Here is a 71,028-nt window from a genome sequence, read left to right on the forward strand (position 1 = left end):
GGAGGCGCAGGTGCAACGAAACGATGCGCATCCCTTTCTGCGAACCGGCCGCTGCCAGCCCGCTTAGGTACCTCACCTGGCAGCGCCCGCCGGGAGCGCCCGACCCCGCCCCACCTCGCCCCGCCCCGCCTCCGCGCCAGTCCCCGCCCCCGCCCCGCCCACCACTACCCGCCCCCGTTCCCTCCGCCCCGCCCACCGCTCGCGCCCTCGTCGCCCCCCGCCACGCCCACCGCTCCGCGGCCCCGTCCCCCACGCCACGCCCCCCGCATCCTCCCGCGCACGCCCCCACCCTCACCAACACTCCCGCGCGCTCTTGCCGTGACCCCCTTCTCCAACAACGTCGCCAGCCCCAGCCAGATCCCCGCGCGGCCGGCCGCATCCCAGACGCTCCTAGTCACCGCCCCACGCACACACGCGCGGCGCGGGCACGAGCACGTAAGCAGCGCGCAGGCGCACACCGGGCCCCGCGCTTTTCGGAGGCTCCAGGTGGGCTAGGAGGCTCGGAAGTCCCGCCGGGGCCGGGGCCGTGGCGGAGTAGGGGTCCGGGTCGGTATAGGGGCAGGGGCCAGGGGCCGGGCGAGGGATGAGGGGCGAGGGGGGGCGGGGCGTGTGGAGGAGCCTGGCCCCGGGCGGGAGCGGGGGTCGCGGAGGGCCGAGGGGTAAGGGGCGGACCGGGGGCGGGCCGGGCCCGGGCTCGGGCGGAGTCTGCGCGGGGGTCCAGAAGGCCCATCAGGGATCTCCGGATGGCGGCTTGGGAGACAGGAGGCGGGGCCGTCCCGCCTGGACCGTGGGCGCGCTGCCCCTGTGGCGGGCGCTGCGGGGGCGCCTGCTTCCTTGGGGGGTGGGGGGGGTCCTTGCAAGGACCGGAGACGCCGAACAGTTGTTCTAGTATTTTCTAAGTGCCGAGAGCTGTGCTGAGGGCCTCGCAGAACCGGCAGCCCCCGGGAGCTGGCTTGTGCTGTGGTCCTGACAGGACTTGAGTAGTGCTCCGGGTCCTGGCTGGTGGGCGGCGGAGCCAGAGGACGGGTCCTGCTTCTGGGAGTTAGCAGCCTCTACAAAGGGCCGGCCCCGGGGTCTGGCAGGATTTGAGTAGTTTTTATTCCAGGGCATACCCTGTTCTGGATACCGGGAGAGTACAGATGTTCTAGAAAACAGGTCCTGCTGGCAGCAGCCCGCTGGCTAGCTGAGAATCCCACATTCTCACTATAAGCAGAAATTTACCAGAATCATGATAAAAAAGATTGGAGCGCAGTTCGTGTGTGTTAACGAACCGCAAGTTTTTGGTGGAAGCAATGCCGTGAGAAAGTGACTGATGGTGATGGAGACAGTGGCTGTGTCCTTGGCCAGGGCTGGCCACACAGGTGTTTGGCTGTCCCTGTCCACATAGGGGGTAAATGATGGAGTCGGCAGGAAGTAGACTTGGGAGGTGAATTTCCAAGAAAAGGGTGAAGGTGGAAAGGAGAGGACGGCGTCCTGGGAACAGGGATAGGGCAGTGTGCTGCTGGAGGAATCCCGGGATTGCAGGTGAGGAAGGGAGAGGAAGCCAGGCAGGGGAAGAGGGTGTTCCTCCTGATGAGAAAAGTGATGAATGTTTTCCAAGTCACCTCTCGGTTCCTCCCTTCCAGCACTGTCTAAAAGAGTCTTAAAAGCTAAAATGGTTCTACTTTTGACTAGTTTAATTTAGCTTTATGCCCTGAAGCAAATTAAGAATTTAATTTGAATTAAGAATAAGCCCAAGAATCTCATTGGGCCTTTCATTTTTGTAGGGCCTTATGGGAGACACAGCTGTATTACTTGTGTGCTGGAAGAACCTGTGGATTTTTAGGCCATATTTATAGGCAATTCGGGAGGTAGATTTTAAAATGCATGAGTTCTTGGATTTTACAGCACTCCTTTATGGCAGCACTCCTAGGAAACTTAAAAGTTTTCTTACACATTTTTCTTGTGGCTGGACAGGTAACTTCCACACATCTAGCAATATGATTATAGTCACCAATAATTATGGTAAAATAATTCAACTGAATGTAAGGAGGCTTACAAAAATAACTTGAGAGAAGAACCCTAAAGTAAAAGCACTTTACTGTTACACCATTGAGACCTAAAGTGTTTGTACTTGAGCAGACTTTTTCTCATATTTCATTTACAAGGTCAGTTTCACTTTTTTTTTTTTTTGAAGATTTTATTTATTTATTTGACAGATCACAAGTAGGCAGAGAGGCAGGCAGAGAGAGAGGGAGAAGCAGGCTCCCCGCCGAGCAGAGAGCCTGATATGGGGCTCCATCCCAGGACCCTGAGATCATGACCTGAGCCGAAGGCAGAGGCCTAACCCACTGAGCCACCCAGGCGCCCCGGGAATTCTTTTTTAATTCTCTGAGGCCACCCCATCCTGTCCCTCAGGGTGGCTGCAGCAGTTTGCGCCCCCAGCAACACCGCATGAGGGTTCCTTTCCCCACATCATGCCAGCACCTTTGTCTCTTGTGATGCTGGCACTCGCCCTTCTGATAGGCAGGACATGGTTCCTTGAGGTTTTGCTCTGTGTTTCCCTCTGATGAGTGATCCTTCTTCTGGACCTGCAGGCCACATGTATATCTTTGGGAAAATGTGTATTCAAGTCCTTTGCCCATTTTTTTTGGCCCATTTTTTAAAAAAGATTTTAAGTCGTCTTTACACCCATCATGGGGCTTGAACTCATAGCCCTGAGATCAAGAGTCACATCCTCTTCCAAATGAGCCAGCTGGGCACCCTGAATTGAATTGTTTATTTGCCATGGGGTTGTATGAGTTCTTTCTATATGTTGGATATTAACCCCTTATCAGATAGATGCTTTTCAAGTATCTTCTATTGAGTATAGTGCTTTTTATTTTATTGATAGTATGGTGGTTCTTTTTTTTTTTTTTTTAAATTTTAAGATGTATTTATATATTTGACAGAAAGAGACACTGAGAGACTGCACAAGCAGGGGGAGTGAGAGAGGGAGAAGCTCCTGCTCAAGCAAGGAGCCCGATGCAGGGCTCGATTTCAGGACCCTGGGATCATGACCTGAGCCAAAGGCAGATGCTTAACCCACTGAGGCACCCAGGCGCCCCCTAAATTCTTTTTTAAAAATTTTTATTTATTTGTTTGAGAGAGAGATAGCAAAAGAGAGCATGAGTGGGGGATGGGGAGAGGGAGAAAGAGACTCCCCACTGAGTGGGGAGCCTGATGTGGGACTCAATTCCAAGACCCTGAGATCATGACCTAATCTGAAGGCAGAGTCTTAATCCACTGAGCCACCCAGGTGCCCCAGTTTCACTTTTTAATACTTAAGGTGAAACTGGAAAATTGTGAGAGATTCTGGGGCATCCTGTTTTTGGTGCTCATTGATGAAGTCCTTAAAAACATTTGGTAGGTGGTGGTGGTTGATGGTTATGAACCAGGCTGCTGTGCCCTTTGGTGGCAGCATCGCGGAGCGGCTCGTGCGCTGTGACTTGCACACTCCCTGGGTGAATGTGCCCGAGTGTGCACCCCAGCCCTGCTGCCTGCCGGCTCTGTGATCTCCAGTGAGCTCCCAGCCTTAATTTGTACATTTGTGTAACAGGCATGAGAATGGTACCTTTCACAATATTTGCATACTCATTATTTGACTCAATTCTTGTGATGATTTCTCTCACTTTACAGATCAAACTGAAGGTACTGTGAAAGAGGCTTGACAGAGATCATTTATCTGGTTTATCTTAGAGACAGAGCTAAACCCCCAGGCTTGGTGTGTCCTGCATTGTCTAGTTCCATTACTCTCAAGTGTTGCCTTTGTTTTGCTGATTAATTTGAAGCCCTTTCCCTCTAAGCCTTAGGAATATTTTCCCCATTTGCAGGGAAAGTGATATAACTAAAACCATTTAACCCATAACAAAGCGTTATTAAGTCTCTATCTTGAATGCCTGAAACACGTGTTTACCTAGCTATTTCTCTTATAAGTGTTCTATCCTTACACGTGAGAGGTCCAGCATACCTTCCTTCAGATGAGCAGGGATTTAAGAAATATGCTTACAATATTATGTCTTTGTTTCCTTCTTCGTACTGACTGTTTTTTATTTCTGTCATTTGTTAAAAGAACCTCCAGCATGCAGGCCTCCAGCTCCAGGTCTGTGCACCTGAGTGAGTGGCAGAAGAATTACTTTGCAATTACATCTGGCACATGTACCCCAGAACAGAAGGCAGATGCATACCGAGCGCAGATATTACGCATTCAGTATGCATGGGCAAACGCCGAGCTCTCCCAGGTCTGCGCCACCAAACTGTTCAGAAAATATGCAGAGAAATATTCTGCAGTTATCGATTGTGACAATGTTGAGACTGGCTTGAATAACTATGCAGAACACATTTTAGCTTTAGCAAGATCCCCCCAGACTGACAGTGACAAATGGCAGTCGGGGCTGTCAGTAAATAGTGTTTTCCAGTTGAGTGACGTACAGGAGATGCTGCGTGCTGGCAGAAAATCCAGAGACTCTCTGTCAGCCACGGCCGGTGCGTCCGGAGTCATCCGTAATGAGGGCATTGTCCTCGGTCCTCCTCAACTGACTGACTGTGGCGCTTCTGGGGAGAGTGGCCCGTTAACTAACGCAGCTCCTGATACAAGTGGGACCCAAGGCATCCCAGATAGCAGTCCTTCAACGTGCCCTCAGAATGCCCAGCCACCTGTGCTAACGAACAGCAGTAAGGCCTGTCCTACATCCTTAACACCGTTTGGTGACTTAGCCACTGCAAAAATCCATGCCACACCATTATTTGGAAATGTCAACAAGGAAAATAAGAACTCTCCAAAAGCCAATGTAGGACTAAATATGTTTTCATCTAATCAGTCTTGTTTGCCTTCTGGCTGTGAAAATCCACGAGAGAGAAAAGCTTTGTATGGTCCTGGCACCATTGATGCCCTTTCCACTCCCATAGTGAATAAGGCTGTTAGTAAAACAGAAGATAATGCCCGAAGAGAAGAGAGTAGCCTGCCTACTTTTAAAACTGCAAAAGAACAATTATGGGTAGATCAGCAAAAGAAGTACCAACCCCAGCGTGCACCTGGGTCTTCATACAGTGGTATAAAGAAGTCTCTGGGAGCTAGTAGGTCCCGAGGAATATTTGGGAAGTTTGTTCCTCCTATACCTAAGCAAGATGGGGGAGATCAGAATGGGGGGATGCAGTATAAGGCTTATGGTGCGGGACCTGCAGAGCCGGCAAGTCCAATTGATGAGCGTCTGAAGAACTTGGAGCCAAAGATGATTGAGCTTATCATGAATGAGATCATGGATCACGGACCACCTGTAAGCTGGGAAGATATTGCCGGAGTAGAATTTGCCAAAGCCACAATAAAGGAGATCGTTGTGTGGCCCATGATGAGGCCGGACATTTTTACGGGTTTACGAGGACCCCCTAAAGGAATTCTGCTCTTCGGGCCACCTGGGACTGGTAAAACTCTAATCGGCAAGTGCATTGCTAGTCAGTCCGGGGCAACGTTCTTCAGTATCTCTGCTTCTTCTTTGACTTCTAAGTGGGTAGGTGAGGGGGAGAAAATGGTCCGTGCGTTGTTTGCCGTGGCAAGGTGTCAGCAGCCAGCTGTGATATTCATTGATGAGATTGATTCCCTGTTATCTCAACGAGGAGATGGTGAGCATGAATCTTCCAGAAGGATAAAAACGGAATTTCTTGTGCAGTTAGATGGGGCAACCACTTCTTCTGAAGACCGCATCCTGGTGGTGGGAGCAACCAATCGGCCACAAGAAATTGATGAGGCTGCCCGGAGAAGGTTGGTGAAAAGGCTTTATATTCCACTCCCAGAAGCTGCGGCTAGGAAACAGATTGTGATTAACCTCATGTCCAAGGAGCAGTGCTGCCTCAGCGAGGAGGAAATCGCCCTGGTTGTAAGGCAGACAGATGGGTTCTCAGGAGCTGACATGACCCAGCTTTGCAGAGAGGCATCCCTCGGGCCTATTCGCAGTTTACAGACTGTTGACATTGCCACAATAACACCCGATCAGGTCCGACCAATAGCTTACGTTGATTTTGAGAACGCCCTCAGAACCGTGCGGCCTAGCGTGTCTCCTAAAGATTTAGAGCTTTATGAGAACTGGAACAGAACTTTTGGTTGTGGGAAGTAAAGGGGACAAATGGGGCACTTGACGTTGGCATCTTTGTAACACAACCTTTCCCACTTGTTAGCATGAGAAACTGGGAATTTATTCATTGTACTTTGGTGTATATTCTGAATTCTGAACCTCAAATAAAATAGAGTAACAGTAGCTGAGATTTTACAAGTGATTGACTTAGGCTATGTTAATAGAAGCTTGAGTTTTCTTCCAGGTATTACCTCATTGTGAACCTGTTTGCACAAAAGGCAAATCAATGTTCTTCTTTGGTCTCAAAGTGGTATTTTTGGAAGGCATAATGTGATAGCTCAAATTGAAACCAGAAAGTCTCATTTTTGTCTGAGGTGGCATCTGATCGGTATGCATCTTCTTCTGAAGACCGTGTAACTCTTTGCATTGGCTCATATTGTGGTTTGCGTTGGAATCAGCTTCGCTTACTGCTGTTGAATGGATTTATGATCTCCCCATATGCCTGAATGCAAGTCCAGTGGTTGGTGCTGGTTTGTAACTGCCTCCAGCTCTCTTCTATTACTTCTGTGTTCAGAAGTAGCCCGGTGTAGTCTGATACCAGACACACATCCACCGAATTGAAAGATGAAGAATGCTGCGTTTTTCCAAGGGGTAGATAATGTTTAAAATTAATACTTCATTTGACAGTACTTTATAGCCTGTAGTATTGGTCTCTCAAAATAATGTTTCCTGACTTTTATAATGGACAGTTTTGTTTTCTAAAGTAACAGGTGTTCACTGTAGAAGTATTGGGGAAGAGAGATGAACAGCAAGAAGAGAGTAAAAACTGCTGTCGCCCCAGCAGTTTGGGGAACCTGTCATTTCTTCCAGGCCTTTCACACAGCAGAGGGATTGTACTGTGTTCTCCCTTGTAGCCTGCTTTTTTCTCTGTGTCACTGTCACTTCCTGTGGAAACATGCAGTGTCACAACATCTTCCCTCAGGGTCCCATCATGTGGATGGACCGTAATTTAGCTAGTCCTCTGTTGGGGGCATTTAGGAAAGCACATTCAGTGGTTTCCCTTTCGTTCGCCATACACAAAAACGTTGATTGCCTTCGTCATCTTAACGTTTCTTAAGCTTCTCGTATTAGAGATGATGCCTAATTTTAACACACCTTTGGCATGTGTTCTGAACTGTCTGCTGGAAAAGCCGTGCGTTTATAGAGTTCCCAGCTGCGCTGAGCCACAGTCCCTGTTTCCTGTGTCCCTGGGGTCGTCACGCAGTTTGGTTAGCATTCCTCTTCCGTTCATTCATTCAGACAGTATTGGATGCTGGGTGGTTCCAGGTGCTGAGCACAGAACAGACAGAAATCCTGGGTCTTACGTAGGTGACATTCGGGTTCTCAGGTTTTCTCTTGACAGCGCTATTGAAGAGAGGGCATGTGACACTTTTAGTAGGTGAGTTGAGACCGTTTTAACTTTTATTCTTGGCCCACCTTCTACTTTTGTGCTCCTTGAACCGCTATGTTTTGAGACTGTTAGTTCTTCCCTTGGAAACATGTCATTGTTTTTTATTAGAATTTGGATGTGAACTTGTTTCTAGTTTTTTTTTTTTTTTTTTAAGATTTTATTTATTTATCTGACAGAGATCACAAGTAGGCAGAGAGAGGAGGGGAAGAAGGCTCCCCGCTGAGCAGGAGCCCTATGCTGGGCTCTATCCCAGGACCCTGGGATCATGACCTGAGCTGAAGGCAGAGGCTTAACCCACTGAGCCACCCAGGCGCCCCTTGTTTCTAGTTTTTAATTAAATCTTTCAAAATCATGAAGCATTTCATACATTATGTTGTCCTGTTTCATTTCTGCATAAACAGCACTACAAGTAACCTTGGATTCTTGAGTAATTCTACGGTTCTCTTCCGTGATAGTTGCTGGTTGTCTTTCGGGTCACCTCTCCCCACCTTGGGTGTTACAGTTACGGACAGGCAGCAGTTCTCCAGGAACTGTTCGTGTCTTACTTCACTCTGTAGCTTGCTCTCGGCATTCGCCATCAGTGTTTCTCTCAGCAGCCGCTCCTGCCACTCCTGCCCCTCAGCTCTGTTGGTCACGGGCCACGGGGCCACATCCCCCTTGTGGGATTTAGCTTCTCGTATGTCCGAGAGGAAACACCTGGTGGCTCTGCTCCCCATGCATCAGGCAGGGCCCGTGTCTCTCAGGCAGGGCCCGTGTCTCTCAGGCTGTGGACTGGCTTCTCTGGAGTTACGGTCTGCATGGCTCATGCGGGAATCTCGTCTTGAAAGGTAGGATGTGGCAGGTATTTTGAACCTGGAAAGAAAGCTTGAGCTGGGGAGTCACTTTGTGGTTGTTCCTGCCTTTTGCCACATGGAAGCATTCTTTCCCTCAGCCTTCTGTGACTCGGAGTATGTTTCCATGGCGTGCGGGTGGGAAACGTCCAGAAACTTAGATATCTCAGATATCTTTCTGTCTCCACATTCTGATTAGATAAGAATCTGGCATTAAAGTCCTTCCTCCTGAGGGTGTTCTTGGGGCTGCACTGTCCCCACCATCGTGTCTCTAGAGAAGTGGGCTCTGGTCTGCTTGGTCGTATCTTCAGGGGATCTCTTTACTTCATGGACACGCAGCTTGTACCAACGCATGGACTCGCTTGTGTATCCATGCCTAGAAGTATTGGTAGGGATACAGTAGAGCCTTTAATTAATCAGTCCTTTTAAAATGTTTGTATCATACAGATAATTTGATCTGATGTTCCAGCCTGTGGTCTCCCGTTTTGAAATTCTTTTTTTTTTTTTTTAAGATTTTATTTATTTATTTGTCAGAGTGAGCACAGGCAGACAGAGTGCAGGCAGAGGCAGATGGAGAAGCAGGCTCCTGCTGAGCAAGGAGCCAGATGTGGGACTCGATCCCAAGACACTGGGATCATGACCTGAGCTGAAGGCAGTGGCTTAACCAACTGAGCCCCGCAGGGGTTCCCACATTTTGAAATTCTAATTCATGTTCTCAATTCTAAACTTTGGAAAGTCCTCCACACTGACCCCTGATGGCTGGCCGTACTGGTGAAGCGCCTAGACTCTAGGACCCGGCTCCGCAGGTCGCAGATGGGTTCAGCCTCACTTCCAACATGAGAATGTGCCTACCTTGCTTGGGAGGGCAGGTGAGATGCAGCTGTAAAAAGCCTGTTTTGTGATGGCTCAGACATGGTGCATCCTTCTGTCTGTCTGTCTGCCGTGACTGCTTTCATTGCTTGGAAGGATCGTTTTTTTCCAGCTGCTTTAGGTGGCTGTCAACTGTATTTTCTGCTTAATAGTCGTGATATTTGTCTTTGATTACAGATCTTGTCATCTAAACTTAGGCAGTAAATCTAATTAAAAGAAAGAAATAACATTGGGGAGGGTATGTGCTTTGGTGAGTGCAGTGAAGTGTATAAACCTGGTGATTCACAGAGCTGTACCCCTGGGGATAAAAATATATGTTTATAAAAAAATAAAAAATTAATAAAAAAAAAAGAAAGAAATATCTTTTAGTTTTGTTTCCCTTCAAGACGTAAGAAGTTTTTGATAGATCCCAGATTACGATTTTCTACTTACTCCTCTTTAAGTCTTATATATTGGCTCCAGAATTTTTAAGGGACATTTATTGGTCCTCAGTGTTTTTTAAGGGACATTTTAAAACCCATCTCCAGAGATCTGATTGGAAGAAGGATTCTGTTCCAGTCCATGGTAAAAGGGCAGGTCAGATAAGGATACTTTTTTTTTTTTGAAGTTTTTATTTAAGTTTTAAACTTCTAGTCAGTTACCATACAGGGTAGTATTAGTCTCAGGTGTACAGTACAGTGATTCAGCACTTTCCTACATCACAGCAGGTGCCCTCCTTCAACCCCACCACCTTTACCCACCCCCCACCCCCCACCCCCCTCCCATCTGGTGACCAGCAGTGTGTTCTCTAGAGTTCAGAGTCTGTTTTGTGGCTTATTTCTCTTGAAGATACATTTTTTAGCTCCACGGATTCCTGGCTCTTGATCTCAAATCCGGATTGGTGGTGAGCAGGCCAGGGGGACAGCTGTTTAAAGTTTGCTGCAGCCACCTGGCCGAAGGAGGGTATCTTACGTGAATAGATGAATCACCATGTACAACTCTTGTCCTTAAATAAAACTTATCAGGGGGCTTTATAAACCAGCACTGATGAGTGGACAGTTTGTAGTACCACCTCAGGTGACCGCTTTCTTAGCTCTAAAAGTCAGGATGTTGTATTAGATAATCCTGAAGACACACCTCGATTTGCTATTCTGTTATCAGTTACCAAGTAGTCATCGATTTGAAAAGGTCTTACAGGGTACCAGGTGCTGGCACTGTGCTAGATACAAAAAAAATAGGTAGTTCTGTATATATTACCTGTCTTGGTGTTACTAATTTGGCACATGATAGAAACGGGGAAGGAGCGCCTGGGTGGCACCATCAGTCAAGTGTCCAACTCTTGGTTCTGGCTCAGGACGTGATTTCAGGACTGTGAGGTTGAGCCTCGTTTTGGGCTCTGCGCTCAGCTCGCAGTCTGCTTGAGATCCTCTTTCCCTCTCCCTCTGTCCCTCCCGCTTGCGCTCTTCCTCTCAAAATAAATCTTTAAAAAGAAAGAAAGGGAAAGGAAAAGAAAGAAAAAAAAGAAAAGAAACAGACACTAGGAAGATATGAAGGGAGAGCTTTGGTGAGAAGTTAAGTCAGCATAAGGTACCACTGAATATATAAATCATGTAAAAAATGGGGGGAAATTTTAAAAATTAGGAATTCCACGTAGGGTGGCATTTGAACTCCCCCGGACCCTGGGAGCTTGGGAATCTCAGCCACAACAGGGAACCTGTGACTGAGGGGGCCTGTACAGCTCAAGAAGGTCCTAGAGCTCTCCTCATTCATTCTTCCCAGAAAGTTAGAGACTCGGGCTAAAAATTGGAGTCTCCTCTTCCTGGGACATGGTCAGAGCAGCCGCCCCATACAGCAGAAGCTCCCCTCCACCCACAGCCCTGGACAGGTGACAAGTGTGCAGTCCCAGAGAGGGACTCATTCTCCTGGGGTCCCATCCTTTGGGATGAGAGTTGCTGCTTATGTATCTTAAGATGTGCTACCCACTTGCTCCTAGGGGAAAAACAAAAAACTATACCAGCTTCTTTTTCTCCCAGAGCTTAAAAAAGAAAGGTCTAACATGGAACTTCCCATTTACAATAGTGGGCTAAGCCATGCATTCACCTTTTCCACATGTGCTGAATCTTCAAATACTGACTCCATTGCAGTGGTACGGGGGAGGGGAAACACGATTTTCAAACAAGACATTGGTGTTTCTAGAAGTTATAGGACAAGTGGCGTTGGGTTGCAGACCCCTGAGCTGAGACCAGCAATCCAACAAGGGCATGGGAGGCTAGCGGAGGCTGGTTTCCTCGTGTGTAGGTGGTTCCGGAGCTCAGATGGCAAAGCCAGCTGTGGGCCGGGCCGGGGGTTGTTGGACAGGGCAAGGATGTGGAGACCAGTGCAGAGCCATACTGTGTTCACATGGAGCCGTGGGCAAGACAAGTTCCCTGAATCAGAGAGTGATCCGTGGCTTGCCTCTGTGGGCTCTGTGGCCTGAGTCGTGGGGCAGAGTGGCAGGTCATTTCCAGTGGCCATGTTAGGCGAAAGCACGGGTGAGAACTCCCAGCCTACTCACCCCATCCCACTGTGAGACTTGTTGCCTCTTGATCAGTCTGTGGGTGTTGGGCTTCTTCCCTACAGACCCAGAAGCAATGCCCCTCCCCCCCGCTGACCCGCGCACACAATAACACACACATACACACACACTGCAGGCTCACGCAGGAGACCACACACACACCAGGCTGCCACATCCCTTCCTGATGGGCCCCCCTGCGCAGTGTACCAGGATTGCTAGAGAAGCGTCCCCCACTCACCATGCTGGGCAAATTTCAAGTATGAGTTAGTTTCTGCTTCACTCCCCTGTAAAAAAAAAATCCTACAACAGATTCCCACTGAAAGCAAAGATCCAAATTCCTGGCTAGAGCTAAACGGCCTCCATCTTTACTCTTACTTTGCTTCATTGCACTAGTTCTTGAAGATGCAGCAAACTTTTTCCCTGTACAGGACGTGTGGTGGGCAGAATTCTGATGACGTCCCCACAAGCTTCCTGTCCTCCAGTTTTCAATCAAACATGAATCTAGGTGCTTCTGGAAGGGACTTGATAGCTTCAGGATAGCTGTGGACCGAGATGGTGAGGTTATCCTGGATTAGGACATGAGCATCAGACTGTAAGAGTGGAGAAGGTTCTCTGCGTGGTTAGAGAAGAAGCAGCAGAAGTTCACTGTAGTGGACATGGAAGTCGGAAATGCCAGGCATGGGAAAGACTTGACAGGGGTCACCGTGCTCAGAGGCAGGGTCCAAGAGCCAGCAGAGAAGCAGAGAGCCTGGCCTTAGAACCACAAAGAGCTGAATTCTGCCAATGGCCTGAGGCTGGACCCTAGTTTCCCCAAAGAGAGCCCCAGGGAGAGCCCAGATAAGCTGACATCTTGATTTCGGCCTCAAGGGGTTCGGGCAGAAAACCTATCAGGACCCACCAGACAGGCACCCACCAAACAGTGAGCCAGTAAGTGTGAGTGTTTCTCTCTGAGTTTGTGGTGCTAGGGCTGTACTATGGCTGCCATTGGACACACGGGCAGGGACGGAGGGCCTTTCTACTCTCTGTTCCCTGAGTCTCGAGATCGGTTCCCCATCTCCTCCGATGAGCTGCCTCATGTCCAATTGCCTCATGTCCAAGGCCCTCCCTGACCACTGAGTAGGGTGCGTCCACCCATCTTTGTCCCACCACCCTGGTTTTAATTGGTGACTATTGCTATTACTGCCTTTCTGTCCCTGACACCTCCCTGCCTTCCTGTCACGCCCACGAGCGAGTTCCTCACAGCCAGGCACTTTCGTTCACATCGGAACCACGCAAGATTCACCAGGCTGAAAACTCAATGGCTGGAGAGCTGCCCAGAGAAGAACAACTCATCTCAGAGAAACCTTTAAGTCCCAGCGACTGAGCACAATCCTGAAAACTGATCCTAGAAGACACAGCGGCCACGAGATAAAAATCAGCAGCGATTGTAGGAGTTATTACACTGTGGCAGCAATCTCGGCATAAACACAGTGGCATAAAACAGTCTACGTGAATGGTCTCCCAGTGTCTGTGGGCCAGGCGTGACCAGGCTTCTGTGTCAGGGGCTCCCACAGCTGCTCTGGGGGTGTTGGCTGGAGATGAGTCTCAGCTGAGGTTTGACCGGGGAAGGGGCCACCTCCAGGCTCACAGGGCTGCTCGCAGCAGGCAGGACCTCAGACCGCAGTGTCTGCTGTCCACCACTGCTTGTCATGGAAGGCCTTCCTGAGCAGCCTCTTGCTCCCCGAAAGCCAACAAGGGAGAATCTGCCAGCAAGACAGGTATCAGAAGTGTCCACTGCATGGTGACACAGGAGCCCCCCTGTATCCTGTTGGGTAACAAGCACCACGGCTATGAAATTCAGACTCAGGGAGCAGGAAAGGGTCCTAACTGTCAAAATAAAAATCTCAGTGGAGGGACTAAAATATAATTGGAAATGGTCGAAACCAACTGTTGATATGGAAGAATGACTTGCAGGTTGATTTTAGACCACGAAGCAGAAGGACGAAAAGAAGGAAGGGGCACGTTCAGTGGTAGGAAGGATAGATTCCAGGAATTTTATTGGTGTGACGGGAGTCTACAGAAAAGGAACAGGAGAGAGGAGACAATAGCCACATTAATAAGAGCGGATGATTTCCTGAGTAAATAGCTGAGAATTCACAAAAAAACAAAAAGTCCATTGAGCGCCCAGCAGGAATTGAGGATAGGGAGGAAATACTGAGAAACCTCCCGATGTGTTAAGGCTCTCCAGAGAAACAGGCCAAGAGCATACACAGTCCGAGTGCACTAGGGAAGATTATTATGGGAACTGGCTCCTGGTCGGGGAGGCTGAGACATCCTGTGACAGATGGCCAGTCTAAACATTCGTCCATGGAGAATTTTCAGTCTGCCTGTGGGGTTGTATGCTGGGGTCTGAACGAGTCGGTTGCCTGTTTGTTTATATACTGATTGGGGGGACAGCTCCAGGCACCGCTGGTCACTGACATGTGAACTGCCCGATAATTCATACATACAGTGTGTAAGTACAGGAATGAGAAAAGGCTAGGAGAGTCGGTAGCAATTAAAGAGGGCTCATCCTCAGGGCGCCTGGGTGGCTCAGTGGGTTAAGCCTCTGCCTTCGGCTCAGGTCATGGTCTCAGAGTCCTGGGATCGAGTCCCGCATCGGGCTCTCTGCTCAGCAGGGAGCCTGCTTCCTCTCTTTCTCTCTGCCTGCCTCTCTGCCTGCTTGTGATCTCTCTCTCTCTGTCAAATAAATAAATGGAATCTTAAAAAAAAAAAAAGGCTCACCCTCTGGGCGTGGGAGTTGGGGGGTGAGGGGTCTCCAGGTCTCACTTGACACACACAACACAGCTGTTCTAATTGTTTTACTCTTTCCATATTTTAAAAAACTCAGTGAAATCATATTTTTAAAGTACCAAACATAGCTTTGTCGAATAACTAAAGCTTTAAAAAATTTTTTCCCAGCAGCCATCAGGTTTGTTCGTAAGTACTAGAGAGACAAGGGAAGAGTCCTGGGACCCCTGATTGTTAATTACTCTTAGAAAATGTTTCACATTGACTCTTAATCTCACAAAACAAACTGAGGGTTGCTGGGGGGAGGGGGTTTGGGAGAAGGGGGTGGTATTATGGACATTGGGGAGGGTATGTGCTTTGGTGAGTGCTGTGAAGTGTGTAAACCTGGTGATTCACAGACCTGTACCCCTGGGGATAAAAATATATGTTTATAAAAAATAAAAAATTATATTAAAAAAAATAAAAATAAAATAAAATAAAATAAAATTAAAAAAAATAAAAAAGAAAATGTTTCACATTGCATGTGGAAAACAGGGCTGAAAAATATTGAATGGATGGAAAATAAGTCTTTAAAAAATAATTTGAGAGCATCGATGTTTTGCACATAGATAAGATGGTATTTAGAAGTAAACCTCTCAGGATCAGAATCCATAGAAAATAGCCATTCATTCAAATCCAAATTGAGCAAAGCTGTCAAAATTGCTTCCAAAGTAGCTATGAGGCCAAAGGAGATTTCATCTGCATTTTAAGAAACTGAATGTTCAGAAACCCATTTTATACAGAAGTCTGGGAGAAAGCAACGTGTATGAATAACATTATACCTGTGCCCACAGAAGTGGATAAATTCTATTTATCAGAGTTTGGGGTGCAGATAATGTTGAGATCTCACATCTGGAAGAAATGGTGTGGCCACATGCATGCTTCTGACCCAGTGCACCACCACAACCCCCAAGGTGTGATAGGCTTCTGGAGACATCATTTCACAAAATGCAGAAAATTGCTGTGGAACTAGGGCATGATTGCAATTTAAGGGAAATGGTGCAGATAAATCTATTTTAATGGATAAGCTTAGTAGATGCAAAATAAATATGTCAGTACTTCATTATTTATTCCTTTCAACTGGTTTAAATTAGAGTGGAAAATGCACATGATATCCAATTGTATATATCTGCAATTGTATATATGAAAATGAAAAAAAAATTTGTTTCTCCTAAGCCACGTAAGTAGTTTGGAGAAACTTCTTTCCACGCATAATTAATTTCAAAGACTCTTTCTGACTCTTTCAATTCCACTGCACAGCCTACCATGCACTCCTTGGGTGTCACCCATTACCTAGGCCATCAAGGTGCTCACCACTGAATGGAGTTCACAAATTCTCTCTCTCTTTTCTTTTTAATGTTATGTTAGTCATTAGTTTTTGATGTAGTGTTCCAAAATTCATTGTTTACATATAACACCCATGCAATCCCTGCCCCCTCCTTAATACCCATCACTGGGCTCACCCATCCCCCCACCCCCTCTACTCTAAAACCCTCAGTCTGTTTCTAGGAGTCCACAGTCTCTCATGGTTCACCTCCCCCTCCAATTCCTTTGCCTTCATTTTTCCCTTCATTCTCCTAATGTCCTCCGTGCTATTCCTTATGTTCCACAAGTAAGTGAAACCATATGATAATTGACTCTCTCTGCTTGACTTATTTCACTCAGCATAATCTCCTCCAGTCCCATCCATGTTGATGCAAAAGTTGTGTATTCATCCTTTCTGGTGGCTGAGTAATATTCCATTGTGTATGTGGACCACATCTTCTTTATCCATTCATCTGTTGAAGGACATCTCGGCTCTTTCCACAGTTTGGTGACTGTGGACATTGCTGCTATGAACATTGGGGAACATATGGCTCTTCTTTTCCCTACATCTGTATCTTTGGGGTAAATCAAGTGGGCATCTTTGGACTCTAAAGGACAGTATTTCCATTCAGCAAAAAATAGGTTAGTAAGATTGGGCAAGAGCCCTCTGCTGGCATCACTGCCAGACAAAAGGGAGGTTGGTGGTGGACCCAACCCAAGAACCCCCAAAGGCTGTGTCCCCTCCAACTTGGTTACTCTTGGTTTATTGAGCAGTGTTATTAAGTAATGAGCAAGGCTCACTTTTCTTGCTATCTACACAGCAGATAGATTAAGAAGGGGAACTAAAAGTTTTGCTACTTGAGACGCTCCTAAAATTCTACTCCAGTGCAGGAATCAAGTCTACAGAGTATAGACACATACTCTAAGAATAGGAAATTCAATATAGAATTTCCTTTATTAGATTCAATTGCTAATTTATATAAAACATAGTACACACTTTATAATATATTAGAGAAAATACAACATTTAAAAATACCAGGGAAACAGGTTCCTGGTAACTTGATACATGATGCTATCATCTTAAGATAAACAAGCTCTAAGATTAGCTATCAACTTGAAACAGGAGAAACTATATAAGAAACAGACAAACTGAATTTTGCATGAGAAAATACACTGACACACTTTCTAACGTAACTATAAAAGTAGGTACAAGTGCAGGGCCAAAAAGTGAAATAAATGAAACTGACTCTCTTGGACATAAAACTCCAGAAATTAAAATTGTAGGTGCCAGAATTTAAGAATCTTTGTGTTCCTCATCTCTTAATGTTCTCTGGGTTTTATCTCGTGAGGATAATGGTTTCCACATTATGGATCATGATAAGGAGTAAATGAAAAATATGTATTTGGAACTATCAAGGACATGTCAAAACATTGTTTCTTTTCTTCCTTCCACACTCCCTTCCTTTTCCCCTGTATTCTCTGTATTTTTCTTCAAGTATTATAGGAAACTTCCTGATTAGTATTTGGAGAAATGGAGAAATAAAGTGTTTTGTTTTAAACAGATTTTATTTTTAAGTAATCTCTATACCTAACATGGGACTCAAACTCCCAGCCTTGAGATCAAGAGTCCTGTGCTCTATGGCCTGAGCTAGCCAGGGGCCCCAGAAATAAAGTTTATAAACTCAGAAATTTTAGCTTTGCAAACATCTTGAGACTAGAGTTGATTTTCCTTAAGGACACCTGTGATAAATTCCCAGCTGGAATTCCTATCACAATTCTCCCACTTCCAACCATTAGGGCAATCTTAAATTAAAAATAAAATATTTTAATGCATATAAGGAATTTATTGGAATATATGCTCACTGAAGAAAATTCAAGAAGTACAGAATGTCGGGGGAAGGTTACACACTCGACTGTACAATCTGGAATGGCTGACAGACTTCTGTTCAGCTTATTCCCTCCATGACACACAGAGTACAGTTTTCTATAACTCAAATTATACTGCAGACTCAACTGTCATTAAAATTTAACAATGTACCATACGTGGATGCCACACACGTCCACATGCTTCAGGGTTGCCTACAATTCCACTAAGAGGACGTGCCAGTCCCCTTATGCTGGCCCGATATGGGCAACAAGGTTGTTGAGTGCTGAGAAAACTCTTAAAAGAACAGCAGAGAGGCATGCCTGGCTCAGTCAGTTAAGTACATGTCTTTGGCTCGGGTCACGATCTCAGGGTCCTGGGATCCAGTTCTGCTTTGGGCTTCCTGCTCAGTGGGGAGGCTGCATCTCCCTCTCCCTCTGCTTGTGCTCTCTCTCTCTCTCTCTGTTACATAAATAAATAAAATCAATCTTTAAAAAAAAGAACAGCAAAGAACTACACAGACTTCGGAGAAATGCCTTAAGAGAACCCTGAAATGTCTCCTTTGTCACCCGAGTTAGAGAATGTGGGTCACCTGGGTCCCACTCTAGACCACCAAATTGAGCCACGGCATTTAAACAAAAGGTGGATTGTGATGGATGGCAACTGGCCTGGAAGTGGACTTTTTATCCATCAAATCTTTAAATTCTGTGTTTTGTGATTTCTACTAGATTTGATTTATTTATTTGACACACAGAGATCACAAGTAGGCAGAGAGGCAGGCAGAGAGAGAGGGGGAAGCAGGCTCCTTGCCAAGCAGAGAGCCTGATGTGGGGCTCGATCCCAGGACCCTGAGAGCATGACCTGAGCCATAGGCAGAGGCTTTAACCCACTGAACCACCCAGGCACCCCTACCATTGGTTTCTATTTAGAAGCTTCTTTCCAGACAGAGATGAGATGCCTTCCATGTCTCCTGTACTTACATTTAAGTTCTGGGTCAGGGGACCCAGTAGACCTGTGTCCACACTCTGGATCCATAGACTCTGTGTTGTTTTGAGCTACTAGGTTTCTGGTAATTTGCTAAGCAGCAGCAAATAGTAATACAGAGTGTAGCATCTGGAAGTGAATGGTTGCTGTCACAGACACCTGAAAAGGGGGGAATGGTTTGGAAGCAGACCATGGTGGACGTGCTGACGGAATTTTACAATAATGCCTAAATCACCTTGAATAGACTATTGTAGGATTTATGCCCCAGACAACGCTACTGGGACTCCCACAGAGGTGAAGGGTATGTTATTATGAACCAGAATAGGGGTGTTATGTAGTGGCACTCAGAAAGCATAGTGAAATTGTCTCCTGAAGTTCTACAGAAGGCAGGGCCTGTGAGCGACTGACTGCCCGTGTAGCTCAAGAGATTTCCCAGTCAAGTGTGGAAGGGGCCTTCTGGGTTCCTACTGCTGCTCCCAGTGGAATAAACACAAGGCAAGTGGATTGAGAGAACCAGGACTTCATGATTTTGGAAATCTGCAGCCTCTCCAGACAGCAAAGGTGTTACAAGGAAGAGATTTATTGTCAGGAGAACGTGTCTTGGGACAAAGAAGAGGGTTGACCACACAACATTTTGGCAAAACCTCAGGAGGATGGAAAGCTAAGAATATTCACTCACGCAGAAGACCCTTTGGTGTCTCACGGAACAGACCCTCTTGGTTGAGCACGAGGGCCTCTGGGAGGTTTCGGGGTGTGGATCTTCAGCCATTCTATGGTGGCCATAGGTGATCTGTGGGGACGCCTTTCATGCAACAGGAGCGAAGTCATGAAACCCACAGAAGGCCCATAGACATTGGAGAAAACCATTTTAGCAGAAACTATCAGCTCAAACTAAAGGGGGCAAAGAGAGTAAAACGGAGAGGTGGGTATCAGACTCCCAAAGTCCTTCTGGGAAGAACAAATGACTCACCCGCTGTCACCATTCATGGAAAAGAAAGGCGTGAGGGCGTGAGGGCGTGAGCTCAAGGGCAGAGCTCCAAACTCAGAAGGCAAAGCCAAGAGTCAGAGGACCTTATTCTCAGGCCTTGAAACTTCAGACGTTCCCAATATTTGTCTGACAGAATCTCAGAGCCACTCTGGACCAGCGACCCTGCCTGCCTCCCCTGTCTCCCTGATTTGAATGAGAATGTGCGCAGCTGCCGTCCTGTGTCTATCCTGCCCTTTCTGTGGGAGGTGATGGGGGCGGATCCCTCGCTGGTCCACACATCAAGAGAAGATGTGCCCCTGGAACTGCACTTAATGAACCATCCCCAAGGGCCTTTTCTGGACCTGGGCTTGATGTAGAAGATAAGATTTGGGACTTGAGTGGTGGCAGAAATGGGGTGAGGCACATGGGAGGTGAATGTTTCTTACAGGTGTCAGGATAAAACCACTGGGGCCAGAGGGCAGATGCTGGTGGACAGACACCAGGATCCTGATTTGTTTTGTCCTGGTTTCCTAGAGTGTGGATTTCTTCTAATGAGCCAAATATAGAAGGGATGGGATGTCATGTCCACAGTTGTTTCAAGGGAAAGATCACAGCTTCCAGCTTCCTCTCCTTTCCTTTTTCTCTCACTTGCTCACTCGAATGATGTCCAGCTGCTGTGTTGTGAGCTGCCCTATGGAGAAGCCAGAGGGGAAGGGCAGAAGGAGGTGTCTGGTCAGTATGGAACTGGCGTCTCCCACCCAACTTCCTGAGAGTAACAAGATCTTGGCGGTCATGTGAATGTGCTTGGAAGCGCCGGCTCCTCCAGCTGAGACGTCACATAAGACCCTGGCTCAACAAATTGAATGTATTCTTGTGGAACACCTTGAGCCAGAAAACCCAGCTGAGTTGCAGCTGGATTCCTAACCCCCAGAAACTGTTGGATAACACGTGTTTCTTGTGTGAGGCCGTTAGGTCTGGGGATCCGTTGTATGCAGCAATAGATAGCCAAGAAGGAGAGTAAAATGACATTTCACAGAGGACCAAGGCCCTTTGGGGAAATGGAAGCTACCACACTAAAAACAGCAGCAGAAGCAGCAAATGGAGAGTAGAGGGAAGAAGGGCGACACTACTTCAGGTCAAGATGTACAAGTGTCATCTCAATGTACCCAAGGACATCCCAGGCGTGTGACTTCCTGGGAGTATGGGTGAAGTTCTTTCCACTAAATTACAGATTCGCTCTCTCAATTCACACCTCTCAGAATGGGCAAGAGCGCTTGTCTGTGATTCCCAAGTTTAAAATTCCGCAGGGATGTTTCATTTAAGATGAAGCTTGCAGTCAAACAAGCACAGACCAGCTTTCGGCAAAAACGTAGACCGTGTTAACGTGGTCAAGCAAGAATGGTAGGTACCATGTAGGAATTCTGCCTACGGGGAGAATACCGGGCTCTTTCTCCAGTAGACAGCCGCCATCCACATGGGATGAATCAGCTTACAAGATGCAATGAAATAAGACATTCACTTCTTTGGTTGTGCTAGTCAGGCGCTGAATAGCACCATGTTTGGTCCACTACTCTGGACAGGGAAGAAGCAGAACATTTTCATCATCACAGAAAGTTCTATGGGACCGTGCTGGTCTAGAGAATGCCAGAATCAGAGAGGGGTAAAGGAGGAGGGGCCGTAACACGTATGTGAAACGAGATATCACATGGTGTGGCAAACGCAGCAGGGTCCTTCCTCTCAATGTCGTTAAAGGTGACAATGGTATTTAAATGGATTTTTTCAAATAACTCACCAATTCTCTCAGCAAAATTTTTTGAACACTCCATGCCACTGATATTTCTAATTCTTTCTTTATTTGTCTTGGGGGACTTTGGGCAATCCCCACCTTCTGGCACCTGAACTCCTGGCTATTCACCCTGGGGGTGTTTTTCTTTCTTGAAGACCAGTTGGACCTGAAATGCTGCCCCAGGGAAGCGTGGCCCTGCAAGGTTGGGTGCTCCTCTGCACAAGAAGCATGTTGTGTAGCAAAGATAAGATAAGCAAAAAAAAAAAAAAAAAAAATTAAGACAAAGCATGAGATGATCTTAGCTTTTCCAACCTGTTCTCCAAGAACAGAAGACTGTGCTTGCTCCCACCTCACGATGTCCCTGAGAAGATGGTCCAATGTTGGAAATTCCCTAGGATTTGGCCTAGTGTAACGCATGCTAGAGGCATTCATTCACGTCAGTCTTTGGAATCATCTGTTAAATACAGTGAAAAATGATGCTGGCCTCTCTCCAGAGGGAAGGCAGCTAACGACCAGGTTAGCATGGAGGTGTGCCGGATCCCTGGAGCCTCTTTCCCTGAAGACAGGGGGTCGGCAATTTGAGAAAGTGGTAGTGCCCTCAGTCCCCATCTACTATGTGGGCTCAGATCTCTCCCACAGGACCTCATGGCACATGAAGACCCAGCTGCGGAGTTTGACTGGACTTTGTGTAAAATGTGGGGCCAAGAGAGGAAGTAATGAAGTAGAACGGTATATGCAATATGACTGCTCCTGTATATGCAATATGACTGCTCCTGGAGCTCACTGACCATGGGCTCCATGGGGCTCTTCGGATGGCCTCTCTCCTCACATCCCGCCTGTCTCCATGGTGCAGACACTGCTGACCTCCAAACACAGGATGCTTTCTCCTGGTCCCTGGTCCAGCTGCTCCTGGCCCCTGAGAGCTCTTCCCTGTGCTGTAGAAGTTCTTCCTGCCCGGCATGAGGTGGCTATGGAGGGCACTGTAGCTCCCTTCAGGGCAATTCTCCCCGCCAGGCCCCTGGCCAGGCTGTGCTGAAGACTGAGGAGTGTGTTCCTGCCTCACCCATGTAGTCATCCCACTACATTAACACCAGCAATCATAACAGCTGATGAATTATTTCCTACTGTCTAAAATGCTGGCTCCCCTAACACCCTCTTCTAGGACTTCACTCGAATATGGTGAAGTTTGGACTTAATTTGTATTTTATTTTGTATAGTTTCTATTGTTATACTTTGAAGTCTGCTAATCCTTTCTCAGGCAATGTGTAATCTCCCTTAATCCTAGTTTGGAGAGTGTGAGACAGAATAGGGTTTGAAAAATTGTTGGAAAGGAGCCCACCCTTTTGGAGCGTCTCCTGTGTCCTGGGCACCGTGCCTTTCCCATGCCATCTTTGTGACAACCTTTTAAGGCAGGGACTGTTCCCATCCTGTCCTCACAGATGAATACAGGGAGGCCTACAGAGAGCAGATAACACGCCTGAGCTACCCTAAGTCCAGAACAAGAGCCTAGAGGGGCTAACCTCAGTGTGCACTCACTCACCTACACTAAACAGAGTCCTCTCTGTCTGGGGTCAGTAGGCACTGGAGCAGTGGCAGGCAGAACCAGGGTACCCAAGACCAGAGTGCAACACCGTCTAATATGCCACTCTTGGGTAAGGATTATTTTGAGCCAAAAGCTACTGAGAAAAAGTAGTGATAGGATGAGTTCTCTGCCCTCCCCCATCCTCCCCCAACCAGTTTAAGCAGAGCATAAATTCTCTCTGTGAAGGCGTCTTTCCCCGGCCCAAGAAGAGAATCCTCATCTGCCACAAACTTCCCATAATGTTTTTCGTCTTATAAATCACAGCCCCTGCAAGTTCAGTCTCTTCTCTTTGTCTTTCACTTCTCTCTAGATATGTCTTCCTTTGTCCGAGGAGCACAAAAGCCTTCAAGCCTAGGCATTTCTTTATTTCTTCCATATCATGCAAAACTTTTAACATCAGATAACAATCACACATCTTCTCTCCTGTTGATATGTCTATTGCCTCTTCATTCCTCAGACTCAGACATTGAACCTCAGAGGGCAGGAAGAAATTTTTCCTCCCCTGCAAGACATCGGAGATCTTGGCTCCAGGAACCTGGGGGCCAAGGAGTGGAGGGCCATCGGCGAGAACAATCATCGTCTGAGTTACATTCTTATTGCCAGTGATCTTCTTAAGCTCCTTGCCTGGCTCAGGGCAAAGTCCAACAGAGGCCAGGGTGGCTTCCCAGGTAGACACAGATTAAGAGCATCCATCAAGGTTAGCAGGGTTCTGGACCACAGCAAGGGTGAGGGAGATCCCTATTCTTGGTTTAACAGAGTTTATGCAAAGCTTGATTTCAGGAGGCATCATGGCTGAATGAGATGCAAAGGGGCCATTTGAAATCAACCCATAAGCAAACGATTCTGATATTTACCTGGCTGCAAGATGGTTTTCACCTTTACCTGGCTGAGAGAGTAGGGTATGTTTTTACTGTCCCAGGGCTCAGCTTCTCCCTCCTGCAATGGGGGAGCTGGGCTGGGTGGGAGTGGCTCACCCCTACCCCCAGCCGGTGCAGCACCTCCTGAAACCAGGAAGTTGGTCGTCAGCAGCCCAGATCCTGTCCAAGCCCACATCTGTTCGCCACTAGATGGAGAGCTTCTCCAACCTTTCCCTCAGGGCTCCAGAAAGGCCCTGGAGGCAGCAGTGTGCATCCCTTCCGATGCTGATACCATTAAAGGAATTCCAAATCAGATGTCAGAAAATGTTCTCCTAGTTAATGTGCTAAAACCTCAAATTTTGGGTTTCTTCACTTGTCTTGTTTAATGTGCTGTACTTAACATTTTAAAAAATGCTTAATTAATTGGGCTTTCAACATGCTTTGGTCTGTATTTTTCACAAGGAGATTTCCGGCAGAACCTTCCCTGTGCTTGTTTCTATATAAATTGGAAGTGGCTGAATCCCTTTTAAGTAAGCTGTTCTTTTCTGGGTCAACCAGACATGATCTCACCGAGTCCATCTGCTTCCAGTGAGCGTTTTTCAGCTCTGATTTGAAGAGGAGGCCGGTCAGATTGAGTTATTAACCAGCAGGTCCAACTCCAGCCCAGTACTCAGAGACTGGGATTAGGAATGGTCTTGACTTCCTTCTTGTGGCCTTGAGTGTGTGACAGTCTGGTGTACACAGCCCTGTATTTTGCAGCCTGATATCGACGAGAACCTTCCAGAGCTGTGTCCTGGCCCTGAGGTCCAGCAGGGACCCGCACACTCTACTGAAGGAAGGAGCTGCTGATCTGAGTGAGCACCTGTCTTCAAGCCCAGATGCAAGGAGCGAGGATGTAACCAGGCAAGGGGAGGGTCCCGAAATGCAAGTGCCTCCCAGAGCCCTGCTGTGTGAATGTGTGGAAACAGCCACTTTCACAAGGAACATTTCTCTAAGTGCAAAGGAAATTAGGCAAGCAGTTTATTTAGGAGAAGCAGAAGCAAGTGGAAAGTGATTTGCCTTCTTTTCCTCTTTTTCTCCTGAGAGGAGAATGATCCTGCAAGAACGTACCAGCGGCCTATAACGAGCCCTTCCCTATTTTGCTGGAAATCCCACCCTCCCGCCATGGCTCCTCAGTTTCTGTTTTGCAGCTTGTGGCTTCGGGAAGGGGACTGGAGGTCACAGAAGCAGCCAGCCAGGGCTCCAACACAGCACCGGGAACAGGGAGGAAGTCAGGCAGGTCCCAGATTTCCAAGGCACTGGTGGGGGAAAAGCAGTCCCCACTTAGCCAACACCTTGAAGGCCCCAGTGAGCCTGCTTTATACAAAGCACATGTCCTCAGGCAAATGTTGTGTCCCTGCCTGGCAGAGTGAAAGCCCTGGTCGTCAAAAGGGAAATGAAAGTTTCTGCATAATTTGAATATTGAAGGGAGCGTTAGGGATCCAGTACCCCAGGGCAGGCTTCATGCGGAGCCAGCTGGGAGTGCGTGGTTTACTTGGGGAGGGAATCAATGCTTGGCAGGTACCACCTTTTCTGGGCACCAGGCTGGATGCTGGGAGTCTTCTCAGAGCTATGCCCCAGAGCTTTCCGCGATGTGGAGAGCTGCCGGTATCTGCGCGGTCCAGTATGGTAGCTGTGGGCATTGCGTGGCCTCCTGAACACATGGAATGGGGCTGACGCCACTGAATTTTCTAGTTCTTTACATTTCAGTGAATTTAAGTGTAAGTAGCCATGTGGGCCACTAAGCTACTACTGTATGGAACAGCAATGTTCTACGTTGAGCCTCTGTTTTGGTCCAACACAGGTAGGCCATGATGTACGCGGCGGCATCTCTGCCGGGAAGCTCTGGTCCTCCACGCAAACAGTCAAGAAATCAGCTCTGCTTTTTGCTTCTGAGGGAGATGTCTTTTCAGCTGCTCTATGTTCACATTCTCAACCCCGCCTATATGGGGGTATGCGTGCTCCCAGAGTGCCTGCCGGGGACCAGGTCATCCTAAGGGTGAGGAACTATGCTCCTTCTGTTTGCTTCAGGTGATTCTGTACACGAGGCCCAGCCCCACTGACCATGGTGTGGTGACAGTTGTGGCTCTCACCCGCTGGGGTACCTCAGGTGAGCGAGGTCCAGGACTCCTTTGCACGTGAGCTCTAAGACAGGAGGTGGTGGCACCTCCATCCCAGGCTTGCTATGCACGTTGCCCCTTCCGTATTCCTTGCTCTGTGCCCGACCCACCGAATATTCATTCAGTGAGTATTCAGTGATTGTGTCTGTGGGCCTGCTGGGGGAGGGCTGCATTTAGCCACCCAGCGGGATGGTGGATGTCCTTCTTCGTAAGGAAGACCTGGCATTGAGCCCCACAGGCGGCACTGGAGGAGCCTGTGGGCTCCGGCATGGTGGTTTCCTCCCCCTCGGATAGCAGGGCAGAGTGGAAGGCAACACCTTTTTTTTTTTTTTTTCCCTTGGTAAATTTTTTCCCACTCAGCTTTCTACTACTTCTGATTCTCTTTCTGAATCATTAGTCTTTCTCAACACATGTCTTCATCCCATCATTTAAATTCAGGCATGCCCCATGGATGAGAATTTTTGAGTTTCTTTATTGTGTTTTTTCCCCAAAACTGTTCTGTCTGCCTGCCTCCCACCCCGAGCTCCAAACATAAAGTGTTGTAAGCAAGATTTACATCACCCAAGTGAAACCGTTTCGAGGGCTCTTCCTCATAATTGCTGGTTGGCAGAGGTGGGGGCCTGGCATAGGAAAAATGGGTGAGGGGGTCCAAAGGTACAAACTTCCAGTTATAAAGTAAATAAGTCATATGGGGGTCATATGCAGCCCAGCGACCACAGTTAACACTGTACTACATAGCCGAGAGTTTCCAAGAGGGTAGGTCTAAACGTTCTCACCACAAAAAAAGAAACTCTGTGTGTGGCGATGTATACAAAATATGACTGAGTCTGAAGTGAAAGGTCTGGGTACTGAAAAACAGAAATGTGAATGATACCTAACGGCAGCCATCATAGGAAAATGCTTGGAAAACAAAGAATAATTTATCGGCGTAACTGGTATCTTCCCTTTTCTCTTACATGCAACATAACAGAGTATATATATTATTAAGAAGTTGTGTTACCTCCACACTGGTGTATTGCTTCTATTTCGCTCTTGCAAACTGTGTTATCCTGGGTATCTGGGGTCTGCAAATGTTGCGTGTCTTGGGGAAATGACGCATCCTGTCTGAGCTGTAAGGTAGGTGTGACAGAGCTTGCAAAGATCGCAACAGCACCGTGTCTGGTATCTGGGACCAGCTCAGCACATTTCTCTCTTACTTTTGTTTCCCTCAAGTGTTTTATGGTTGGTCTAGTGGTGTTTTTCACCAAGGCCTGAACCAGGAAATAAATATTGAAATGGTATGTTGCTCCTTTTCAAATGTCAACACAGGCACACAGGACCTCAACGTGTTTGGAATCATCCAGGCCCAACATCAGGTCCTATGTCTCAATGTCGAGTAGAACCATAGGCTGAGAAGGCGAGTGTCATGCCTCTTTTTTTCCTGCCATAAAGAGAATGAGACACCCCCAATCTCACCTCTGAAATGCTCTAGCTACACCCCTGCTGGCAGCAGGAGACATTTCCCTGAAGCAATTCCACTCTCACAGAAAGACCAACTTCCAGAAGGCAGGAGACAACTCATACAAGCGCCCTCAGTTTCACAGAGGACTTGTGGGGGACACCCTCTGGGGCCTGGGCCTGTGTTTGTTCCTACCCTGGCTTCACTTCTGGATGAGGACATTGACCAAGTGATGGAACCACACCTAGGTCTTCACCCATGACCCCAGATGCTAAAGACCACCAAGCAGGGTGACAGGAAGAGTAGGAGAAGCAGGGCCTGGCACCACAGGAATAGTGTTGTTGAGCAGTGGTCCAGACCTCAGTACTGGGGCATGGCTGGAGGGCTGTTCCTGGAGCAGGGACAGACTACGAGTTGTTCACCACATCCTCCTATAGCAAGTTGTATGTTGACAATAAAAAAGGGGTGGTGGGGATTTGGGGGCATTAAATCCATTTGTGGGAATCTGGATTAAAGAACTGTATTCCATTCTTCTTGGAGCCTTTGTTTTTAAAATTTTATTTATTAATTTGAGAGAGAGAAAGAGAGAAAGCACAAGCACGGAGAGCGGCAGGCAGAGTGAAAAGGAGAAGCAGACTCCATATGAGCAGGGAGCCTGATGCAGGACTTGATCCCAGGATCCTGGGATGATGACCTGAGCTGAAGGCAGATCCTTCACTGACTATGCCACCTAGATGTGCTTCTTGGAACCTTTCAAATGCTACCATACAGCATAACTCTCTGAGAGGGGGCAGAGGTGTATGGCTTTTCCCAAGACACTCTGTTCCATTCTTCATTTTGTATTATGCATAATGGGCTTTAGGAAGTGTGCTCAAGGGTGACTCTCTGTGACCTTGAAAAAGTCACTTTGCTTCCCTGGCCATAGTTTCACTACCTGAAACTGGTGCACACACCCACCTCTGCCCTTCCTCCCCAGCAGCCTGGCAGTTCCGGAATCACAACAGGGCTCATTTTCCACTCCACTCTGGGCCCTGTTCAGCTTTGGTGCTGAGAGGATGCTTCTGGAGCTAAACATGGTTCCCCCTCCTGCTTATCCCCCACTCCACGGCGGGGCTACCTGGAGGCCGCAGGCCCAGAAACCCATCCCAGGACACTCTAGCCAAACTCTGGACCCAGGCTTTCCTCAAACACCACTTCCACACTCGAGCCTTTTGTACCTGTCTGCATGCTGTCCTTTTGCCTTGAATTTTTTTGCTGCCTTTCTTCACTCCAATAACTATACACAGTGTAGAATAAATATGGTAGAAAAGTTTGTTTTGGGTTTTCTCTCTTTCCCAATCCCTAAATTGCTGCCTACTATCTGTTGTTTGAATAGTAAAGTTAATATGAAGAACTAGATGGTGGTGTAAACAAATGTGATAATGTTTAATTTTGGTTCTACTCATACTTTTTTGTACAACATTAAAGAATATGAACTTCTTTCTATTTGCATTTTTTTCTTTTTTTAATTTTCACATTAAACTTGTAAAATTCTTAAAAAAAAAAAAAAAGCTGGGCTTTTTGAGCGGCTGGGCTCCGTGTGTTGCAGGCTCCTTGTGTCCTTGTTGATTTTCTGCTTGCTGAATCTGTCTGGTTCTGAGAGCCTCTGACTGCAAGCATGGCTTCGTCTCTTCTCCCTTGCATATCTATCAGTTCGGCTGATACTGTGGTGCTCTGTTAAGACCACACATATACAGGCTTGCTATATCTTCTTGAAGAATAGACCCCTTTATCATTAGGTAAGGCCCCCCTTTGTCCCTGATAACTGTCCTTGTTCTGAAGTCAGTTCTGTCTGAAAGCTTAATATAGTTACTCCTGCTTTCTTTGGATCAGTGCTAACACGGTGTCTCTTCAGCGTACATGTCTTTATGTCTGAATGGGAATTCTTGCGGACAGTGTATAGTTGGGGCTTGTGTGTGGGTCCGCTCTGATAATCTCTGTGCTTTAATTGGTGCCTGTGTTTATTTTTTTAAAAAAGATTTTATTTATTTATTTTGGGAGAGAGCCAGAGAACTCGCACATGGGGAGAGGGGCAGAGTGGGGAGACTCTCAAGCAGACTCCCTGCTGAACACAGAGCCCACGGCAGGGCTTGATCCCAGGACCCTGAGGTCGTGACAAGAGCCAAAATCAAGAGTCAGATGCTTAGCTGACAGCACCACCCCAGGTGCCCCTTTAATTGTTGCATTTAGACAAATGACACTTAAAGTATTGATACAATTGGATTAGTGTCCATTACATTCTTACTCTTTCCATTTATTTGCTCCTTCCTTCCTTCCATCTGTCCATCCGTCACTTCCTTTTTGTCTTCCACTCTTTCTGTCTTCTCTGGTTTTGACTGGATACTTGGCATGACTCTGCTTCTCTTCTCTGCCTTTGTCTCTCAAGGTTTGACTGAGATGCACTGTTCCAGAGGATCCTGGCAGGCTGCCTTCCCTGCTTCTCAGCCCCTCTTGCTCCTCAGCAGCTTCTGCTCAGGACCGTTCAGTCTGTCCCCCAGACAGGACCCCTTTACAAGGACCCAAATGTTAGGATGTAAGACAGGACCCTCCTGGAAAGACTCAGGGACCCTAGGAGCCTGGGCCCTGGGTCCCATTGCCTTGTGCCTGTCTCCAGGGAGAATGACAATGGCCCTGAAGCAAGAGGAAAGATGAGAAGGGGCTTCAGAAAGAGGAGTCATGGGGTGAGGATTCAGGTCACCATCTAGGGCAAGATAAGACCTCAAGGGGCCCAGGAAGCAGAACTGAAGGCCCATTCCACATATCACATGGCATTCTTAGAACTGTGAGTGCCTGACTTTGTTTGCTGTTGGAGGTTTGGGATGATGGCGGCAGCATGTCTGCCCTCCAGAAGCTCACAATCTGATGGAGGAGGTGGACACTTGACACACAGCATCCCAAGAGCCCCTGGCATGGACTTAGCCAAGGACTCCAGGAGCACAGAGACCTGGTCTTGAGAGAGTTCCACAAACCAGCTCAGTACAATGAGCTCAGGCTTATTGAATGACTAGTTCAGCAGCAGTGAGGCTGGAGGGAACCCCATGGAGTCACGTGGTGGTCGGCCTGGATGCCATTCTGGAGGAAGTGGACTTGAAGCCTAGACCAGGCCCCCTGACCTCTCAGGGTTGCCGTGGTGGTGGCAGAACTCCCAAACTCACACTGGATATAAACATGCAACTGATTTCCCGCTGGGCGGCACACCCGCAGTTTTGAAATGGCATCCTCCTACTTTCAGGGATAGGATCTGGGTGTAGGCAGGGGGGGACCCACAGCCGGTCTTTTGAGTGGCAGCGCCCAGAGGGAGGAGGCCCTGAAAGGGGAATCAGATGAGGGCCCCAAAACCACAGACCCTCCTTGCTGTGGGGCCTGGCCTGCCCTCACCCACAGGAAGCAGGAGGGAGATGTGATGAGGAAGCTGCCACAGGTGCCGGGTAGGCTGAGATGCCCCAGAGGTGAGGCCAGCCCAGCGTAGCGGCCAGCAGGACTCTGGAGAGCCTGGGCCCACCCTGCTATGTGTAGGTGTGGGTGCATGTGCTGGGGGACATGTGGGGAGGGGACCCCTGCATGGGAGGCCCAGGGATGAGCAGCGCGGAAGGGAGTCCTGGAGCTGACCCACGGAGGGACAGGCAGAACATTTTGGGACAATTCACACGCTCAATGTCACATCTAGTTGGTCTGACAAAACATGGGAAAGAAGAAGTGAAATTTGTTAGCTGTACCGAGATCCATGTCGTTCACTTCAAGGGACAGTTTTGGTACCAAATTATCCTTGTTATGCAAATTTCCTCCCCAACTGGCTGGTTCCCAGTTGTGCGCAGGGACCTTGGTGGTTGCATCTGCTTCCCGTCGTGCCGATTCACCGGGTAGCCACAGCCCATCTGCTCCGTGGGCCAGCACCCTGCTGCCGGGGAGGAGGGACATTTGGGAAGGGTCTTGGGCAGGGAGGGACAAGCAAGGGGACTTCACCACAAGGTCTGTACCTGTGTCCCTAGGAAATACTGCCCGGCATTTGGCATTTTTAAAGCAGCAAGTCATAGCCAAGGCCCGAGGTCTGTAGTGTACAGGATTCCTGGCTTCTCCTCTGCCAGACCCCCATGGGGGTGCTTCAGGAATGTCCCTGTGGATGTCCTGGACCCTCAGGCAGCAGCTTGGTCTCTGCCCCTTCTCATTTCCACTGCTTCCTTTGACCCAGTTGTGGCCTCTCTTTCTGCACTGAAAAAATTTGGGGTGCTGCACACAGCTGGCTTTCCTTTTGTGGGCTCTTCAAAGCCGCTGCCCGGCCTCCCCCTCTCCCTCCTCAGACACATGGCACATCCGTCACTTTCCTTATTACCATCAGCCATCCATGTGTTGGTGACGCTCAGGTCTTGGACCTCTCCTTACAGCTCACCTCTTCTCACCATCTGGTCGCTTAGATAAGACCAAAACCACACTCCCCCTTCGAGCCTCTGTGGTCTTAATGGCTCCTCTAGGATCGGAGATGGTTATTCCTGCAATGAGCAGTGGATTAAATCGCCTTAGAGGATAATGTAGACTATGTCCATGGAGCTCCACCTTCACCCATGGGGCTGCCGTAACAACATGGCACAGACTCCAGGAGCTTGGAAACAACAGAAACTACTTCCCAGAGTTCTGGAAGCTGCACCTGTGAGATCAGAGTCGGACTGAGGGCCCTCTTTTGGGTTGTACCTTCACGCCGTGTCCTCACGTGGGCACAGGAATATTTCTGGGCCCCTTTTATGAGGGCCCTAATCCCACTTCTGAAGGCTCGGCTGGGATTTCAGCGCGAGGACACGACTGTTCAGACCAGAGCAGGCCCCCAGCCTATTCCAGGCCTTCCTGTTGACACCAAGGATGTGGCACTTGGTACATTAAAAAAAAAAAAAAAAAAAAAAAAAAATCCCAGGGGCGCCTGGGTGGCTCAGTCAGTTAATGCCCTACTCTTGATTTCAGCTCAGGTCATGATCTTGAGGTGGTGGGGCCGAGCCCCACATTGGGCTCCACATTCAGTGGGAAGTTGACTCGAGATGCTCTTTTCCTTCCCTCTGCCTCTCCCCCAACTAACTCATGTTCTCTCCTTCTCTCTTAAAATAAATAAATAAATAAATCTTAAAAAAAAAAAAAATCCCAGACCACTCTGTTCATGGAAATCACGTCCTAGTGGCAAGAATCCAATCCCTCTCCTCTTTGCTTCCCTCTTATCTGGACCCCCTCCAAGGTTAGTAGCTTGACCTCTGCCAGGACATGCCTAGGTCCTCCTGTCCTCCCTTGTTCCCACTGCATCTCCCCTCCGTGCCGCCAGGGACACTGCATCTCCCCTCCGTGCCGCCAGGGACACTGCATCTCCCCTCCGTGCCGTCCAATGTTTGGTCACCTCTTCACCCTCTTCTGGGGGCAAGAACTGAGCACACTTTAGCTCTGCTGGGCTGTGCTGCCTGCTGAGTCTCCTGTCCCCCGTTCCCACAGGGCCAAAGCTCAGTCTTCCTGGGAGTGCGTGAACTTAAATGCTGCCTGTGTCCAGGGGAATACACTGGTCTAATTCAGGGCAAAGGGTTTAGCAAGACTGCTGTGGTCATACACTGAAGTGTGTCCTCTAATCTAGGTTGTATGGGTAACATAGAGATTTATTTTGGTTTTCCACTCTCTGATCCTCTTGTCTCTGAGTTGCTTCAGACTCCAGGGGAAGAGAGAATCATAATTGTTCTTCCTCTCTTAAAAAAAAAAAAAAAAAGTTTGGACAGGAAGAGGGCTAAGCTGTGAACTGTGCTGGGGGAGAAACAGGATGGGGAATCAGCTTCGTTGGTCTGGGGGAGCTGGTCCCATGCCTGGTGTGTGGACTCCATGCAGACTTCCAGTTCCAGAAAGATCAGGAGCAGAGCTCTGGAAACTGCCTTTTTAATGACCCCCCAGGTGATTCTGAGCTGCATTTGAAAACCAGGGTCAGAGGAGATCTCTGGAAACACTGGTGCCAGGGCAGGGGGTGGAGGACAAAGAAGCCTTGAGGCAGCTGGGGATTGGGAATTTGGGTTCAGGGCAGGAAAGGCCTGTGAGAGGACAGGAGCCTGGCTGTGAGGCAGCACTGTCATCCTCAGAGCCAAGGGATTCCACTTTCTCCTGTTAGATGGCTTGAGGGCCAGGGCATTTGGAGATAGGCAGGTAAGACTGCCATGAAGCAGGCAGAGCAAGGAACAGTGATGCTTTGGCAGGATCTCTGAGCAGGCGGGGTCTGTGCCTCCTGATGCCACTTGAGACTCTGGTGCAGAGAAAACCCAGAGGCATCAAGCAGATCCTGGCCTGCAGAGGAACTCGTCCCCGCCAACCCCCAGTCTTGTACCAATCACTGGGTCCCTTGAATTTCCTCTTGTGCCTTGCTCTGTGTTTGGAGTTGAGAAGCCATACCAAAAAAAAAAAAAAAAAAAAAAAAAAAAAAAGCACAGGACTTTTAGAAACTGCCATGGGAATTCTGTTCCTTGAGAGTCCATGTGTTTTTGATGAAAATGCGTGCTTTCACCAAGGAGTCACAAAACCTCCAAGATGTTTAATTTTGATAAAAAAAAATATGGCTAATTAATTAGCAATGGGATCAGGGATCTTTGGCCTCTGGATCCGCAATCCTGGTCTTTAGCTCCCCCAATATTAGTGTTTCACCCTCACATTTAAATGTGACTTTGGTGTGTCTGGGTGACTCAGTGGGTTAAGTCCCTGCCTTTGGCTCAGGTCATGATCTCAGGGTGCTGGGATCGAGCCCCACATCAGGATCCTCACTCAGCTCAGTGGGAGTCTGCTTGTTCCTATGCCCCTCCCCGCCATTCATGCTCATTTGCTCTCTTTCTTAAATAAATAGAATAATAGAATCATATATGTGTGTGTGTGTGTGTGTGTGTGTGTGTGTGTGTGTATGTGTATGGACTTGTATATTTATGGCCCTCATTGGGAGCAGAAGCAAAGTGTACAAGAGCAGCAGTTTCCAGCAGGAATGATAAAATCATGCAGGGAAACTCAGCAGCAGCCCTGGGGCTCCCCGTGGAATACAGAGAGGGTGGAGGTGCTCACAGCTGCTCTGGGGGTGCTGGGAACAGTGGCAGGGCACCAAGAACACATCACGTCTACTCGGCCTCCGGTCCTCTGCTCCTGCCGCCAGCTTTTCTCACTTTACCGCATCCCACCTAAAATCCAGTGCTGTCCTCCTGGGGCTCGCCAGGCACACCTCCACTGTCAGTCCACAAAAGTGGACCCCTTCCGGGGCAGCCTTACCCAGAGTGGGACTCATCATTCGGGCCCATCAGGTAGATGCACCATGGACTTGCAGGGTGTAGGGACCAGGGACGGCACAGGAACACTAAAGGTTCAGGGTCAGAAGGATGAGCTGAGATAATCATTCTTAGGATTCTTGGTGAAAACTAAGAAATGGAGTTTATTGTCCTACCGATGGCTCTTGGAACTGAGATTGGAAACCTCACTCTCACCCACTGGCCACATTTGGGGCTCCAGGATGAGAGTCCAATGTGCAACTGAGAGACTGGACATCTGGGAGGGATTAGTGCCAGCGATGATTTGCCTCTCAATTCCTCCAGGTTTCATTTATTAAGCTTTGTAAGGATGTGAGCTGCACGGATGCACACAGACACGTTTGTCACTCTCACATCAAACTCATCCTTTTGAGTGACTTTCCTCCCTTTGGCTGAGTTCGGTTTATCTGTAAGTAAGTGCAGATCTGTGATCACGGAGAAATAACAAGGCACAGCTATAACATGGTGGAACCGATTTCTAGTGCATCCCATCACATCAGTCCGAGCAACACACTCCAGAAGTGAGCTTACTGGAGGAGGCTGAGCATTTCCTCAAAAGATGCTGCCTTGTCAGGGGCTGGTTTTGAAAGTCTCCTTTGGGAATTGACGGCCAGGGCTGACAGGGAAGAGCGCCGTCTATTTCACTAGCGTTTCACCTTGCTCCAGGTTGCACCATGCAGACCTGGCCTACCCCATCTTGTTCACTAGGTGGGAACCTGAAGTCTGGTTCTCTCTCCAAAAGGGACACGAGCCTTCTGGCACTGGTTGGCCCTGGTCTAAGAGCACAGCTTTGTAGGGTCATGACACGTGGCCACTGTGATCAGCCCCTGTCTCCCGCGCCCCCACAGCTGCGGACCCGCCTCCCGCGGTATTATGCCTCAGACTGTGAAAAGCGTGGGGCACACCGATTATTGTTCGCCACCGCCACCTGTCTCAAATCCACATTTTGAAGCCAAAGACTGAGACCTCGCCCCCCAAGCCCAGCGCAGCCGCGGAGAGGTCAGTGTGCCGCCGAGCCACACTGCTGTGTTGTGAACACCACCCATGCCCACGGTCATGTGCCCCCCCTCCCCCCGCCGGGCTGAGCTGCCCCAAGGCCCTCCCCCTCCTCTGGTGGGGAGGAGTCTGCGGCAGGTGGCCTCGCCTCTGGGCCCCGGACTTCACGGGAAAGGAACAAAGTATTTGTTGCATTTATTTGTTCTATCACTACAGAAGAAGCATTTTCAAAATGTGTACAAAAGGATCCTCTATTCCTCCAGGGGGTATGCTACCCCTTGTTCACAGCTAAACAGAAATAATTTAACATCACCAGAGAAGGCGGATGGGAAATACAAGAGCATTTTCTCATTTACAATCCTGTACACATATTTTCCAGAATGGCGTTCGGAGACTTAAAGCTGCACCGGGATGCAAGCAAATTGGACCTTGAGGATCCCCCACAGACAACATTGTAAAAAAGTGTATTAGAAAGTATTTGAAACAATATTGCATATTAATACCTGGTTACATCTGTTCACAGTGAAGGCGACCATACCCATGTGTGGATGTACTTCTTTCTTCTGAGACCTGTCCATCTTAAATAGATCTGACTGTGGTTCATTTTAAAGTTAAACACACACACACACACACACACACACACACACACACTGAGCTGAATGAAAGTTGACTGGATTGTAAGTTGAACCAACCTTATTGCTGAAACTCAAAAAGTGCAGGTAAAGAGAAATACATCTGCTTCGTGATTTGTCTCTGCAAGTCCATCTGATTCCGCTTCTGCTTTGGCAAAAATACCACACTATGAGAGCTACATGGTAATCAAAACAAATCAAGAACCCCCCCCCCCCAAAAAAAAAACCCCAAACTCACATCTCCATTAACAGTAGCTTCCTTTGTCAATGAAGATTCTAGGATTTCTTTTTGTGAACGCTTCTCAATTGGAAGTGGAACATGCCGGTCTCTGAAGTGACTGGTGTGGGGATATGACCTTTGGTGGCAAAACAATGGCACCTCAAATCTTTTTAGTGATCCTTCCAATAGGACAGCCTGTGCTCTGAGGTCCTTGTCACAGAAGGGACCTTGTTGAGGAACAGGCGTCCAGGCTTTCTGTTGGGGGAAGCTCAGTGATGGGGACCGGAGGCGAAGGGCAGTGATTTCTTACTGTAATCGACACATTGACCCCAAACTAGTGACCCTCCTGTCTCCAGTGTTTATTTTAAAGATAGGTGTATAACGCCTAGGCACCCTTCAGGACACAGCAGTTCCCAAGACACACACTCACACTATCCAACAACAGAACAGACCACAGCACATAAAGAGGTGAAGTCATGCAAAACCCTACTTTAACCAGCTAGAAGAGAAAACGTCAACAGCTTTCGTTACAGAATAGGACCATCTTTGTAACATAATTTAATTACTTGTTGCCATTCTATGGGACCTTACCTTAAACACAATAATCTCAAAGAAAAATGGTGTTACAATATAAAACCACAAGAAAAAGTGTGTAAATAGACGGTTACATTAGCTGGAAAAGGCAGTGGTGGGGGGAGAGGATGGGGAACATTTTAGGAAAGAACATCTGTGGCCACTATTTACAGTTTGGGGTTCAGCTTTGTCTGAAGCCACGTGGTGGGGAAAACTTAACTCCTTTCCACCAACTGGCTGTGTGGGATGGGTGGAAAAGAACTAGGCAGGTTCACTGCCAGCAAACCGGAAATCTCTGAAGTCTCTCACCTTGACCATGTTCGTTTGGATGAAATATAGCTTTCTCTGTGACAGAGTGTGGAATCACAGCCGTCAGTAGCCCTGTCGCTACCTGCCTCAGCGCATCCAGGCACCCGAGTCTCAATCCCTGTGACTCTGTTTCCCATTTCAAAACACCACACCGTTTCATAAGCAAAGACACCCACACCTCAAGAATGACATGTGTGGGCTCCATCCTTTCAACAGAACTCAAACGCACACAAGAAGATTTGCTTCTGAAGAATGAGAGAGACTATTTCATTTATAGGATTTTCAGTGAGTACAAAGGAACACAGGTCAGGAGCTAGACCCCCAGAGGGGACAATTCTTCCAGTACCCTTGCTCTTGGGAAGGGTTCCCAGACCCTCGACTGGTTTAAGTGGAGCAGGGGTTCTCAACTCGGTTCTCAACTTGCTTCCCCAGGAGACATTCGTCAACATCTGGAGAGATTTTTGGTTGCTACTGGTATCTGTTGGGTAGTGACCTGGATTGATGCTAAATATTGTGCAAGGCACAGGGGGCTCCCCCATCCCAAACAATGATCCAGCCCCAAATGTCAAGGGCACTGTGACTAAGAAACCCAGATTTAGATTACATGCAGGGGTGCTTATAGACAATTTTTCTTTTTCTTCTTCTTCTTTTTTTTTTTTTTTCATGTTCACCTTGGTTCCGTTTTGGCAAAGACATGTAAACATTGGAAACTGTACAGTTTTTACTTGCCTAGGTGGTTGGGATTATAATCTTTAATGATAGGATTAACCTTGAGGGCTACCCCTTCCAGTGGGGACAAGAATGGCCAAACACCTCAGCGGGGCTCCAGGCAACACGGCTCAGGAAGGTTCTAACTCCAGAACCACCTGCCTCTTTCCCGTCAGACCTCGCTGACGGGTTTCATGGTTGCTCTGCACCTTCTAAGCCCCGGGTGAGAAAGGGCATTCCTATTTTTGGGTGGGCACATAGAGGCTGTTCTGTCTTTACAGGAGAGTTTTAGACTGTTGCAAAGTTTAGTTTCTAACAAGTAGGTTCTGCCTGTTAGCCACATCTCCTGGGCTTTGCTCATCACAGTTCCTTGCTCTGAAAATGACTGATCATACTGCATGCTCCTTTTATGGATTTTAGGACAAGAATAATGTAGCGTGAGGACAGGGAAAGAAATGTACCAACAAACAAACCAGTGACATCATTGAAATGGGGTCTAGGTTGGGCCTCGGAGGGGAAACAGACTTCTGGCTGTCAATGGAACCAGCCAGGGAGTGAAGAGTGTGGAATTTGGATAAAGCCTTGGTTTCTGAGGAATGTTACCATTTGAGAGGTTCAAAGGAATTAAGGTCAGCACTTCATGATGGATGTTGAAAGTGCAGTGTCGGACTCTGGGTATGAGAGGCACAGGTGTGAGGAGGCAGAGGGCCGAGGTCTCCAGATGGACCTCCGGGAGTGTGGAGTTGGGGGCGCCTTCCACCTGCTGGAAGCCGGAGAAGGCTGAGCAATGCTACAGCAGTTTGGAAACTGAGACGGAGACCACCAGGTCCTCTGACCCCTCCTTGTGCCCTTTGCCCGGGGAGTCCAGCGTTGCTCCAACAGTGTACTTTTTGTTCAGGCTGTGACTTACAATCACATCTTTTACAAACTGCAGGCTTCCAGACCTAGATGCACGTGATCAGACGCTCCAGCTTGGGTTTCTTGGCCCTGCTGTGTTGTGGGGGGCAGAATCACCTGCCAGGCTGAGGACCAAGGGCTGTGCTCACTGCATCTGGGGCCTCGGCAGCCACATGGGGTGCAGGGACGCTCAGCACAGCTCATTCCTTCCCATGCCCTGACCTATTTTTACCAAACATTCTCTAAAAATGAGCAACTCTTTGGAGGAGGGGAATTCTAGGAAGCGGGGAAGGGGATTTCGGCTAACAGTCTATGAGCACATCTAGTAACATAGCAATTTGGGGGGTGGGGGTGGGGTGTCCACATGTAACCTTGTCTCTAACAGTAAAAATCTCGGCAAATCAAACCCCAGCCAACCAACCGACTTAAAAAAAAAAAAAATACAAAACAAAACGAAAAACCACCTAGAAATCAAAGCACAAGGTTCTGGTCCAGTCCCGGCTGCTGGCAGGAGGGGAGGGCCTGGGCCCCACGTGCCTCTCTCGGCCTGGCTTAGCTCATGTGGAAGCGGTGCTCGCCCCGCGTGATGTGGGACGAGAACTCGTACCGGTCCTGGCTGTGGTAGCCGCACATGTTGCACTCAAAAGGGTCGCGGAAGCCGTGGCAGCCCATGTGGATGGTGTACATGACGTGGTCCAGGAAGAGCACCCGGCAGGGTTCGCACTTGTACACCTTCATGGGCTCCCCGCTCGTGCCGATCACGCGGAAGGCGTCCTGGGAGCTCTCGGAGGCCGCCCGCAGCACGTCGTAGGCTGGGTGCTCCTCCTTGATGGACAGGCCGTTGCGGGCGTGCGGGTTGATGTGGTTGGTCAGGTAGATGAGGCCCCGCTGCTCCTCGTTATTGCTCTCCGTGTCCGTCGAGTCTTGGCAGCTGTTGCTCGGGGACGCCTCCCGCTCGGAGGACACCGACTTGGCCTTGGAGAGCAGCAGCAGGTTCTCCACGGCGCTGTCCTGGGCCGAGTGGTTAGACCTCGGGGGGCCCTCTGCGTGGGGCTTGTGGAGCTGGTAAATGGGGTTGATGACCGGCACCACCTCGGAGCTGCCCGGGGGCGTCTGCACCAGCGGGCGCAGGGACTCTGCCCCCAGGTAGCTGATGGCGTTGTTGATGGCTTGGTCCATCACGTGGGTCTGCATCATCTCGTTCTCTTTCTCGTAGCTGGCGCTGCTGTCATAGGGCATGTCCGACAGGCACTTGTCCCCTGTGGGAGGCAGGTGACGGTCAGTGAGGCCAGATTAGCTCTGTGCATGATAACGACAGCTGAAATCGACACGGGTGGGGGGAGGGGCGGGGGACACCCCAACTCAGGGCATCCCAGTCCTCCCGCAGAGGACAAGCCACACAGTCACCTCCCAGATGGGGAAGGTGGCGACATCCCTGCCTGTGGTCATGCAGCAGAGGGACCTGCCCAGGGTCTGCACTTAAACAGAACTGACCCGACAAATGAATCCCTGAACCAGAGTGAACTGGGGTCAGTATAAACAGCACACCTTCCAACCGAATGCTCACCCACCCCCTGCGTCTCTTCCTCTGGAGGGTATAATCGGATGTTACTATATTTAACTTAAGATTAATATTTAAATGATGTATTTTCAATAGAGCATTCCAAGTGATTTGCTGTAACTAGTGAATCTCTCGTAAATTTAATCAAAGTACATTATTGTATAATTATTCACGACAGAATGCAATGTAGTTATTTAAAACAGCACTAGACGGGGGCACCTGGGTGATCAGTAGATTAAGCGTCTGGCTCTTTATTTCCACTCAGGTCACGAGCCCAGGGTTGTGGGACGGAGTCCCACGTTGGCCTCCACAGTGGATGTGCAGCCTGCTTGGGATTCTCTCTCTCCCTTTTCCTCTGCCCCCTCCACCCCTGCTTACAATCTCCCCCTCCCAAATAAATAAATAAATAAATAGATAGATAGATAGATAGATAAAATAGTATTACATGATAGAAATTTAAATTCAGGGGTGCCTGGGTTAAGCCTCTGCCTTCGGCTCAGGTCATGATCCCAGGGTCCTGGGATCGAGCCCCACATTGGGCTGTCTGCTCAGGGGGGAGCCTGCTTCTCTCTCTCTCTGCCTGCCTCTCTGCCTACTTGTAATCTCTCTCTGTCAAATAAATAAAATCTTTTAAAAAAAGAATTTTAAATTCATAACTTTAATACTCAGAATAAAATTTCGTCAAAAGATATGATTGACATTAAAGTTTACTGAAAGCTGAGTTTGGGCTCTGAGAGTAAAAAGATGCTCAGGGTCCACTGCCCACACCATCCTCACTTCCTGCTCCACTGACCTTTACATCATGGCAGCACCAGAGCCACGTGCCACAGAGGTATGTGTGGGGAGGCTGGTCGCAAACCAAGGAAGCTCAGGGGAGAAGGTGCCGTTCATCTGATCTTTCCAAAAACTACGAGGCACAAACAGTGCTCAAGGGACCACTGCCGAGGACTCTCGGCATGTGAGCTTCACCTCAAGAAATTTCTGGTCTGGCAGCAAGGTTTGCAGCTGTGGGCAAGCTTGCTGCCTGGGAATGGTGAGCCCTGAGACCAGCTCTGGCTGCTGAGTAAATATTTTCACCAAGATGCACCTTTTTGTGGCACCTGGGTGGCTCAGTCATTAAGGATCTGCCTTTGGCTTAGGTCATGATCTCAGGGTCCTGGGACTGATCCCCACATGGGGCATCCTGCTCACTGGGGATTCTGCTTCTCCCTCTCCCACTCCCCCTGCTTATGGCTTATGTTCCTTCTTTGTCTCTCTCTCTCTCTCTCTCTGTCAAGTAAATAAGATCTTTTTTTAATTTTAATTTTTAATTTTTTAAAAATTTATTTGACAGAGATCACAAGTAGGCAGAGAGGCAGGCAGAGAGAGAGAGGGAAGCAGGGCTCCCTGCTGAGCAGAGATCCTGATGCAGGGCTCCATCCCAGAACCCTGGGGTCATGACCTGAGCTGAAGGGAGAGGCTTTAACCCACTGAGCCACCCAGGCGTCCCAATAAATAAAATCTTAGAAGAAAAAAAGATGCACCTTCTCAGAATATTGGTTATAGGTTCAGTATGAAACCAGGGCTTAATTAGCAAATTCCCTAACTGTTTGCACTTTACTGTCAGGACTACTGGTTTGCTTTCCTTTCAGGGCTGGTTTAGGAAAAAACAAAGCCCCCGAGGCACTCACGAATTGTTTACATTTTACCCCTTACTCTGTTTCTTTTCTTCCTCTAACACATCTTCATTGAGCACTGAGTATCTCCTGGACCAGAGAGGAGGGACAGACAGGTGAGCTGGTAAAAAGCTAGCTAACAGTGGACTGATATTAAGACAGGGCTGCACAAACAGTGTGGCCCAGGCTGTGAAGTTTGATGAAGAAAACAGAAGGCTTGTGTCACAAGGGCTTCTGACCTAGGAAGAGTCAGCCAGGTGAGTGGGCCTTGTGTCCCACACTAGGAGGAGCAAGAGAAAAGCAAGGGAAGAAGGAGCCTGGAGCTTCGGAGGGACAGAGTAAAGGTGGTGAGGCCAGAGCCTGGGTGCAGGGCCAGGTGGAAATGGCATCTAGTCAGACGATGGGACTAGACCAAGAGGAAGCTTCTGTCCAGGGGAAAATGGGGAGCTCCTGAAGAATCTGAAGGAAGTGCCCTTCTGGGTAACGGGCAGAAAAACAGGTTGAGAGATGCAGAGGTAAGTGAACTTAGAGACTCTCCCAGGACTCCAGGTAATGGCCTCTGGTGAGGGTGTGGCACTGGAGGGCCCCCACACCGCCCACACGGACACCTGACTTCAATGTCTCTTGCTAGCTCTTAGCAGCAGGAGAACAAACTCCCTGGTAGTTCAAAACTTATGAACTAACCCTTTTAGAAAAATGTTTCTGACTACTGATAATTGTCCAGGCTTTGGTCCCATCATGCTACGAAGTATCTTTTGGTCTCATTTCTTGCTTGCAGAGGAGATATATCATGAAACGGCTCAGCCTGCATTCATTCTAATCTGCTGGTGGTCAGGAGGGGCACATGCCCTGATAGTGGAACAGTGTGATCCTCAGATTACAGAAAGGAAAACTTGCTGCTGGCCAGTCACACCGCTGCAGAAATGGAACAGAATGGATGGAATCTCTCCAGGAGGTGGACGGCAGGGAGCACAGAGGTGGTGTTTCTCTCATTGAGAGTTCAAAGTAGTAATTCGATAGCATTACTAACATCACAGAGTTCTCCTCATGCTGGTATTAAGGTGGTAAATATCTTGTTGCTCTAACCCCAGAACAGATGGTTTGTAGGGACCCGGGTAAGGACAAGATGAGGCACAGACTTTGAGGTTGATTTAGGTACATATCAAAGTGTTTATAGCCCCACCAAAAATGGTGGTTTCCCACCTAGTCATCCTGCTTCTCCTCAAAGTCGTGATTCCCTGGTTTCCCAAGTAACCATTAAAATCCATTGTTTTTAAAACTTGTTTTCAACAACAAATGGAGAAAAAAAATCCATATATTGCAGATTACTGTGGCATATTGAAACCCACAGAATTTCTCCTCCCCAATATTCCACAAAGTGAGAAATATAAAAACCCACACAGTTCACTTTGGCAATCAACTAAATAAGAGAATGGGTTCTAATAAAATAACTAAAAAAAAAAAAAAAAATCAAGGACCAAGGAAAGGCAATTCTGTCCTGAGACATATGGTAAAAGATTGCTGCAGGTCTGACCTCTAAAAACCTTAAGTATGAGTCAACAAAATCCTCAGCATTCTCCCTAATCTCCTCATATTTGTAGAGAACCAATTCAAATAAACATCTTCTTCCACTTCTGACCAAAAAAAAAAAAACCAACCAAACAACCAGTGAAAAACCTCTTGCTAGCAAGAACCAGGTGGGACAGGACAGCTGAGCAGTGAAGTTGGCTCTTTTGATAGGAGTCGTGTCCTATATGAGGGGAAATGGCCCAAAGCTTCTGGTGTCCCCTTGTGGGGCTGGGAACCACTCTCTATCCAAGTGCAATGAAAACCAGTTCAGGACATTTAACCAAATCTCAGAACGAGGGAGAGAGAGCAGAGAGAAAGTTTTTTTTTAAACAAAGACTGCACTTTGCCTCACCTGAACTCCCCCCTCAACCCATCCTTGGCATTCTTTCAGGATTTAGAAAATTCGATAGCTCTCACAGGAAAAGAAAAAAAAAGTCTCACATACAGTGGGAAGAATGTCGAAATGTCAATCAGGTTATATCAGCCCAAGCAGAATAGCAAGATGAAAAGAAATGCCATGGTTACAGTGAAAATATTTTCTAGCAATACAAGGGAGGAAAGGAAGTAAAACAGACCAATAAACCCATCCTAGGAAAAAAGCTTAACTCAAGGAAGAGAGGTATCTCATAATTACTTTGTGACATGGACTCCAGAAAAACAAGTACTGAAAGACAGCATGCTAAAACAATAGAATAAGATGAAAAAAGAAGATGTCAGATCTTGGGAAACATAATGAGGTCCCCAAAAGTTTTATTACAGAATGAATCCATAGATTTAAAAGCAGTGAGTAACAGAACATAAGCTACTAAAAGTGGAATGACTGACATAGAGGAAAAAATAAGTGTGAATGAATGTGAAAAAAGACAAAAAAAAAAAAAAAACTTAAGGAAATGCTAACAGATATGGAAGACAAATTATCCAACACAGGACAACTGGTATGCCTGACAGAGATTACAACAGATGGAACAAAAAATTCTTTATAAGGAAAATAATTTTTCAGAAATAGAGAAAAAGGGATTCCCTAGATTAAAATGGCAGGAAATTTTTATTCAGAATACAAAATACCAAGACACATCCTAGTGAGGCTATTTAACTTTAAGGTTACAGAAAGAACTCTTCAAGCATTCAGAAAGAAAATGGAAATCACCTTTCAGAAAAAAAATATCAGATTGGTCTTAGAGATCTTCACAGCAACATTCAAAAAGCAATGCCATCATGTCACCACACACTCTGTCAAGATAGAATGGCAGCAGGTAGACAACCTTGAACACAAAACAATCATGGAAACAGAACACCTATAGCACCTTCCTTTTTCTTTTTTTTTTAAGATTTTTAAAAAATTTATTTGTCAGAGTGAATGAGAGTGCACAAGCACGGGGAGTGCCAGAGGGAGGAGCAGTCTCCCCACTGAGTGCAGAGTCCAACATGGGGCTCCATCCCAGGACCCTGAGATCATGACCTGGGCCAAAGGCCGATGCTTAACTGACTGAGCCACCCAGGGGCTCCTTATAACACCTTTCATGCTAAATCCATTCAGTTATGAGATTAATCAAAATAAATAGAAATGGCAGTAAAAGGACTGAGTCTGAACCTTGAATCTATTTAAATATAGGATTAACAATAAGTAGCTAGACTTCTGGAAGAATTAGGATTATGGAATAGAATGTGAATATTAGGAAGCAAGACCATGTAAAAATAATGTAACTGAACACCAGGGAATAAAATCATGTCCTTATTCCCCAAAGCTACAGGTCTGTACATACTGCCTAAATGAAACAAATGGATTAAAATACTGATTTGAAGGTCTTCACATTTTAAATAAAGTAGTATATCTTTTTAATCTTGGAAAAATCCTTTAAATAATATCTTTTGTGAGAAAACATTTACTTGAAGATCAGCCATGCCTCCAGTTTTGTTGTTTACCTCTTAAACAGAAGTAATACTTTCAATTTGAAAGAGCATTTGTAATACGATAGAATCTTTACATTTATTTCACACCTGTCTATCAATCCACCTGTTCATCATCTAGCCCCTCACATACCTATATATGGATAGAAAGATATTTAGAATAATGTCTAGCTACTCTTAATATTGGCAATTTCTGGATGTTGGGGTTTGGGGGTGATTCTAAAACATTCATCTTTCTATTAAAATTCCTTATATTCACCATGGGTCATTTTAATAATGCAACAGGGTTGTGTTTTTATCTCAAAAAAAAAAAAGGAACTATACCAAGATAATTATAATGGATAGCCGGAATATTAATCATTGTTATTCTCCCTTATCTCCTCTTCTGTATTTAAAAATCTTTCTCAGGGTGCTTGGGTAGCTCCGTCAGTTAAGCACCCAACTCTTAATTTCAGTGCAGGTCATGATCTTAGTGTCGTGAGGTCAAGCGCCACGTTGGGCTCTGTGTTCATCATAGAATCTGCTTGAGATTCTCTCTCCCCATCTCCCTCTGCCCCACCCCTCCTTTCTAACAACAACGAGAAACAACACTTTCTCCCTGTAATCGCCCAACAGACTAAGAACAATGAGTAGCGTCCTTATGTAACATTATTATCTCCTTTGTGATGGGCTTCATTGATCCAGTGATCTCAGAGGATGAGATCTTTGATGACACAATTGGTGAGGAATGTTGTCAGCAGAATCAATACCTACTTATAGTCATGCCAATGTGCTAGGTAAAAATTTTAATCATAGATCTCGTATCGATTCAACAAAATTATAGACCATTCTGAGCAATCTACCACAGGAAAATAATGTCACCTTACATTTTTTAAGTGCTTTCTCGAGTTGAGAGCAGTGCCACACCCATTGTCCCTTTTGATCTTCAGAATAGCACTGGGAAGGATGCAGAACAGGAGGCATCACACCCATTTCACAGATGGGGACACTGAGTCCAGTGACATGCTCAAGGTCACCAGCCAATCATAGCTGGATCTGGACTTGAACTCAGGGCTCTTGAATGCAGACCTGGAGCCTTTCAAGAGCACCACCCCTGGCCCATGTGTATGATCATGTATGAAAACAGGTGCACTCCTACACATTTTCTAAATTTATAGAAAGGATAAAATCAGCATGTCGAAGTTCAGAAGGACCCCAAGAGATCTTTCTTTCCTTTTTTCGCTCCCTGCTTCCTTCCCTTCCTTCCTGCCTTCCTTTCTCACTCTCTCTCCCCCTCCCACCCTCCCTTCTTTTCTTATTTATTTATTTATTTATTTTTTATTTTAGCGATGGAGACACTGTGACAAGTCAGAAGTGGTTGACTGAAATCCCATCACAATGAAGTGAGGACAAGCTAGGCATTTGGGTATAGAAAGAGGTATTATTTTATAAAGAACTTATCAATCACCAAATTCTTGGGAAAACACCTAACAGAATATGCAGCCATTCCTGAGCCCTTTGTTCCAGTCTCCATGCTTCTCTCCTTGTCCTACTGTTCACATCACATCTTCTCCTGTGTCCCCCTCCCCCCGCAGACTTCTTTCTAACCCTGGTTTGGCTTGGTTAGAACTTTTGTTTTGTTGTTGTTGTTGTTGTTGTTTGTTTTGAACACAGAAGCATCTGAATCTGAAGATAATACCCAACTCGGGACCTCCTCCCAGGTGGCTACAGGAGAGGCTCACAGGTAGTCTCATTTGGTTGGAAGCCTCCAAAAGCTAATATGAGTTGCAAAGATTCATTGATAAATCCTCAGCAGGACTTGTCCAATTTCCCAACGTGAAGGAGAAGGTGTGCCCAGCTTCTCAACGTCAGTGACCACGAACAACCCTCGGGCACATTTGTTACCGGGTCTTTGCTCCATCTCCGCCCCTGGTTACCTGGCCTTCTGCCTCACCTGCCGCCTGCTGACCTCGGCACACCACCCACTGTGCACTGCGCCCTGCCCACTGCTCAGCACCTGTGAGTGCTGAGTTCTCACCTAGACCAGTGCGACTTGAAATCCCAGCACAGCAGCCTGTTCTGTGCTCAGGACCTTGCTTCTGCTCTGTTCAGGAAACGCAGGGCCTCCCTCATTCCCCACAGTCTAAGCCTGCATATTTATGTGGGTGACTCCCCACATGGTGTCTCTAGCCAGTGGCTTGCAAAAGTTTTTGAAACTGGATCCTTCTTTCCCCCAACTCTCCCACCCCCCAACCTGTGACGAGCCTCTAAAATCTGATCCAGACGGGGGCTTCAGTGCAAAAGGGAGGCTGGAGCCCCAAGAACGTGGCCTCTCCTTGTCCTCCCTGCTTCCTGCTGTCCCATCTGCCCTCTGGAACCCCACGCCTCATTAACCATTAACCCCATTATAGACCCATCCTCTCCCAACACACGTTTTCCATGCTCCCATGTGGCCTCGACCTCAGAAAGCCCTTGAAGATGAGCAGATCAAAACCAGAACTCTTTTTCCAGAAAGTGGCTTTATCATTTCTGTAAATGGCGCCCTCCTCTACTAGAACTGCAGTGACTCACGGCTTCCACACCCCAGTCCCTGCCCTGACCCCCAGCGCCTGTCACCAAACTCCTCTGCTCTGCTTCCTCCTCCTTCCCTGCCACCACTGACTCTCTCCTTTCCCAGTCACCTTCTGGCACTCGTGGTCTTGTTTGCTAAGATGTGGCTCCCATTAAAATTATGCCAGTGCCTTTTCCTGCCTCTTGAGTTAAGGAGACATTTCCCACCTCAGCATTCAAAGGCCACTGATTCTGTGGCCAGAGCTTACTGGGACTTAATATTCTTGCTTCCCCGAGGGCACATGAATTAGCTCGGAACACACCCTGCTCCCCAGTCCGGTCCCACGAGACCCACCCCCTCCCCCGCTCCAACCCATACAACTGGTGTCACCATGTCCCTGTACTTTCATGTCTGTGCAGAATCCTGTCCCTGTCTTCCACTATTAATAATGTGCTGAAATTCTAGTTCCCCATCAAGGTCACTATCAGCTTCATGAAATTTTACTAATCATCGTCTTTCCTGACCATGACCTTCCCGCATGGTCCTCTCTCCTGACCATGACCCTCCCCCAAGGTCCTCTTTCCCGATAATGACCCTCCCCCAAGGTCCTTTTTCATGCACATGACCTTTCCCCTGGCATTCTCTTTCCACATTATCCTACTGATAATAGTTGACCTTTACACTGAGGGTTTCTAAATGTTTTCACATCCTTGGTGTTAATTTATGTTCACAAAGCCACGTGAGGGACATAAAGCATGGAATCAAGGCTAGGAGAGGTCAAGTAATGTCACCCAGGTGACAGCATTAACACACGGCTGTGTGCTGACACCCTCAGGTTGGGCCCCAAGTCGAGGGCATTTCCACTCTTACACCGAGCTAACTCTACACCAAGCTAATCATTCTTCCTGCATTTGCAGTGTGTGGCCTGATGAGGGCTGCTGGTGCTTCTGTGTACCGTCTACACTGGGCAGCGAGCTCCTAGAGGAAAGGGCCACCTTGCTCTTTCCTTCATCCCTCAAAACACCTGGCATGGGCAGAGATCCCACGGTGAGCACAGCCATCGTGGCTGTGCCCCCTCCTCCCTGGGCCTTCTCATTGGCCAGTTGCTCTGCCATCCATGGTAGCCCACGCAGGGGGTATTATGAACTTCTGAGCTTCTATGGCTCAGGGGGGCTGCTCAGGCAGCAGGTGAATGGGCTGTGCGGGGAGCCCCCAGCCGCGCTAGGCCAACACAGCGCACCGATCCGGAAGTGCATGGTGTCCACAGGCACATCTCCTGGGTGCCTGGGATGCTGTAAGACCATACGGAGGAAAAACTGCCTGGAGAAGACTTCTTCTGTGTAAGAAGTCTATCAGAAAAAAAATCCAAAATATTTAAGAAACGTAAAGCCTACCAATTTTTGCTTTAAAAAAACAAAAACAAAAACAAAACGAGATTCTTTTTCTCTCTCCTACTCTCAACTAAGGACCAGCTGAGTCTAAAACACCCACACAGTTGTTTTTTAAGAGACAGCAAACGTTTGACTCTTACCAACAAATTTCTGAGGCATAGAGCTCTTACGTTTGGCGACGTTACTTGCTAGTCTGTCCAGCACGAGGGATCTCTCTGATCCTATCTTGCACAGATCTTCTGCCATCTCACTGTGATTAGCTTCTTCTTTAATGACTAAAGTCAAAGACAGTTAGAGAGGCCAGTTTAGAAACGCTTACAGTGAAAGGATTGGGTCGCGTCCAGCGTTAAATCTGACATTTGTTACGTGCCGACCAGAACCGGGCCCTTCTCAGGGATTACTCCTAATCTCCCCGGCAGCTCTCCTAGCAGACAGGGGCTGCCTACGGCCACCTGCTAATGACGCCTGGGGACAGCACATTATCTCCCACGACCAAAGCGAACGAGCACCACCCCTGTCACCAGAAGCTGGATGTGGTGAAGCCCTTGTGTCCCTCTGACAAGTCCTCTTAACTTCTCAAGGGCTCCCAAATCCACTACCTCAGTCAGTCCTGACATCAGCCTGCTGAGAGTCCCAGACCTGTCTGAGCTGGAAATGATCGCAGTCCGATGCCGTCGGCTGGCACCGCAAAGTGAGAGGCAGGAGGACTACAGTGAATCCTGGCAGCACAGGGGACAAGCCAGAGCCCCCGACCCCTGAACACACAGCAAACTCGGGGGATCAGTGCTCTCTAACTGCAGAACACCTAGATGCCGCGGTAAGTGCTGACATGGGGAGCATATCCAGCCCGTCTTTATTTCCCAATGCGATCCTTCTTCCCATGACTGAAGAGATAACTCTGTGTCCTGAGGAGTCCGTCTGCATCCCAGACTCTATGGCTGGGTGTCTGGAGTAGAACTCTCTCCTGCCTGCAATTTATCCTAATGGACAAGGAGCTGAAAGTGTCAGTTCCAGTCCAAAAAGCTACCCGGTCTTTCCAGCACCATGTCTGAAGCCTCCACCTCAATCCCACGGCCGTTCGCATGCGCACCCTCCTTGCTCAGCTACAACATGCTGATTTAGCGCAGGTGCACTCCTATTCTAAGCAGAACTTAGCTGCATGCCAACACAGCACCAGACATGACTCCTCCTTTTTGAAAATGCCAGTCCTCTCCTCTGTTCTTCTAGGCACCCTCACGATACTCCCCTACCACGGACAGACACATTTTACGTGAAAACCAGGCCTGGATTCAGGAAGACAGGAGCCTGCCCTGTCTGGCCCTCCCCCTCATCCCTCCCACCTTTGATTCTGGCCCCAGCACGGTGAGGTAGCTCATCATGTTCCGGGATTGCCTGCCAAGATGATTCCTCAGTGTTTCCGGTCTTCAGATGGCCTTAGGAAGGCCATTTTGGAAACATACATTTCAAATTGGTTATTATTTCTGGCAAAGGACATTTTTTAACATTGGAAATGCGTGTTTGCTATTCGATGGGCAAACATAATCGTCTACACCCGATGTACATGAAGGCTACACATGAAACCCACGTGGCCCAATTCCAGACAAGTACGTGTGACCTATTGAGCACATAGGCATCCTCACATGTTCTTCCTTCTCTGTTAAGCACCCCTTCCCTGACCCGGGGCACCTGCAGCACTTATGTCCCCACCCAGCCACAGGGACTCCTGGGAGCAGAGATGCTCAGCGTCATCACAGTGAGGGACAAAACAGTCCAAAGATCGCAGGTTGGTGCTGACCCCGTGTTTCATGCTCTTCCCCCTAAGAGCCATAACACGATTTGTGCCCCTGATGGATCATCTTCCAAACGCTCAAAAGAAATTCATTTTTTTTTCCATAAAGGGAATTACAACAGAGGACCAACAAGCCTTTAACTAGGTAAAGTTATATTCAGAAAAGTTAAACGTTCCTACATCCTAGCTAAGCCAGGCTTTGGTTTTTACTAAATCCCAAAGAACGGCCCCACCCTAAGGACTGAGGCAGGGAGAGGTTGTCCAGGGGTCCCTCTGAGTGCCAAGGGGGCTGGTCCCGGGTGGCGTGGGAAGGACAGGGTGTGAGAAGGCACAGGTTCAGCCAGACCTGGCACAGCACAGGTAAGTGAGCAAGGACCCCCCCCCCCCCCCCGCCGTCCACACCCCAGCAGCCCACTGCCTGCCCTCTGAATCCCAGATGTCAGCTTGTAGGACGGGCCCTGAAGTGCTTTTATGGACTCCCTCCACACCCCCAGTGCCTTCACTGCACACAGGAAGCTTCTTCATCTCCCAAGCACAGGGACAGAAGGACAAACCATTGTGGTATTCCCAGCGATCAAGGGAACAGATGAGCATTTCAAGACAGAAATAATCCTGGCTGGCGAGGGGGTAATACATGTGTCGCTGACATATGCGCTCACTGACCCAGACAGCCAACCGAGGACACCCGCCGGGTGTCAAGGCTTCGGTGTCTGACATGTGTATGTTCACGTGAGGACATGATACGTGTCTACCTTCCCTGCTGTCTCCTCTTTCGCCCAGAGTCTTTCTGCGAGGTTGGCCAGGCAGGAATTACCACTCCTACTTGAGAACCCAAGGTCACGTTCACACACGGATTCGGAGACACAACTTGACCCCAGGTCTCAGGGACACAAAGCCTGCCCTCCCATGGATGAGCCCGGGCTGCTGTCCTAGAGTGTTCCTTCAGTAATAAGATGGCAGAGAAAGCCAACGTGTGTCTTTGAAATTCCATGTGTACAGTTTTAGGGGAAATTCAGATCACTGTGCTAGAGGGCTTGGTATGGTAAATAATAAATGGCAGCGAATATCTTGGGTAGATAAATGCCTTATTGAAACATGGGTCAGTCCATTTTGGAAACATATATTTCAAATAGGCTATTACCACTTTTCTCTGAAATTTTTCAATATTAGAAATGTGTGTTTTTCATTAAATGGGGAGACATAAAAGCACCCCCTGATTTATATGAAGGATACACACAAAATCCATTAAAAAAAACCAATCCTACAGGTCGTACGCTTGACCTGTCGAGCCTACATGCTTCCTTCAATGTCCCTCCTTCTCAGCAAAGTGGGGCACGGTGGCACGTACTTCCAGGATCCACTAGTCTACTTGTGGCAGGAAAACACAATGTCTGAATGTTCAGATTTTATTCTGAAGGATCATCATCATCCTCTCATCCTTGGTGTCTGGCCACAAATGGATGACTATTACATTATCATTACTGTTTTACTACCTGATTTCTTCTCTTCTAGTAACCCTTGATACCCTTCCATCCTAGAAACAGACCTCAGACTTTGAAGAAGGCTAACTGAGAATTTAATGGGATCTCCTCATTTTACAGGCAAGAAGAGTAAGGCCCAGAAAGATCAATGGTCAGCCCCCAGATCCACAGCTGATGGCTGGGGAAGGCAGCCTTAGAACCACAGAGCTCTGGCCATGTAACACATAGCCCTGGTGCCAAATAGATTTGGTTCTTAGAACTGTTCGTCTCTCCTGCTCTCGCTGGTCCTTAATCTGAGTGTTCTTGTACCTACTTGGTCCCTCTCAACCATACACTCAAAAATGGTTAGGACCCTATGTGTATGTGCTACGTGTATTTCACCCTAAGAAAAATCCAGTGAGTAGTCACAAAAATTTAAAATGATACAAGTGATCTGTGTGTTCCCTGGTCAGTTTCCTTTATGAGCCATTCATTCAAGTCAGGGAGCTTACGGAGGTTTTACAAAATTTTCAACTCTTAATTTAACTTCCGCTCCTGAGTCCAGTGACGATCCTTCCCTTGGCGGAGCCGAGCAAACGGTGTTTTGAAAGAGGTTAACTTCAGTTGATCTATTCATAAAAAGTTAGAAAGGGTGCCTTCTAGAGCACCGCCGTCCCTCTGAGTGAATGCAGCCTCCTGCAAATTCAGCCGTCTGTTCCCACCCTTCACTTTACATTATCTAAGATCAGAGTCAAACGCTATCTCCTGACGGGATGCCGAAAGCATCAAGGCTCATAAGAAGAAAGCAGCCTTTCCTCCAACCCTCTGACAGCCGCAATCCTCTGGACTGTCAGGGTTTTCCAAGGAGCTCACCTGCTCCAGGCAGGCGATGACTGAAAACCTAGCCTGAAAGATTTTATTCAATCAACCTCATGAAAAAAATAGTTTTTTGAACAAGACTTCATATCTTATTTTGATTATTAAGCACAAAGAAGTAACTGATACTCCAAAGTTTAAAAAAAAAATCACCAAATCCAAGGAAAAAACCCCAAAGTTTCAGGGGTGACTATTATCTTAGATGCTTCCCCAGCTTCCAAGAGGGAAGGGCTCAAAGTCAGGCTCTCTCTGGTGAGATGGGGGCTTCGAAAGTTGGGAAGCACAGTGAGCTCTGCGTGAGATCACGCCGTGTGTGGGGCCCAAAGAGTCCGTCTGTCCCGGTGGTGGCGGCATGCACACCGGGAGCTCTGTGCCCGGGGCCCCTCTTCACCGCGAGCTGGGAGGGAGGGCGGGCTTACCTGGGTACAGGGTGCCTGGAAGACCCATGCTTTGCAAGTAGTTGTGGCAACGCTCCTTATGTTCCTCTAAAGAGCTGCGCTGTTTATAGCTTCGGCCACAATATCCACATTTGTGAGGTTTACCAACTGCGGAAAACACAATTGAGTTCGAGACCCCAATTAAGTGCTGGCCTTACGGGTAATGGGAATGCATGCAATACAATTATTATCAAAAAGGCAAAAAAAGGAAAAAAAAAAAAAGGACCCCTCTACTCTTGAGAGCTAAAAGCCTTATGGGCTCAATCAAACTTGCTAAACTTAACAATGTTAATGCCCCAGAGTTTCTTTGATTGAACCAAGAGCTTCTGTGAGTCTTGCTTCATCTTGATTTGCCCATTGTCCTAGCGACCCAATTCTCTTCTTCAATCACGTCTTTAACTGGAGGAAATGGGCCACGGAAGTGGGGTCGGGGAGATGGAGACGTGAGGACAGCATTTTTACTGTGGGCCAGATCCAAATGCAGCCAAAGTGGATTAAATTCCAGGTTGCTCAGCTGGGTAACTTGAGGTCTCTAAGAAACCATAGTGGATAAGTATACACTAATGAAAGAGCATTCATTTTCAAAATGTATTTCCTTGTTCTAGTTTAGAGAAAGCTCTGCATCTCCCCAAAACTTGCGGATGGTATAGTTTCGAGATCAGCCCTGTCCAACAGAACTTCCTATGAAGATGGAAGTGTTCACCCTCTGCACTGTCTAGTGCGACAGCCACTGTGCTGTTCAATATGGTGGCCATCAGCCCCACATGACTACTGAGCATTCAAAATATGGCTAGAGTCACCACAGAATGAAGTTTTGATTTTGTTTAAGTTCAGTTGATTAAACTTAACAATTTAAGTACCATATGCACCTAGTGGCTACCATATTAAGCATTGCAATTCTACACAATGGGTTTGGTTCTTCCCGAACTTTATTATTAAGGGGTATTTTAGGGAAAGAACACTAATGCAAATTCATATCATGCTTAAGCTTAAAGACTTTAATACACAGCACCTTCAGAGATGAAAAAAGGTAAAGGATCCTTATTTATATGAGGAATATAAATTTCCATCCTCAGACCAGAATCTCCTCTGACTTTCTTCTTAAGTTGTTAGATTTCACAAATTTGAATGTATTGTATAAAAATCCATACCATCAAAATAGGAATGTTTGATAAAATGGTTTAACCAAAGCTTATACTACTTCAGTCTCTTCCCCAGATGAATAGAAGCAATGGTTTAAGAAGAGGAACATTGAACAGAGGAGGAAGGGGGTGGGTCTTTATCTGTGGGAAACATTGTATCACTAAGATCAGGGAAGTAAAACCGAAATATATGTTGCCTAAAATGGCACACTTTATGGAATACTAGCTTTAGAAATTAGTAGAATATAGACAACCCCTCAATGTCCTTTCCTAGAAAAGCTACCACTTAAGCAAATTCATGTATATACGACCCAGTGTCTGAACATCCATTTTTTCTAAATATAGGATTACTTTTAACTCTGGAACATAAGAAATATGTTCATGGTAAGAAACTAAACTGAAGTACACCTTGCAGCAGAACCCAATATTCTGAAGCAAAGAATGTCTCTAGCTCAGCTCTCAACTCCCAAAGAAAGCAGTGGGGAATGTCTTCCCTACCTTGCCAGATACTTGAGTCCTCCTCTTATCAGTATGGGACACATTTTATACCTATATCATCACCACTAATGTGTTGGTCGTTGGTACCTCAGGCTACCACCAGTGGCCAGAGAAAGTTATGAGGTTGATCATGGCTTTAGTGGAATGGAGAATTGGCCTATTTGGCTCTTCTCTAAGAGTTGTGTGTCAACGGCTCTCTTAGATGTCATTATCACCAGCAGCCCTGGGTCAGTGGCACAGTGTTAGCTGCTCGCTCAGCACTGCATCCATAGCAGAGATAAGCTGCCCGAGTCCACCACTCTTGTATGAAATTACTCAAGTCACTGGCCATGCTTAGAGCAGGACACCACCAACACGCCTTGAAGGAAATAAGCAGGCATGGAGCCAGAGTAACTGAAAATACTGTTATTAGATGTTCCAGACTTCACAGTGGGTAGGAGAGCAGAGAGAGACATCCCTTCGAGTTTCAAGGGCTGATATGCAGGAGAGATTTCTGTGGCAAATCAGAGTCACTGGGGATGACAGTGACGTGGTTGGTGTCACCTAGGGATGGTCTTTGTGTTTTCCACCTCCATGGTGCTGTGCTTCCTACCAACCCTGACGCAGTCCTGTTGTCAACTGTGCTGATGTCCACTTGACCTGCATGAATGATATGCGTGAAGTTCCTTTGTCCTAGATCACCTGTCAGGCTCTGCCCACTGCTAGTATAATGGTCACATCTGAAGACTTGCATTTAGTTCACTTCTAGGGGGCAACATGCATGCTCCTCATTACTGACACACTGTAAACCCTGAGAGATGCTCACTGTTGTCCTCCCACTTTGGGGGAGCCAGCGGTGTGAACTGTCCCCTGCAGCAAAGTCTGCCCCAGTCCTCGGCATGGACCCCTGGGGGCGAAGGGCTGGCATTTGGGAACCTCCTCCATGGTGACTACTAAGGAGATCAGCATGGGGAGGAGATGGCGTGGCTGGGCCGCGACGGGGAGCCAGCACTGCCAGGGTGCCTGTGACCACCCCCCTAGCCTCCCTGTGAGCTCGTGCTGGCAGGGCTCCAGGAGAAAGATGTGTGCCTGCAACACTGGCTAAAATGCGTACCACGCCCCCTTGTGGGGTCGCTCAGAGAATTACACACATTCCCATGGAACTTCTCTGAAGGTAAACCTCAGAAACTCACCTTCCAGCGTGGACTCAAGCCCCTCGTCTGTTGGAAGTCTCTCTTGACGCCTCCCACCTCGTTGCCCCCTCCGGAGACTGACGGTCCCCTCCCTGCGCTCCCACTAGCCCCTCAAACACTTGTGTTGACACACGGGCAACACGCACTTCACTACTTCCCACCAGGCCCCTCCACAGAGAGAGGGGCTCTGGGGTGCTCCGTAATTGCTCAGTAACAAAGGAAGAGGCACAGGAAGAGGCCACTAGAACCTCGTCACGAACTACAGGAGACAGCCTGATTCTAGGCAGGCTTTCCCAGGGACGCAGCATCCCTGCCCCCGGGGGACAGCAAGGCTCTGGGGGTGTTGGCAGGGAGCTTCCTCCCCAGCAGCGCCACGCTCCAGAGAAGTCGCGGACCAGCCGGTGATCCAGATGATGAGCTCTGGGCGTGCAGGGGTTAAGTGTCCCGGCTGGACGGAGGGCTCCTCTCTGTTCCTCTGTCCTGCTAGACCACAGGGCCCCTTGATAGAATAGAGGATTCCTCAGGAGGCAGAAGACGGATCCCAAAGGTGGATGTGCGCTTCGCAGGCTGGGAGAACTGGAGAACCGTCCAACGTTTGTGGTAATCACGATCCAGACTCTGGATTACTCAACATGCGTTTGCTAAAATTCTGGTAAGACCCCCAGAGTGGCCTGTCTGCTGAGGCCTGCCTGGCTTCTGGCATGAGTTAGGGTCAGGCCCAGACAGGGAGGCCTGCCTGGGGGTGGGGACAGCCTGGTCCCCAGTCAGGACACGTGGCCGCAGACCCTACTCACCTTCTCTCTTAGCTTTGAAAAGAAACTACGCCAGTGACAGTGACCACTAGCGGAGTCCTCTGCATAAAGCAGAAACAGGTGTGGCCTGGCCAGTATCATCAAGAAGTGTCCCTGGGAACTTCCTGGGCCTTAGCCGAACGCTGGGTAAAAGGAGAGCTGGCGGAGTCCCAGAAGAGCTCCACTGACTGAGCACCCCAGGAAGAGGAGGTCTTTCTGGAGAGTGTCTGCAAAGCAGGACTGTGTGTGTGTGTGTGTGTGTATGTGAGAGAGAGAGAGAGAGAGAGAGAGATCCCACCCGCGCCCTCTGCCCCGTGGGGGAGTCCAAACTTGGGGCACAGGGGCACTGCTGCCACAGTCCCTAGGGGGTATGGGGGCCCAGTGGGGGCACAGTGCCTGGGCCCAGGCCCAGCCCACAGTGGGGGGGGGGGGGGCGCGCGCATGCGCACACACGCAAGCCCGGCCTGGGCGCCTGGCACCTGCGCCCGGAGGACCTACCGGAGTGCGTCCTCAGGTGGCCCGTGAGGGCGTCCCGCCGGCGGCACGCGTAGTTGCAGAGGTGGCACTTGAAGGGCTTCTCCCCGGAGTGCAGCTTGATGTGTCGAAGCAGGTTGCCCTTCTGCGTGAACGAGGCCCCGCACTGGTTGCACTGGAAAGGCCGTTCCCCTGGGAGGGCGAGAGGGACGGGTGAGAGCAGAGCTCGGCGCGGGGACGCGAGGAGCACCCGGCGAGGAACTTGTTTCCCACGGGGCCGGTGACTTCCACCGGCTGCAGGTTTGATAGAACACGAGGCTTTCAGACGAAACCTGCCAGCTCCTTAACGCTTCACTGGTTGGGTCAATTTGATCTGAAAATCTAATTTTTTTTCCCTAAATCAGAATGGCACATCACAATGCAAATTCAAACTCATTTAAATAAAGTGACTGCAACATTTTGTGATGAAGAGCCACTCTTCCTGATCAGCAGTTTTGGAATAAACCAATATCCAATTTTGCGTGTTGTGGCATTTGGTGGGGTTTTTAATGTGGCTTTTTTCAAAGGGTCTTTAAAATATGCCACTGAAGCAGCAAAATAAAAAGGAAACTCATTAAAAATGCATTTCAGGATCACAAGTTCATTTCAGCGTTACATTCTTATATTTAAATGAAAGGCACTTCATTATAACAGTTATAATAACTTCTTTTCATTTACATTTTTCCTGTATTTTGCCTTTCAATTTCTTCTCCATTACCTGTCTGTCCCTACGCAGGCAAATCAGGAAGGAGACAGACAGAGTGTGAGGCTCAGAGAGAGAGAGAGAGAGAAGGAGAAAGATTGAATAAAATGAGAAGTTAAGGAACTGTGAAGGATACTCCACATGGTCCAAAGAGAAGTCCCAGGGCCTCCCATGGCAGGCTGTCCGAGCCAGACACGCTCGGAGACTTCTGGCTTTTTCCTTCTCCCAAATCCTAAAACCACTAAGCTATCACTGGCCTATCTCTGCAGAAAATCAGGGGGTAATTTCAGTATGAGTTGTTTAAGAGATGCAGTTCCGCTGTGATTGGGAATTCTTTTCGGGGAGCCCCAACTGTGTGTGGCAGCGCCTGTCCCCATGGGTTCGGGAACCGACAAAGGGACGTACAGGCATCTGTGAGAAAGAAACACGCCACTGGGCAGTCCTGGGTCTTGGACTCCAAATCGGTGACCATTTTCCTTAGCTCTTGTGTAGAAAGGATGACATGCTGGTCAGGTTTAAGTAAACACTAAAGCCCTTTTGAAAACAACTGCTTTTTTTCCCCTTCCTTTTTTTTTTTTTTTTTTTTTTTTTAAGAAGAGCTCTCTGTGCCCACAATATCTGGTGTTGAGATAGCATGAAAACAAAAACAAAAACAAAAACAAAAAACAACCCAAAACACACACACTTCCTGGTAACGGGTTTTTCTTAGGAAAAAAGAATGTGTGGAAATACATACTTAACAATGTTCTCAATTGCTTAATGTGGTTTTGGTGCACAAGGAGGCACTTACCAAAAGCAACTAGCAGAAGCCCATCTGGGTCTATTCAAACCTACACTGGCCTCAGTGGAAAAGTTCAGATTGGTCCTGGGATGTCATGACTATGATCGCTTGTATTTTTCAGTGGGCCGGACAAAGCTGCTATGGTAATGATAGAAACTAGCAATGATATTGAATTATAGGCCTGTTGGAGGGATCCCTATACCCACTGGGACGTATTGGGCATTTTCCCCAGTCGGCATCTGAGGTGGATTTGGTTGGGCAAAAAGTCAGGCAGGTGGGAGGTGACAGTGATCCTGATTAGCTTGGGCTAAAATCTCAGAGTTGGTGGCTGAGTGGTCCCCAGGAGCCTCCACTAGGGAGAGATCATTATCTATTAGAAACACTTCTGAGCCTCCATCACACACACACACGGGCGTGAAGGTGCATATTTTAACTCCAAGTAGATGCACAGGAGAAGAGAAATCACTGGTCGTCAGGGGCCAGGTGAGACCAGCAGGGTGCAATGGATCCTGGCAGTGTGGACCTCTGGCTGAATGTTCCGGAAAGGCCATCAGTCGGGAGAGCTCACACCACCCAAAATGCATACAGGGAGGGCAGAGGCCATACGTGGGAAACAGGTGTGTGTGGCGAGACCCAAAGCTAGCTAGCTGTGTGATGGAGCCCTTCCAGGCTGATGAGGCACTGGAGATCTGAAGGGCTGGAGGCAGAGGGGGGAACCCAAGTCGGACCCTGCCGGGGAGTGCTTGTCTGTGTAGGAGCTGCAGCCGTGGACCCAGGAGGGACGGCACAGTCAAGCCATGCCCCCCGCCCGTGAGAGAGCGCGAGGAGGAAAGCCAGGCGGCCGTTGCTTTGAGAGTGAAATCTGTCTTCTAATTTGAGTCAACAGTTCTCGTGTATCTTGCTGCGCCTCGTGTCTTAATCCTGCTGGCAAGCTTTCCTGGAAATCTATTTGTTTCTGATTGCCTGTGCTGGCATGAATATGTAACATGGGACATGGAGACTCCCGAAGACGGCGTTCTCCGAAGTGACAACCCAGGGCTCAGCTCGAGGTAGTTTCTGTCTGGAGGTGTTGTTAGCAGGACAGGGGGCATGGCCCCGCTGTGGGGGACAGAACACAGCCCCTGTTACCTTTGCTCCCCTGGAGCTGAGACTCCAGCATCAACTGCTTCCCTCCTCAGGTCCCTAGCTTGCTTCTTGCAGCTAAGTGACAGCGAGCTCCCCAAGGCTGGATTTCTTTTCCTTGGTGGGATAAAGGCTTTATTATCCTCATTAACTCAACATTAGGTTTTTCTCTCAGGGTCTACAGGTGCCCATGCCAGGGACCCTCTGTAAGAAGATCTGAGCCCCTTGGATGTCTCCATCATAAAACTGAAGGGGGGATATCAGAAGAAGGTAGATTACAGAATATATACCTGAGCTGGCAGAATGAACTTGAGCCCATGCCAGCCACACCTCGGAGCTGATTGCTCTCTGATGCTGGTGATGGTGGGAACAGGGGAAAGCCTGAGACTGTCCAGAGTCACCATAATTCAGACACGTTTCTTGATCTTGATCATTTACAGTACCATCATTAAGGACGACACTGCTGCATATTTGCGTGGCGGGGTTTCCCCTGCACTGTGTGGCTCTTTCATTCCACTCTCCCCTGTGATTTTCACATCAACCCCGAGGTGTTGGTGGGGAAGGCAGTGCTATTACACTTGAGTTTAAAAAAAAAAAAATGAAACTGAGTGGCAAAACTTGGGATGGAGGTAGTGGGATCCGCACACAGGTTAGCGGGTGGAGCCCAGCACACCTTCCCCAGTTGGGCTCTGGGCAGAGGAAGAGGGGAGCCTGCCTCTGGAAGCCATCGGGTACCAGGGAGGGAAGCCCTGGCATGATTTATATGGCCTTTGAGCATGAGAGGAAACTGCTCTAGAAACATTGGAAACTCGGAGAATTCGGGGTGGGGACGGACGGGTAGCAAAGCATGCCTTTTCTAACATGCTCCGCTTCAGATCTCAGAGAGATGGAACAGAAACCTCCCTGGCGTCATCTACTTATGCAACCTCGCTTGGATCCGCCTGCCGCCGTCCGCATTTATGCCAGTGGGGACATGTCATGAAGACCATCCATGAGTTCATTGTTTCAGGGTTTGTCGGTTTGTTATCATAAAAGCCAGACCAGGAACTGTAACACTGACCGTCTGCCTGTTCCTATTTCTGGAATGTACTTGTCCTACAAGGGAAGGAATCCGTTCCGTGCTTGGCACTAAGCTGCTGTTTGTGGGGACAAGTGGGCAGCACGCCGCCGGGGCTACTCTGCATATCTGCACTTGGCAGGTTTATTCATTAAATGCAATTATTCTTTTTATCGGGGCAGGCAGTCATTATGTTTTGGCGATTTAGTATGCCAGGATTTGATTCATTTATCAAATATTTATTTAAGCGAATTTTCACAGTACAGTTGGGTTTTACATGAATTAGCAAGGAAAGTCATTCATTTGTGAGGTCTCTTCCTCCATCAGGAATGTATTAACACGGGTCCCGCCGTATTCTGTTAGGTGTCTATCACGAAGTAACTTACCTTCGCTTTAATTTCCAAGTCATTACAAAAGGGGAGGGCCTGACTACTCTCACACAAGCTTGACTCAGGCCTCCCTATGAAGGGTCTGTTTCACGGGATAATTGGAAGATGAAGGGATGTATTAGGAAAAGCAAAGTTTGCTTAATTTTAGAAGTTACGTTTTTACTGAAAATGCACGTTTTCCGAAAGTCAACGGGTTTTAGGATTCTCCAGATATCTTACAAGTGGAAGACCTCATTTTGGAGACTGTGGCGATTCAGATGGGAAAGTCACAGCTCCACCAAGGCCTGTGTGTCCTGACAAGACAGCTGTTCTGCTCAAAGATTTTCCTGCATTCCTGCTTAATTTCTGATAGTCATGGATTTATCTAGCCCTGGGGAAGACACTCACAAGGCTGTGATTTTCAAGTCTTCTTCCTACTTCCTTAAGTTATCTTTAAAATCTGCTGTGCCCCCAGAGTAAGGATTTCAGCCTTTTTTTTTTTTTTTTTAATCCCCTTGCAGACAGTGGTGACAGCAGCGGATGTCGTGGTGACCCACCAAAGGCAGCCCCTAGGCAGCCAAGACTCCGGGTTCGTCCGTTTTATGTTTACACTTTCAGTGACCACTAGAGGTGGTGACTTAATTGCGTTTTGCACACCTTCAGGAGAAAAGAGTGAAGTTCTCTTCAATGCGGGGGACACCTCCTGCACACAGCTAAAGGTAGCACGTGGCCCCATTCATGTCCTGAAGACTGTCTGAGGCCATTCGAGGTGACTCCACAGTCCTGGTGGGAAGGTATGGGACCAATCGTCGGCCACGGCCAAGCACAAGAAGGGGCAGGACTCTCTCACCCCCCACCCCCATGAGCTTGGGCACAGCCGTGGGAGCTACACTGTCCTTGTCCCTTCCTGTTTGGACACAGGAAACCTCCTTCTCCGAGGCTTCCAGACCCTCCAACAGACAGAGGCTCGGATGGGAGATTCTGTCCCTGTGGGAGGTGGACACTCAGCAGCAATCAGCAGTCCTGTCCTCAGGCTCACCTGTTGTCAGGGACACCGCCGGGAAAATGAGCTGGATTTGAGGACATGTGGGACTTTTCCACGGCTCACTCACGTTTCTAAAAACCGAGCTCTGGGAGCCTGGATTTCAAAAAGGCACATTTCACTCCCAGTTTCTCAGGGGAAACCTGGAGGAGCTCATGTGAGCGGCTCCCCCTCTTTTTTGTTTGGTTTCGTCTTGTTGTTTTTTGGGGGGAGGGGGAGGTTACAGAGTTACAGGGGCACTAACCGCACAGCTGCCGCTCGTTAGTGGGAGGCGAGATCCTGGACCCTTGACAGCCCTGGGGAGGCTGTGAACGTTCCCCATCCAATGGCTTTAAGTCTAGGTTTGAACAGGTGCGTGTTTAAAGTCCCTCTCGCTGCTGCTCCTTAAGAACAAGGCTACCTGTGATACGACTTGGAACCGGTGATGAGAGACAGGGCATCGCTCTCTTTCTGCTACCCCCGAGGACCTTTCCAGGCCACCAAAGGAGGAACTGCGCCAGGCCTTACCAGTGTGGCTTCGCTTGTGGACCATGAGCACATTGGGGCCGATGCAAATTATCCCACAGACATCACACTTTAGTTTGCCGTTAGGAAGTCGAATGCCTCCAGCTCCTGACAAAGCTCTGCTGCCTTGGCCACCGTGGGAGCCATTCATTTTCTCTCCCGCGGCATCAAGCACGCGTAAGTCCTCCGCACATTCTTCCCCATTCAGCTCACAGGCACGCCCATTCTCTTCATCACTCTGAGCCTCTACTTTAACATTACCGGCTGAAAGACACAACACAGGGGCCACTCAGTGTCATCGCAAGAAAACAGAACAACACAGCAGCAAAAAGACAGCACATCGAAGCGGAGAAGGTTCTCAGCGGCTTGTCGACCGGGATGGCGGCCCCGAGCTGGGCTCTCGGGCAGGTGGGTACCGACCGTGCAAGGTGCCCCCGCCTGGGGCCACCTCCCTCCTAACTGAAAAGCTTCTCCTCCTCGTCAGGCGACCTTTCCTTGTTTCATGAGTTAATACACTCTGGGACAAACTCAGCAAGAGCTCACGGTCCCGTTTCTGGCCACGGACTCCCGAAGGGTTTCCGCAGGAATTCTGATGGTTTGTTTCTTTGGTACACGAACCTCCTATCTCCTTTTTTAGCACCCATGATAACGGAGCGTGCCCCGGGGTGAAGCCACGATTTCCTACGGGATTTCGAGCTGCTGAAGGGTGGATGGCAGCGTCTGTGGAGGTGACAGATCTCGTTAGCATCTCAAGCGGCCAGCCCCATGCGTGAGGGCCAAGGGCTGGCATTATCCTTAAATTATCCTGCTGGGTCTGCATTCCTGATTCTGTTAAAGTCACATCGAGGGCAGGGACAGGTGCTGTTTGCAGAGCTTTGTTGGTAAGGAAAATCAGAGACATTTCACGTGCATCCTTCTGACGTACAGCCTGGTGATGAACTGATGAGTCCCACCCCATAGCCACAGGAGAGGACAATGACCCTGAGCGCTAGCACTTCTCACATGGCCTCTATAGATGAAGGAGAACAGGGAGATAAATTTTGTCGAGTACAAGACACAGTGACCTAGACAGTAATTGGGACTACGAGATCTCTGATCGACATTTGGAATCTGTGAGTCTCCAGGCTTGGTCCGTGGACCAGCAGCGTCAGCATCAACCGAGAACTTGTCAGAGGAGCAAATTCTCCGGGCAGCCCCAGATGCGCGGAGCAGAAGCTCTAGGGGTGGGCCCAGCGCCCTGTGTTGTCACAAGCCCCCCTCCCGGGGATTCCGACGTGGGGGCATGTCTGAGACCACGGTTTTAAATAATCAACCTAGTTAGTAACCCTCCTTTACGCAACGCTTCGATCATAAGTCAAGAGTCCAGACTCTGAAGCTGACATTCGTGCCTGGGAATGTCCGCTCCGCTCGGACTGAGATCTCGGGGGCAAGTCACACACCTTCCCTGGTTTTGGTTTTCACACTTGTCAAGGCCGGAGGGAGCAGCTGTGGCCGACCAGGGGCGCTGTGGGGACACAGTGAAAGGTCGATGAGGAGTCAGCTTAGGACAGGCACTAGGTGGGCCATGTGGGGAGGGGGCCACCACCCCAATGACATCTGAAACACGAAGTCTGTGTCAGACACATGGCCCTTTACTTGCCCTGGGGCACTTAGCTCTCATGGGGACCCACTGAGGGGGGTCACGCTGTCATCTTGTGTCCGGGTGGAAGCTCGGGCACAGAGAGGTTGAGCCACGAGGGCAGACAGGGGAGGCCGCGCGGGCAGCCTGGCCCTGATGCCCACATTCCTAGCTGCTGGATGGCCAAGATTTTCCTTTTGCTCTCCAGGGAAACAAATAAATCAGTAAATGGGACAGCGAGTTGGCACACGGGCCAGAGCCCAGGACGGAGTGTCTCCCCTCATCAGATCCCAGTGTTACATCCAGAAAAAGGGAGTCCCCACCTGTACTTTCCTAGTAGGTCCTGAAGATCGGACCCCCCAGAGCACCCCAGAGGGGCCTAATCTCTCCCGGCTGCCAGAGAAAGGGAGCAGGTCCCACTGACACGGGGAGTACAGGACACGAGGCAGGCCAGGCGGTGGGGGTGACATCAGGCTTTCTGACCTCGGAGCTCTCTGGAGTCCGTATTCCTAGGCACGCTCCCTGTTCCTCTCCAGGGGCAAGCTCATTCTCCAGGGTCTCCTTAGCACCGGGCTCTGCACTAGAATGCTCTGGAAATAGGACCGTCCAGTTGCAAAGGCTTCTGAATGCCTTCAGCTGGGATTATTTGTAATCATCTGGTTGGTGGCTTGTTTCTTTTATCAAATGAGACCGGGGGATGGGAGGGCAGGCGGGGCCCGTGATCGTGGGTGTGAGAGGTTCTTCAGCTAGTGGCGCCGAGACACGGGTGTAGGTCCGCACACCTGCGGCTGGAGAGGTGTGGGGACATGGAGAGAAACAACCTTGCCTGAAACCACCACAGCGGTAAGGCAGGTGGGTAGGGCTGTGATCCTGCCGTGTGCTGTGTGGCTGTGCGCTGCTGGTGACAGTGTGGGCCCTGCCTGGTGACAGGCAGGAGGGTGGGAAAGCAGTGGGATGACTTTAAGGGTGACGGGAGCCACAGCAGGCCACCTGCAGGGGGACACGCTGCATCAGGAAGAAAAGAGGCGAGGGTGGCCTGGGGGGGCACAGCACAGTGTCCCCTTATGTATGACAGAAGCCCTCAAACCAGACCTGATTCCCATATAGTCCGACTTTCTCATTGCGATGATGCCAGGGGATAGTCGAGAACTGTTCACAGAACAAAAACAGGAGGTTCCAAAGGCACGAGAGCCTAGGAGAAGGGACCCGAGACTCTGCAGGGCCCAGGTGCAGTCTGAGGTCAATCTGCTCAGTGCCGAAGGAGGCAAGGCTCACAGGCTGGATTTCAAGGAGCTGTGCCGCGGCGGGTCTCTGAAGGAGAGAGCGCAGAGAACACCCCAGGTCACGGCGGGGGGCTTGGGGGACCACGACTGGCAAGAGCGTGACGGGGCCCCTGGAAGCAGCCTCCGCTCACGGCTCCAGGTCGGAGCCAGGACCGGACCCCGAGAGACTGAGGGCTGGGAGCTTGCTCGCACTTCGGGGACAGATTCCAGGCCGCGTTAGGGCAGGGAAGGTCTGTAGGGACCGAGGGGAAAAGGATGACAGGGAAGGGCCCGGGATCCCAGTGGGCAACCCCGTCCCCATGGGCACGCCAGAGTCAAGCACCGCGACAGCTCTCTCAATATGGGCAGAAAGCATTCTCAGCTTAGCTTTTTTTTTTTTTTTTTAAAGATTTATTTATTTGAGAGAGAGTGGGGTGAGGGGCAGAGGGAGAGGGAGGGAGAATCCCCAGCATTCCTGTCTCTGTGGACGAATGCAGAGGGGTGCTGGCCACACGGAAGACGCCATCCGAGGAGGGTGTCCCTGAAAACGGGGCATCCCCCCGGCTGAGAGGAGAACACAGGCAACAAGGTTTCAGGGCACAAACCTATCATAATAAGTCACGAACGCTGGTCTCCAAATTGTGATCTAGTGGACACAAATATCCAGTCCCCTTAAATTAAAACACACCTTTAAAAAAAAAAAAAAACAACACAAACTCAGGACAGGGGAGGTGTCGGCCCCACTTATCTATGTGTGAACAAGGTTTGGGGTGTCACGGCTCAATTAGTGATGTGCCTGCAAAAAAGAGAGGCAGAAGATGCAGAAGATGATGCAATCTTAGGATCCGGCACGGGGAGGGGATCTGAGCTGCTGGCCCTGGGGCCCGGCCCTGTGTACGCCTCCTTTAAAAGGACGAGCCCAGCCTGAAAGGTTCAGAAGGAAGGAAGTCAGTGGGGGCTGAGCACACTGGGGGCTTCCATGGGGCAGGACCAGCTCGGACAAACAACTTGCAGGCAGGGAGACCAAGGCTGAACAGGAAAGCGGGCGGTCTGGGTGGTGTGGGCCCAGCAGAGGGGGGTGTGGGGGTGCCTGGGTGGGGGGCTCCTTCTGTGGCCGGGCAGGCGGCCTCTCGCTCGTGGAGCAGAGTGGGCACCTGGGAGGTTCACCCCCCGCATGTCCGTGTACACGTGTGACGGAGGACTTGGGAGACCCGTCCGACCACTGGGTTATGTTTGAATTCCACATCCCGCGGAAGTCAAAGGCACCAGCAGTTGCTTCAATAAATGAAGAGTTCAGGACAGATGACCGGCGTTGACTTAAGCCGTCTGCCTGCTGGCCAGGAGCCCAGCCAAGGAGGAGGCAAGACTCCTACCCTGGTCCCTTGAGAAGAGTCAAATGGAACAGGACGAGTCCCGCTGTCCTTCAGATTTGGTCTCCTTCCAGTCCCTTCCATGAGACAGACGGTCTCCCCGTGTTTGTGTTTATGGTTGTTTGGTCCGCCCCTTGGACACTGTCTCTGAGCTAACCGGGTTCGTGCTGACGTGCTCTCATTTCCCTGGACTCCCGAACCCCTCACCCGCCCCTCTGAGCCAGAACGGCTCAGGCGCACGATGCTGTCTGTGCAATGCTAGGCTCTCCCTCCGCGTGGGGATTACACTCATCAGTATTTTGCAACTCTGTACCCCCACCACTTAGTAAAATGTCCAACTCAGCGCCGCCCTGGATTGAACGGATTAAATGCAGAACGCGAGGTGAGACTCACGCACATCTCTACCCCAGAGCGCGCCGGCTCAGGCCTACCCCTGTGGCTCTTCAGCTGGTCCCCGAGAGCGTGTGGACAGGGGCCCGATTTTAGTATTCAATAAATGTGGCCTCTATTAAGAGCAGATATCTTCAAATCTTGAGTCCAAAGCTACTTTCCTTCTCAGATGCTGTCTTACATTAGGAAAAATTGAAATATCGTTCCGTAACTTAGAGACCTTCTATGTTATTAGTCATGCAGCAGACGGAAGGCAGACCCCAGACCCTGAAGGCTGGGTGGACGTCAGCTCGTACACAGTTGAGCACTCGACAGTCTGCAGAATCCAGGGACCTGAATCAACGGGGCCAGGAGGGCTCCGCTCCTGCCAAGCTTGCACAGACTCATGAATGATTAAAACATTTAAATGCACAGATAAAATGTGCCCTGCCAGCCCCCATCTGACAAATGGGTTGTGATTCTTCCCTGTTTTCCTTGCCCTTCTGGAATGTTTCTTTCTATTTACTGGTCAGGTAAACGTGTGGTCCGCAGACTGGGCTTTTCCATGGAGAAGAGATTCTGAAATTGTCCCATGGTCCGAATTTTGGCCACGTGAGCCTCAAGCACTCCATATTTTAAACTAACAACAACAATAACAACCAAATGGGAGACAGAAATATTCCTGCCACCTGCGACTAGCAAGCCAAATGCAAAGGGAGTAAAAATATTTACCAGAGATCTTGAATGAGCGTAATTAAAATTTGAGACGAAGAGGAAATACGTATTGTGTGTGTGTGTGTGTGTGTGTGTGTGGCCTCTAAAACAGATTTAGGATAAAGTTTAAGGATTTTTAAGCTAAGAAAACCACTTATAACTTTTATCATTTAAAATATAGGGGTTTTGGAGCGCTTGGGCGACTCAGTCCATTAGGTGTCCGACTCTTGGTTTCACTTCATACCATGGTCTCAAGGTCATGAGTTCAAGACCCACGTTGGGCTCCACAGCCAACAACAACACCATCTCCCCCCAAACCCCATTAAAATGTAGTATTTTTCTTGTCAAGATGCACAATTTATCCTTATTTGATACTTTAGGCCTTTAAATGAAATGAAGTCAGGGACAGAAAAGAGGAGTCTGACAGTGAAATGATTTACAAGCACATCTACATCTTCCTCAGGTACCCGGGAACACAAACTGGGATAGAGAAGGTAGTGGGGGGTCCAATGGGTTATAGTTTTACTTTTCAAGAAGGAAAACAAAGAGGCAAGGCAGAGCAAGCAGAGGCATTCTCCACCTTGCCCACCAGGTGGCGATGTTGGCCCAGGACAGCTGGGTTGCATCGCTGTGGGGGAAGTCCTAAGGTCCTCCACCTCCTGTGCGGGGGAGGGGGAGGAAGTTTACAGTCTGAGGACATGATATGGGGCGGGGAGGAAAGAGAGAGCTACGAGTACCTTGTGATTCATTTGCATAAGTATATAGACAAGCATATATCAAAACGTGCATCATCTACCTTATGAAATCTCCAAGCGGCATGGATCTTTCCACGAGTACTTCCCAGCATGCTTGCCCCCGAACCTCCCTCAGATTTAGTGATACCCTCTCAGGAAGTATTTTCTTATTCTTAAGTGCATTTGACGTCTCGACATTTGAGCTATGTGACTGTTCGTCTCAACATTAACGTGACTTCTCTGTCCTAATGCCTCCGTGTCTGCTATCATCATAGGAGTGCACACACCTCTCTATACGCACGCAGAAACACATATACATACATCTGTATCTCCCAAAAATAAACCCCAAGCTATTGTTTTCAAGTTGAATTGCAGAAGGATTAGTAAGAGAAAAATCTCGATAACTTTAATATTCTGGGAAAGCAGTCCATTTCCAGTCTGGGCTGTTCCCAAATCCTTTAGATAGCAAAGAGTTTTGATGACCAGGATGTCAGGAACTTACCTTTACCATTACTGACACCTTTCGAATTGCACCTAGATTCATAACAGTTCCAGGATTAACAAGCACACCCTGTTTGTTGATGTTGCTTTGCCATAGGAGAGAATTTACTAATGCAGGCTTCAAAGGCTTTGCTCCTAAGGGGTCAGGGGTCCAACCTGGGCTACTTTAAATATTTTTAAAGCATTTTTAAAAAGCACACTCCATTCCTTAAAATACTCCCTCAAAGTTGCTGCTCTGTTCTATCTATGGTTTATCATCTCTCAATACCTAAAAATGAAATTAACATCTGCTTTTGGTTTAACAGCTCAGAGCAGGACTGTCCTGAGGACACAGAATACTAAGTGTGTCTGCTTGGGCAGCGAGGCGCCGCACCGCAGGCTAACGGCCCCAAAGCCCTGGGATGTTTCTCTT

General features: G+C 48.6%; 2 protein-coding genes across 15 annotated transcripts in view; one reads left to right on the forward strand and one right to left on the reverse strand.

Moving 5' to 3' along the window:
- Window positions 1-310: 310 nt before the first annotated feature.
- FIGNL1 (fidgetin like 1) lies at window positions 311-6,274 on the forward strand. 3 transcript variants are annotated; one of them, XM_059170625.1, is made up of 2 exons: window positions 311-486; window positions 4,091-6,274. In XM_059170625.1, the coding sequence occupies exon 2, from the start codon at window positions 4,101-4,103 to the stop codon at window positions 6,126-6,128; it is 2,028 nt and encodes a 675-aa protein (XP_059026608.1). In that variant the 5' UTR covers window positions 311-486; window positions 4,091-4,100; the 3' UTR covers window positions 6,129-6,274. The 3 variants fall into 3 exon arrangements, with proteins under 3 accessions (XP_059026608.1, XP_059026607.1, XP_059026609.1); XM_059170624.1 differs by having other exon boundaries at window positions 437-546; XM_059170626.1 differs by lacking the exon at window positions 311-486 and adding an exon at window positions 957-1,524.
- A 29,746-nt stretch (window positions 6,275-36,020) lies between these two features.
- The window catches only part of IKZF1 (IKAROS family zinc finger 1), a 94,202-nt gene continuing 59,194 nt past the window's right edge, over window positions 36,021-71,028 (reverse strand). For 3 of the 12 annotated variants that reach the window (XM_059170633.1, XM_059170627.1, XM_059170632.1), the window contains exons 4-8: window positions 64,052-64,312; window positions 58,457-58,624; window positions 54,338-54,463; window positions 49,934-50,068; window positions 36,021-40,438 (exon numbers count right to left, since the gene is read on the reverse strand). In XM_059170633.1, coding sequence (XP_059026616.1) covers window positions 39,732-40,438; window positions 49,934-50,068; window positions 54,338-54,463; window positions 58,457-58,624; window positions 64,052-64,312 — 1,397 coding nt within the window. In that variant the 3' untranslated portion in view covers window positions 36,021-39,731. The remainder of the gene's footprint in view (window positions 40,439-49,933; window positions 50,069-54,337; window positions 54,464-58,456; window positions 58,625-64,051; window positions 64,313-71,028) is intronic. The other 9 variants (XM_059170628.1, XM_059170631.1, XM_059170636.1 and 6 more) reach the window with 9 other exon arrangements.

Source organism: Mustela lutreola, chromosome 4, assembly GCF_030435805.1.
Source record: "Mustela lutreola isolate mMusLut2 chromosome 4, mMusLut2.pri, whole genome shotgun sequence".
Classification (NCBI taxonomy): Eukaryota; Metazoa; Chordata; class Mammalia; order Carnivora; family Mustelidae; genus Mustela; species Mustela lutreola.

What these genes read in the sequence shown, in the direction of transcription:
- FIGNL1 (XM_059170625.1), top strand. Translation starts at nt 4,101, where the DNA reads ATGCAGGCCTCCAGCTCCAGGTCTGTGCACCTGAGTGAGTGGCAGAAG.